This window comes from Triticum urartu, chromosome 2 (assembly GCF_003073215.2).
Source record: "Triticum urartu cultivar G1812 chromosome 2, Tu2.1, whole genome shotgun sequence".
Taxonomy (NCBI): Eukaryota; Viridiplantae; Streptophyta; class Magnoliopsida; order Poales; family Poaceae; genus Triticum; species Triticum urartu.
The window spans coordinates 394,680,987-394,753,075 of NC_053023.1; the positions used below are offsets into that span (position 1 = coordinate 394,680,987).

Genomic DNA, 72,089 nt, shown 5'->3' on the forward strand with positions numbered 1-72,089 from the left:
AAGGAGAGCTGTCGGGGCTTGAGAGCCTGCTTGTAGGTGCTGGTGAAGTTACGGATGAAGGCTTTTGTGAAGTCTAGCCAGCTGTTGACGCTGTAAGGCTTGAGGCTGTTGAGCCAGGTGCGCGCTGTGCCTTGGAGCATGAGGGGGACATACTTCACGGCAACACGCCTATTGCTGTTCGCGATGCTAACCGCAGTGGAGTAGTCGATCAACCAATCTTCCGGCTTCACGGAGCCGTTGTACTTGGGCGTGTCTCTTGGGAGCGAGAACCCTTTGGGGAAGGGCTCGTCGCGGATGCGAGGGACGACGCAAGGCGGGCCGATATCATCTTCTTCTTCCAGAGCCAGGGATCGCGTTAGGCCGTCGATCCGGTGGCGGGCGTCATTCTCGCCGACTCCTTCGTGGCGGCCCAGTCGGCCGCTGAGAGTCGGATGCGTGACAGGCGGCGGGGTAGGATATCTCTCCCCACGAGGCGGAGGAGGAGGGTCACCCCGCCACTCCACAGCTCGAGGACGGCCTTCTGCGTCACGCTCGATGGAGATTCGAGTCCGGCTGCGGCTAGCAGCCGACTCCTTTTCTTTCCTTGCGCGGGCGTTGCCCGCAGTCGGCGTTTGGGACGTCGCACCGTGCTCTCGGCATGGGGGAGGACTTTCGGCGCGGGCACCGGCTTCATGCCGCTCTGTGGCCGCGTCGATAAGATGCTGGATGCGTCTGGTCATGTAGGGGAGCTCGTCGGGCCCCAGTCCATTCAGCTCGTCTACGGCCACCTAGGCGACGCGTAGATTCTCGAGTGGCGTGGCATAGACTGGGCGGTCTGCTCCCAGCACGTCGGCGATAGCCGCACCGCGTTTCTTGATGATGCCGACGCGGCTCGGCCCGTCGGGAGGCGGCGTGCCGAAGGCGGCACAGTCGACTTCGCGCTGGTGAGCCTCGGTGAGACGTCTCATGGTAGCTAGCTTCTGGCCCTCCGCAACGAGAGCGAGGCGGCGTGCCTCCAGTGTCTCGGCATCGGCGTCGACCGGGATGGGGGTGGACAAGTTGTGCAACACCGTCTGCAGGGCGTCGTGGGCGTTTTCACCAGAGGCGGCGCCATGGCTGATGACCGGTACCTCGATGATGGCGCTGTCGCTGCTGTCGGCTCGAGGAAGTGGGTCGTTGATGATTACCACGTTGGAGGGAAGGCGTCAAGCGATGCCGTGTCAGAGTCGACAAGCATCGGGTCGGTGGAGCCAAGCGACTCCAAGTCCGTGGCAAGCTCGCCGGAGACGTGGAGTTGGTCGAGGAGGCTAACGAGGTGGCTCTCGGGGCAGCCTGTGCCCGCGTCGGATGCGGGCTCGTCGGAGATGCGAGACTCGCCAAGAAGATCGGCGAGGCAGCTCGCCGCGCAGGCGTCGGCGACGCCTTGCAGCGCGTCGGGGCAAGCGCCATCGGGCGAGCCGGGCTGGCTACGCACGCTGGGAAGGAAGAGGGTTCCCATCCAGAACAGGTCTCCGGATGACGGTGCACCTGGCCCCACGGTGGGCGCCAAATGTCGGGTGGTTGGTGCGACATATGCCAACGGGTGGCTTATCATTATGGGAGCCAATAAAACATCGCCGATGCCTGGAAACGGGATAAGGCGAAGACATGCACGCCGGTGGATCTTACCCAGCTTCAGGGCTCTCCGTGGAGATAACACCCCTACTGCTGCTCTGCGGGGTCTCCGCATGGTCACTAGATCAACAAATAGCTACAAGAGGCTCCTTGAGCTGTTCGGTGAAAGGATGAAGAAGGGCAAGGCTAGCATGCTTCTCCTCTCGATGTGGTGTCTAGAACTACTGGAAAAAGGATCCCCCTGCATGGGTGCGCTGGGGGGTTTATATAGGCCTACCCCCCAGGGGTACAATGATAATCCGGCTGGGTGTGGGCCCCAGCCGTCTGTGTCTACGCTGGCCGGCTTCTCTGCCGACCGATGGGCCCGCTGACTGGTGGACCCCGCCGGCTGCCGGCCTTCTGGTCGACAGGCCGGTCCCACTGCTCGGGGGTCTTGTCGAAGGCTGGTTATTGTTGCCTCGCCTATGGTGACGAGGGCTTTGTCGTGGTAAGCATGGCTTCAGTGCTGCCGCCGGGCGGCTTATTGTTGTAGCCTTACCTCGCCTTATCTCCTTAATGAGGCACCTCCTTCGAGGAAGTGAACTAGCCGACTACTGGGAGTCGGCCATACCCCAGGCCGACTGGGAGAGGCTTGGCCGCCTTTAGGCGTCTCCCTGACTGAGGGGGCCCGCCACCCACGGGTCGTACTGACAGCTCGCCGTGGGTGACGTCATGGTCAACATGGCAACAGTGCCGCGCCGGACGGGTGATGGCCGCTCCATACGACGCACTGTGGCCATGCGCGCTTCGGGATTCAGCGGCGGCAGGCTTCACTGTAGCCACGCCCCGTCTCATCGCCGTTATGTGGGTGCAAACTCTGAGGGCACGATTTCGCCCGCCTGCTGGGGGGCTGGCTTCTTGGAGTCGGCCTTCTCGTGGTCGGCTTCTTGGAGCCAGCCCTCTCGTGATTTTCTTCTCGAGGATTTTAGGGCTAGGCCGCCTTCGTGCAGCCGGCCTGAGAGGTAGCCAGCTAGGGGAAGGCGACCCCACGTCTTGGATGTTTGAAGGCTCGATCGGCCTATGATTTTTCTGAAGAGCCAGGGAGAGTCGGCTAGGCTACCCGTGGTCATTTACTCCGACACCAATTGCTTACGCAAGGGTGTAGGTTAAGTCCCACGACATGTGTTTTTTTCCTTCTGTACACCATTTTTTAACACAGTACAGACGCAAGCGCTCATATACACGCACACACACTCATCCATATGAACGCACACACGCACACTCTACTCTTATGAGCACCTCCGAAAGACTGAGCCGGCATATTATCTTGAAATTTACGAAGTCACCGTAGCCACCTCGTCGTCAATGGGAATGCCCCCTCCCACTGAATGCGTATCATCGGGAATTTTGAAATAAATTCAGAAATAAATGATGGGGATACCACAGTCTCTCTAACCATCCAATCATAGGTTGGTTCGTCCTTTGATACACCATTAGCTAGGTTGTGATTGGCTAATTTTCAGAAAACACTCTACACATTAATTCAAGTGTGAGCGGTCCCGTTTTGACCCTATATGATCTAATAAACTTGTTTATGGACTAAATTGACCACTTTTCAAGTTGTTGGTCTGAAGCGTGCATCTAGTTTGAGATAATGAAGTAATGGCACATTTCACTTGGCACTTTTGAAAGGAGCCCACTTAGCCCCATTCCCCCCACAGGACTCGAGAGATGATATGGTCAAAATCGAAAGACCAAAATCCAAATGAGTAGCCTCAATTGAACGTGAGGCTTCTAAAATTAGGGAGTATAGTGCTTTTAAGGATGACCCTGCAATTCTGTTCCAATGTTGGTAAAATTTGCTTCATCGTATTCTCCAGACAATCCATACTCATGCATGGGTTATTTTTGGCCAATGTATAGAATTGAAAGGAATGTTAGAGGAGCTCAGATAAACCTTCTGAACAGGAAAAAAATAAAACCTGTTCTGTACAATCTCTCAATAAATAATCGATGGTAGAACAAAAATATTGTTACATGGCAACATATAGCTACACCTGATTCCTACTAGAGAGGGAGAGAGACGAACTTTCAGCTTTATCTACAGCTAATCCTAGTTCTATGTTACACAATAAATGCCGGCAATATTTCCCCGAAAGAAAGGGGACCCATGCTCTCATGGATCTCCCCCCATTCAGGAGCATTCAGTTGTCATCATACTTTGAGTCTTGACAGCCTGACAAAAACATCTAATCTTTGCTATTATATATACAACAACCCGATAAACTGTGGGATATCATACATGCAAGTGCAACTGCTGCTCAATTACTAGAAGTTCAGACGGCGTCTGCAGAATATTGATGTTTTCCATCACATGAGTGTTGGTGCAGGAAGGCATCTGCATGGATACGGTGTTCCTTCCACTATTACCACGAGCAGCTTATCCTTATAAAGTTTCAAGCTGCGCGAGATTTCATTTCCCTCTTATATTTCCTTCCTTCTCTCAGTTCTTGATTGGTATTGTGCAAAGGAGCTGCGCACCTGAACAAGATCCCAGATATCAGTGGCATTACCCATTGCATGCAGCACCTTATATGCTTAGAAGAGAACCTCCTTTCCGTTGGGCCTTGGCAGTGGGCTAGGCTGAGGGTTCGCCATCGGAAAATGCATGGGGTTCGTTGAGATGGCAAAGGAACCAGGATTGGAGGCTAAACCAAACGGTTGAGGGGTGAAATTAGGTGCGACTTCCTGGATTGTTAGTGGCGTCAGTCGAAAGGCTGACGATTTGAATGGCCTAGAATTGTTTGGTTCACTGGCAATGAAAAGAATTAAAGTATCTTAGGATCTCTAGCAAATGAAACTGGAAACGGTTTATTAGGTACTAACAGAACAATAAATAAAAGGAAGCTACTCACCCAATAGTATTTCTTCCTTTCACATATGGTTCACTCTTGGAGGATGTTTTGTCCCTGAAACCGTATCCGTTATCCTGTCATTCAACAGTGATATCAGTTATATTTACGCCAATCTCAGGATCTTTATAGAGGGGGGATACCATGCAGGAAGAGACAGACGTACATGGACTTTAATCCCCGCAAAGGCATGTATGGAACCATGTTTACTGTAGTGACTTGAATTCCGGATAAATGGATGGTCCAACAACTCACTTGCGGTCGGCCTCTCTGCTGGATTCCTCTTGAAACAGCATTGCAGAAAATCTTTTCCCTCTAGGGATAAATTCTCAGGAATTGGTGGGTCTTTATGCAAAACCTTAAACATTGCAGCAGGCTGTAGTGCAGATAAGGTTCCTTAGAATAACGTTGATAAACTAATAACATCATTTTTGTTAACTTCTGTAACTATTTATGTGATCTGGTGCTACACCTATAAAATTAAGATTATACTACCACAGAAACACAGGCCCTCTAGCCACATTTTTTCTTGTTACAGCCCCGAAATGAGACTATGAGAAGTAAAGCTTCAAGCTTTCAAAACTCACAATTTGTGTAACATAGACCTTTTCTTTGAGAATATCATGCATTTATTTGCATGCCAATTTCGCAAATTCAGTGAGCAGTCACATGGCTGCATCTATACCACATAAACATGTAAGAAGGGTTATACACATAATGACCATGTATGTGAAACTAACGCGAAAAATCTTTACTTTCAAACCAATATTTTCGTTGGGTGAAGCTCTTCCGTTTTGATTAATTTTATCCTTGGCAAATGGAAATGATTTTATGTATACTAGGCAAAGTCATGAAATGCATGTTAGTAAGCTTACTGTAAAGCTAAACGCTCCAAGTTATTACCCCTTCAAGATCACTCCAAGGAGGTTTTCCATCAAACATCTCAATGATGGTGCAACCAAGACTCCAGATATCAACAGCAAGATCATATCCTACATCTTTAGCTAGTGTAGCCTGAACCATCTGCAGAAGAAGAAACAAACCAAAATGCAGTCAGAATCAGCTGAATTTGTGTAGCCTCAAGAATGCTAATTAACTCGAATCTGCTGAATAAAGAGTCACCAAAATACTTTATTAGTATCGTTTGTAACATGGTAATTTAATTTCCATAAGGGACCTAATGACTTGCATTGTGCACTAGAGAAATGCAGTGCTATTGAGGTTGTTTCAGCCTTTCAGGTCACATATCGGTCGTCTACTTTTGTTAGGGGAACCATCTTCCCCGTGACGAGATAGATATAACAAAAATTACTGCTAAGGTTGTTGCTTTAACTGCTTTCAGGCAAAGAAATGACAACTAATTCCATCTACTTAAGAACAGTTCACATTTCTTTTGTTACATAAACCGAGTTTGGAGCTGTAGCGGCCCATGTAAGATGTAACAGGCACATGCTTTGGATAGTGCACTTTTACTTTGCAATGTCATTACATATTGCAGGTCTGCAAGCAGGCAATCGTATGCATGCAATCCAGAAGTAACGTGAGCTTGAAGAACCACGACAGTAATATAAGGTTAAAGAAAAACATTGTGTGCAAGAACTATCTAGGCATACCTCTGGGGCCATCCAGTATGGTGTTCCCTTCAATGAAAGATTTGGGGCTGCAGTACTTAACTGGTAAAACAGAGAAGTGTCAACAGGGCATAATGAGAGGATACTTAGGATATGTTTCCAACTATTTAGCAGAGTGAGCTTTCAAAAATTTGTGGAGTGGCCCTTCTCTTAACAAAGTTATTGCGGATGATACGATAGCACAACAAAAGATGACAATATACCAAATAATTGTGCAAACAATGAACACGATTAAATAAATAGCATCTTTAGTTTTAGTTGTTCGACTCAAAATACATCTGTAATTATTGGTTCAGATGAGAAGGCAGTGCTCCTGCCAGTTTCCCAAAAATAAATCAACCAATAGGACTACGCAAAATGCTACCAAACACAATTCTATTTGTTTGTAGTGATCAATAACATGCAGCAGACGAGAGATATGCACTCAAACTACATTTAAGCACATCCAACAACTAGCCACTATCATAATGCTACACATATTTAGATTAATATTTAGATGGTTGCCTCAGTTGGTATTCAACTAATATTTTTGCCAATGCGCCTCTAAAATTTAAAATGGATAGACATAGCACAGTACCATGTGAAAAAACTGCTATGCAAGGATATACTCACATGCTTGGCCATTCCAAAATCGGCCAATTTCACTACACCATTGATATCAACTAGCAAATTTGCTCCTTTGATATCCCTGTAAGAGTAAATTCACTTACTTTTACATACATGCCACAAAGTGATATCAAACGCAGGAGTGCATATCAACAAAAAATAATCAAGAAGTTGACCATAAAGACTTGGCAGAATGAAAAAATCATCCGAGTCCCCCACCAATGTAAATTCATCTAGAGCAAGTACAAAAGTAAATGAACATTCACACAACCATTCACCTAGTAACTAAACTCAGCCAGAACACAGTAAAATAAACAGACAAGGGTAAGTCGTGGATGGTTGATGTGCGAAAATCTAAAATAGCAGAAGGATAAGGATACAGAAAATCACATGCAGTGGTGAGAGGCAAACCATGAGTTCACATAACAGCTGATCTAGCAATAAAAAATCGTATAAACAAGTATATGCATGAGCACACACCTATGCATAATCTTTTGGCCATGCAGAAAAGCTAGGCCTCTAAGAATATGTCGGGTGAAGTTACGGATAACTGATTCTGTTATTGCTCCATAATGTTGTTTGACATACTTATTAATCGAACCCGGATGTACATATTCCAGGTAAATGTAGAAACGATCTTCAATCTGCAAGGGTCTCCAAGAAATAAGATGTCGTTACGGAAGCACAAGAGATACTTAGCTCAGCATAGTGGGGAACTTACAGTGTCACTGCCATAATACTGAACTATGTTTTCATGTTTAAATTGACTTAGGAACTTTATTTCCTGAAATATATGAATATAGATCAGCAAAGGCAGCTTGTAACTTGCATATAAATCATTATCAAGGATAAAAGGCAAATACTACATTGTAATGATAAAGATCAATTCTCAGAAAGGTGCTACACTAGAGTATTCTAGATACTAAGTTCGTCTGTGTTGAAGATCACAAGTATTTCAATGAGCACATGGCATACTACTGTCATATTTAATTGTTGGAAGAAGCACAATAAACTGAAGCAGCTAAGACTTGATTATCAGAATAAGAAATTCAATAGGAAAAATAACATATGAAAGATTCCCAAAGAACCAATGGAACTGATTGAAAAGAGAGTCAAATTCCCTGTTTTTGCAACAAAATCCAGCATGCACTTTCTTCAGATAATAAGTCAAATTTGATAACCTGCTCCAGTTGATTCAACGACTCGGCAGATTTAGCATCATCAGGAATTATGTTGACCTCTTTCATTGCACAAAGAGCTCCAGTGTTCCTACAAGCAAATGTCAGTACACAAACATCCAGAAGTCAACGAAGTAATAGTCACAATGATACAGAGATTACACTTCCATACCTATTGGTAGCTTCATATACACAGCCAAATGTACCACTACCTAGAAGTTTTCCTTTTTGCCACTGACAAGACACCGAAGGCATTTCAACTTTTGGAGCAGGCTGGTTGCTGAAAGATGTTTGCATTGGGCTTATAGCACTGGGAGGAAGTGGTAATGGATGCAAACTAGCACTTCCATTGACTTCAGTACGTGAAATTTGGTTTTCTGGGAATAACTTTGGGAGTGGCGATGGAGGGGCACTGGTATTCCTTGGCATAAGAATAGGACTTCTGAATGTACTAGAGTAAGGAGATGGCTCTGAAGCCCCTGTAAGTTTTTCAGGCAAAGTCCGAGGAGATAAAGCTCCCAGAAAATCAATAGTGTGGATCGATGGAGCTGACCATGCTTGAGGAGCATGAGAAGATGCCACAGTAGACGAGACGTCAGCATTGCTCAATCTTCGAGGGCTGCCTACAGGACTGGAAAATCCACTGGTTGGAGCACTTCTAGTTGGAATGTTCAAACGGAAGTTCCCTGTTTCAGCTGAACTCTTATCCTGGAACTTGTCACGGAGTGCTTTTCGATGGTGACTAGAGGTAGGCCGCTTTGTACCATTTGGGCAGAAATCATTATGTTCAGGGAACTTCTGCACAGTCTGACCTGTCACCCTGTAACCACATGATTAGTAAGAACCCGAAAATGATGCAAGGAATAATGCAAGTTTAGATACAGATTTCTTTAAAGCTTAAATACAATATGGAGTGTACACATATATCATTAAAAGTAGAGAGGGAAAGGACCGGGTCAGCAAATGAGACTTGGTAATGCAACTAATTTGCTAGTAACAGCAGCGGATCCTACCACCAAGTCATTCTGGTTCCCCACAATTTTTGTTCTTCAGTCAGATGTCATAGTGTACAAACGGAGATAAACCATTGATAAGAACTGTAATAACACCATCTCCCAACCAGGAACATTCTAGTTCAGAGAATGTTCTGACTTCTGAACCCCTGTCCCTTCATTTCTGTAACCTACAATAAATACAGGGACAAGCAGTGGCCAAACAATCATAGCAAGCTTTCGACTATTAGCTACTTCTGCCTGTAGATGGTTGGATTGGAACCCCACCTATCTTTCACCTCAATGTAAATCCTGAAGAGATTCATCTATATTGCAATGGCTGGACGGGCGTAATGAAAAAACAGAAGGTAGTATAATTCATTGCAATCCTTGTAGCTTCCTACACATGTCAATCCCATCGACAGATCGCAAATTGTTTACGTGATAAAAGATCATAATTCTACCGTCGTTTCCTCAGCTCAGCAAGCACGTTCAATCACACGACGGCACACAATTCGGAGCAATCGACGATAGGGAAAATAAGATATCGCAAGTTGCAACGATTTTTATTTATTCATGAATCAACATTACCTCGGTATTTGCAACGACGCCGGGTCCGTCGTCTCCAGCTCTGCGGGGGGCTTCGGTGACGGTGACGGCAACGGCAGCGGGTGCAACACGGGGGACGACGCGGACCTCGGAGGCGGAGCTACCACCCCGTCCGCGGCGTTGGAGGACCTCGAGATCGGGGGACCGAGCCCGACGGCATCGGATGCGGAGGCGCGCCCCCTGGCATGCGGCGGCGAGGAGGAGGACGCGACGTCGATGCCGAGGTCGGCGAGCAGCGCGTCGATATCGTAGACGTGGCGCAGCTTCCGCTGTCGCGTGAGCTGCCGCGGCTGGCGCTGTGGCCGCGCGAGGAGGAGGTCCCCGGCGTCTTCGGACCCCGCGCGTCGCGGCTGTGAGCGCGAGGTGGACGCCCGCGCGGGGGAGGCCGGGGCGGAGGAGGCGGCGGTGGTGGCGGAGCGGTGGAAGGCGGTCTTGGAGCGCTTCCACCACGACGGCATCACGGGGGCTCGCGACGAGAGGCTGGCCGTGGGAGTGGGGTTAATGGCATCGGAGGCGGGGAGGAGGTAGACGGAGACGACGACGACGACGACCACCTCCTCCCAGAAAAAAAATCAACTTTTTTTTGGGTGGTCTGTCGTTGTGATGTGCGGCGTTTTCGGGAGGGAAAAGAATGGAACGCACGCGGCATCCAGGAAGAAGGAAGTCTTTCCAGTCAACTCGCGCCAGGGAACCCGTCCACTGCTTATTTCCATTTTTGCCACTGATGGCTCACAGAAGCTAGATATATGAAATGAAAGGAGCGTCTGCATGAGTTTGGCGTTTTGGAGCTCGGCCTTCATGGAGGCTGATTTTTTTTTATTCTTAAATACGTGTCATACCCCGATAGTGGATCTGATAGCGAGAGGAAGGGAGATCGGGGTGAGACGGGGAGAACGAGAGTAGGTGAGGGAAGCGTGAGGGGAGGAGTCGACAGCAAGGTATGATTTAATTTGTTCTCGATACCCTCATTGTCCCAACACAGGCATACAAGTAAGCAGCGCCAGCTGGCCACACACGCACGCCTACTTCTGATCCTTGGGCCCGGCTCGGTCCGCTGACCAGGTCATGTCGTTGCGGGTTCAGACTCTGAACCTACACTCTTCAGTCCGCTGCTGATCGATCAGCAGGCGTGACATTTGCCCCCGCTCGAGTAGCGGCTTCTTCTTCTTCCCACAGCTGCGCGTCGGGGTAGCATTGACGCAGGATGGCGTAGTCTTCCCAAGTTGCTGCAGAGGGCGACATGGAGCTCCATTGAACTTGCACCTGCACCACTGGAGCGTTCCCCTTCTTCATCATGCGGCGGTCCAGGATGGCCACCGGAGCACGGTAGTCGGAGGTGAGGTCTGGAACCTTGGGCAGCTCGGAGAAGACAGGGGTGTAGTCGGGGACGGACGGCTTGAGCCAGGAGACGTGGAAGACCGGATGGATGCGGCTGTACGGGGGCAATTCCAGTCGATACGCCAGGTTACCCACACGTTCCAGAATGGTGAACGGCCCGAAGAACTTGAACGCCAGTTTCTTGCATGGGCGATTGGCGATGGAGGATTGCGCGTATGGCTGTAGCTTGAGGAGAACTTGCTCGCCCACATCAAAAGCACGCTCGGCGCGATGATGATCGGCCTGCTTCTTGAAACGAGCTTGCGCACGCTCCAGCTGGGCGCGAAGCAGCTCGGTGTGGGTCGCCCAGTCGATCTCTTCGGCAGGCGCATCGGCGGGCAGGGTGAAGCTCGCCCCCGGAAGGCCTCCCAAATTTGGTTCCCACCCGTACAGAGCCTTGAAGGGGGAACCATTGAGCGAGGCGTGGTGGGAGGAATAATTGTACCATAATTCTGCCGCGGAGAGCCACCGTCGCCATTGCTTTGGCGTGTCGTGGACAACGCATCGAAGGTACATTTCGAGACACTGATTCACGCGCTCCGTCTGGCCGTCGGTCTAGGGGTGGTACGCCGTGGAGTACAGCAGCTTGGTGCACGCTACAGCGAGAATCTCGCGCCACATTGCGCTGGTGAACACCTTGTCACGGTCGGAGACGATGGTGTGCGGCACGCCATGGAGCTTGATGATATGGTCCTAGAAGGCGCGCGTGACTTGGACCGCAGTGAAGGGGTGCCGGAGAGGGACGAAGTGCGCGTACTTGGTGAGGCGATCGACGACCACCATGATCGTGTCGTAGCCGTCAGACTTGGGCAGTCCTTTGACAAAATCCATGGTGATGTCGTGCCACGGTTGTTGCGGAATTGGAAGTGGTTGCAGCTTGCCCGCTGGATGGGTTTGCTCGTGCTTGGCATGCTGGCATATGCCGCACTGTTTGACGAAGTCCTCGACCGCGCGCTTCAACCCCGTCCAACCGAAGAGCTTGCGAACGCACTGGTAAGTGGCGGTGGTGCCCGAGTGCCCTCCCACGGCACTGTGGTGGAGCGCGGCGATCAGCTTGGTTTGGAGCGCGGTGTTGGCGCCGATCCAGAGCCGGCCGCACTGGCGGATCACCCCTTGCTGCAGAGTGTGGCCTTGGTCGTCGGTGTCGCAGAGGGCCAACTTGGCGAGCAGTTCCTGGGCGTCCGCATCCGTCTCGTACGAATTGGCCACTTCCTGGAGCCACTGGGGCTGGCACACCAAGAGCGCGTCGAGGGCCAGTAAGTGCCCCACTCGAGAGAGCGCGTCGGCCGCGCCGTTGTCCGTGCCCTTCTTGTAGCGGAACGTGAACTGCAGTCCCACCATCTTGGACATCGCCTTGTGCTGCAGATCCATGACGAGCTGCTGATCGCCCAAGGAACACAAGCTCTTGTGATCGGTGACGATCTCGAATGGTGCACACTGGAGATATGGGCGCCACTTGTCGATTGCCATCATCACCGCAAGAAATTCCTTCTCGTACGTCGAGAGCTTCTGATTCTGCACGCCCAGCGCCTTGCTCAGGTACGCGACGGGGTGGCCGTCCTGCATCAGTACGGCGCCAACGCCGGTGTCGCACGCGTCGGTTTCAATGACGAACGGACGCTTGAAGTCAGGAAGCGCCAGCACGGGCGTGCTCACCATCGCCTTCTTCAGCAGCTCGAACGCGGTTTGTGCCTTGTCATCCCAGAGAAATCCTTTCTTGGTGAGGAGGCGCGTCAGAGGCTTCGCGATAATGCCATAGTGTGGCACGAACTTGCGGTAGTAGCCTGTGAGGCTGAGGAAGCCGCGGAGCTCGGTGGGCGTCGTGGGCACAGGCCACGCACTCATGGTGCTGGTCTTGCTGGCATCAGTGGCGACGCCGTTCTTGGAGATGACGTGCCCGAGGTACTCGATTTCCTGCTGCGCGAACGAACACTTGGAGGCCTTGGCGTAGAGCTGGTGCGCCCGCAGCAGGACGAGGACCGTGTGCAAATGTTCTTCGTGTTCCTGTAAATCGATACTGAAAACCAGGATGTCATCTAGGAAGATAATGATGAACTTGCGGACATGGCGACCAAAAATTGAGTTCATGAGGCACTGGAAAGTTGCCGGCGCATTGCAGAGGCCGAACGGCATCACTCTGAAGTGGTAGTGGCCGTGGTGTGTTTTGAAAGCCGTCTTTTCTTCATCCTCTTCTCGCATGCGTATCTGATGGTAGCCCGCTCGCAAGTCGATCTTGGAGAAGTAAGCTGCTCCGCCCAGTTCATCGAGCAGCTCATCCACTACTGGCAATGGGAACTTGTTCTTGGCAGTGGCTATGTTTAATCGTCTGAAATCCACGCAGAAGCGCCATGAGCCGTCCTTCTTCTTGACTAACAACACTGGTGCCGCATATGGACTCAGGCTGTGGGCAATGACACCCGATTGCAGCATCTCCTGAACCTGCTTTTCAATCTCACCTTTCTATGCTGGCGAGTAGCGGTAGGGCCTGGTGTTGATAGGTGTTGTTCCCAGCTCCATATTGATTGCGTGATCATACTGTCGTTTGGGAGGTAGCACCTTAGGTTCAGCGAACACGTCTGCATATTCAGACAGAAGTTTCTGAATTCTGGGAGGTGGAGGTACAGGTTCAGGTTTGTCAGTCCGTTCAACTGTGACCAGTGCTGCGGTCCAGATGTCGTTAGCTATCTCCATGCGATGCAATTTGTAAGCATCAAGTTCGGCGATGGGGGTAGATCTGAAGTTCTTACGCCCTGTAAGTGCACTTGTTTGCCTTCTGTTTCAAACGTGATCATTTTCTCCTGCCAGTGACAGTTCATGGGGCTGTGAGCTGCCAGCCAGTCGATTCCCAGAACTCCATCGTAGGCACTGAGTGGCAGCACACGGAGATCGGTGTGGAAGGTGTGGCCAGGCACTTGCCATTCCAAACCTCTCACCATTTGATTGCACTGCAGTCTCTGCCTGTTGGCGACGCGAACTGAGACTGGTGGTAGTTTCTCTGTCTGCACATCCAGTCGCGCGAGAAATGTTTCACTGATGAAACTGTGTGTACTTCCTGAATCCACCAACAGAAGCATGATCTGATCGCCCACCTGTGCTCGCAGGCGAATTGTGGAGGGTGTTTCCTCGCCTGACAGTGCCTGTTGCGAGAGTGAGGAGCACTCTGGCTCTTGATCTGCAGGTGCATCCAGTAATTGCAGAGCATGGACGGTGTCGTCAGACAAGATCTCTCCGAAGTTGCCAACCTCGATCATCAAAATCTGGCCTGTGCGTTTGCACTGATGCTCCCTCGAGTATTTATCCCCGCAGCGAAAACAGAGACCATTCGCTCTGCGGAACTCTCTCAGTTGTCGTTCTCGTGCATACTCATCGGCCCCTTGCAGTGGTGCGGCTGCAGCGCGAGCTGGAGTAGTAGCTGCTGGCGGAGCAAGTGGTGGTGGGCGTCCTACTGGTGTGACGCGCGGGCGCGGGGTGCATTGTTTCTCCAGTTCTTCCTCCTGAATGCGAGCGAACACCGCAGCGCGAGTGATGCTAGTTGGTGCTTGCAACCGCACTCCCAGGCGCAGCTCGTCCTTGAGACCGATCAGGAACTGAGATATGAAAATTTTGGAGCTCAGAGTTGGGTCCAGGGCCAGCAAATGGTACATCGCCGTCTCAAATTGCTGGCGATATTCCTGAACACTGCCAGTCTGACGTAACTGAACAAAGTGGTGCATCTGAACCTCGAACTCTTCTAGACCAAATTCCTCCTGCACAGCAGCTCTGAATGCTTGCCACGAGACCCCTGGGTGCATCTGTCGATAGGCCTGGAGCCACATCGCGGCCAGGCCGTCCATGTACAGCGCCGCGGTGGTGACCCAGCTGTGTTGTGGCACCCGGTACAGCTCGAAGTAGGTGGTGCAGCGATCTAGCCAGATGCATGGGGCGTCGCCGTCAAACCGCGGAAAATCATGCTTGGGCGGCTTGATGTAGTGGTTGCCGTGGCGATCTGGCTCCGAGGGCGACGGTGACCGCGCGGGTAGCAGCGATGGTCCATGGTTGACGAGGCGGGCGAACGGAAGCTAGGCCGCGCCATCCGTGTAGAGGGGCAGTGGCGGAGGACGAGTTAGTGGTGGCAGAGGTGGTGGACGGAGCTCGGAGGAGTCCCCCGTGTTCATGACGCCCGATGGAGATGCGCCTCCGGAGACGGTCGCCGCCGGGTTGATTGTGGGTGCCGCCTTGCGCGCCTCATCCACATCGGCTTGCATGAGGTCGATCTGCTTGGAGAGGTGCTTGATCTCGGGGAGACCTGGTCGTTGTAGGCGATCTGTGCTTGGTGACGCTCGTCGGCGGTCTTCTGGCTTGCGTCGAGGTGGCAGAAGACGGACTCGAGCAAGCTCTGCAACTTGTCCATGGTCTCCGACATGGCGTCGAGCACGCGACGGGTCTGGGACGAGGGCTTGGATGGTGGTGCCGTGATTTCATGCTAGATCAGATCGAACGCTGGGCAGGATTTTGTGCGAGCTCGCCGGAGCGACGCGCACCTAACCCGGTGGATGTTACCGATCGATCTCGAGCAAACGGCGGTGGGGGAGAAAAAAATTTGGGCTCTGAATACCAGATTGTCACACCCCGATAGTGGATCTGATAGCGAGAGGAAGGGAGATCGGGGTGAGAGGGGGGAGAACGAGAGTAGGTGACGGAAGCATGAGGGGAGGAGTCGACAGCAAGGAATGATTTAGTTTGTTCTCGATACCCTCATCGTCCCAACACAGGCATACAAGTAAGCAGCGCCAGCTTGCCACACACGCAAGCCTACTCCTGACCCTTGGGGCCCGGCTCGGTCCGCTGACCAGGTCATGCCGTTGTAGGTTCAGACTGAACCTGCACTCTTCAGTCCGCTGCTGATCGATCAGCAGGCGTGACAATACGCATAAGTGTGCGTATCATTTCCGCGGCTCTGGATAAGAATTCTATACTTTAACAAATTATTAGATGGATGATATTTTGAAGGAAGAAATCGGTTTTAAAGAAAAAGATCTTTACTGATACGGGGCCAACCTGGTGTAGGCTGATCTTTCACGATTGGAGTGGGCTCCCTCGAAGAACACGATGAACACGGGGAAGAATGGAGAGAAATCCAAGGGGAAACACTCAAGAACAAGTCCAATAACACATCCATTAGACAATCAAACACACAAGATCCATAAGGTACATGAACAACAAAAGGAAAGATATAAGGTAAGTTCATCTCCGAGAGAAGGTCTTGAATCCACGAGGGGATCTTTTCGTGAGGGGCCTTGAATCCAAGGTGGATCTTCTCCGTGAAGTCCGCGGTCTATTTCATGGAGTAGATCCATATGGATGAGAAAAGCTCTATCTCTAAATGAGCTATCACATTTGCTAACCCTAGAAAGGAGGTGGAGGAGGTCTATTATAGTCTAAGGGGCGAAGGGGTAAGTGAGAGTGAGAATGGGTACACGGGCCTCGGCCCAAGTCATGCGCGCAGGCAAGGCCGGATGATCTGGACGGGGTCCTGGATGATCCGAGCGTCGGGGGTCCGGGTGATCCGGACGGAGTCCCGGATGATCTGGCTTCGGTGGAAGCCTTCGGGTGTCTTCGGCGCACTTATCCGGATGATCCGCCTGAGCCCGGATGATCCGAACGGCGGTCCGGATGTCCGACCTGGCTCCAGCAGCTGGTCCATCTTCTTCTTCTCCTTTCACGCTTCCCTCGCGGACGGTGTAGTCGTTCCTTGGCGCTTGCACTCCTCCTCGACATCCGTGAAGCTCCGACAATACCTATGCATGCACACGGGAGGAGTGTCAAGTAGTATACCATCCTCGAGAGGGTCAAGTGAACACATGTAAAGGAGATGATTCATTTTTGTGTATGTGAAGTAGATGTCGCACGTGTCACTTGCCAAATGGACTCTTCACATGGTGATGTCTGTAGAATGCTCCGCATCATCCCCTCCCCCTTGGGAAAGATCCGACCTCGGATCGAAAACCAAATCACCATGGGAAAGAGATGGCGTCGCCGTGTAGGAGTGGTCGATCACCAAGGTCTCGTCATCTTGAAGCTCGAAATGGGCACTCTCCAAATGTCGCACCATTTCGTGATTCCTTCAAAAGAAGCAAGGACAACAAACACTTGGAAAAACAAATGTGGTTAGCGTTAGTGAAAAACCAAGCATTCAATCGGTGATTCACCCAACAAGTGTTTTCATCAAGCATAGCGTATGGTGTGACAAAGGATTGTGACATGGCATGTAAGTATATGAATTGAGCACAATCAAGGACATCATGGAAACAAGTGTGCAAATGGGAGGTAGAGATGCAAATATGTTTGACAATTGAACAAGCATCGACCTCAAGGTCATAGCAAGCATGCATAAAGCGCTCAAAAAATGGTCTATGGTAGGCATAGGAGGCATTCATCACACCAAACAAAATGAAGTGTCTAAACACATGAGTCAAGTGCAAGACAATCCAAGCATAACATGCATAGGGTGTAGTGAAAATAGTGTGGCACTCAACACAATAGAAAGAGCAATTGTTCAACATGTGTGAGCCAATCAAGGCAGGCATGTAGCAATCAATGGGACATGGCATATGTGAAAAATTGACATTGTTGCAACCAAACATGTGAGCGGAGCAAGTAATCAAAGAATTCGATGCAACACACAAGGTATAAAAGTCATGAGGCATGGAAATGTGAGCAACACAAGTAGTATGATCCATAATATCCATGCTCATGGTTTGGGGGTTCTCAAAAGAGAAGGATATCACCTTGAAAGCATGTCCTTGTGCTTCGTTCACAATGCTGAAGCACAAGCAAGTGCGATGTAGAAGCGTCGTGATCGAAGGTGGTTCGCTCTCAATAGCTCGAATGGTCAACTCACGTGAAGTGGAAGTCGACACAAAGTCCAAGTATCCTACACATGCACAAAAAAGCAAACAATGTATTCGCATGGTAGATAAACACATCATCCTTCATGATGGTTCTCTTCTCTTGCACATAACCATTAGAAGCACAAGTGCATGAATAATATGATGCAACAATGGAGATATTCATGGCACAAGGTATATGGTGCATAGAGGTAAGACAAGCATGCTTCACAAGGAATATGTCAAAATCTCCAATCATATGTGAGGATGCTATGGGGGCAATCTCATTAGAAAGGCGAAATGCATCGTTGCACTCAATACATGGGAAATCATCTAGCACGAGAGAGGCAACACATGGAGATATATGACAAGAAGCAATAACAATCATGTGCAAAGCATGTATATGGTTGTCATCAACCGTATGAAATGAGAAAGTATGAATCATTGGTGATGCAACATAAGCAAGTATAGTAATCAAGTTGTGCAAACTAGTGGAGCGAAGATGCAACACACTGGAGGAAATCATGGCAATCATGTCATGTGAGCAAATAATAGGCATAGACAATGCACATGACATATCGCAAGCACGAACACAAAGCAAGATCATAATATCATCATAGGAATGGGTCATAGATGGAACATGGCAATAACAAGTAATATCTCCACCAAGCTTGCAAATACACATACAAGTATGAGAATCAATCGTCATGTGTAATGCAAAGCATGGGTCACAAATGCATGGCAAAGGCATAGGAATTGGCATATCATGCAAAGTGAACATGGCAAGATGGGCATAGAATATGTATTGGCAAAAATCCATAACCATGTGAGGGACATGTAGAATAAATGCGCAAAGTCTTTGCATGAAGAGAGCAGTGGGAAAGACAATCCATGGGATCCCAAGTCATCATTGCTCTCTATAGCTCGTTTTGTCAACTCATGGGATTGTGAGGTTGACAAGTATTCGTGGGTACCTACACAAAAGAGACACAAGCCAAAGAAATTGTGTGTGTGGTAAATATACACATCATCTATCATGATGTGTATGTGCACGTGAGAGTTAGTACAAGATAAGCATCGCTCAAAGAAATTTGATGCATGGTATAAAAACATGTCATCCATCATGAAAGAATAGTTATTGTGTATGACACGATGGGGACACAAATTGAGCGTGCAAGTATGTGGCCCAACAATAGCATGGTTATTCATGGGAAACATATGGTGCACACAAGTATTGGGATCATGCAATGAATGGGTTGAATCAAAATCTCCTAAAATGTATGAGGAAACTATGGGGGTCTCCTCATGAACAATATTGGAAACATCATACACTACAAAAAAAGACACATCCGTGACATTTTGGGCCGAACGAAGATTTTTTCTGTCATACATATGACACTTCTATGACGATAATTGTGACAAAACCCGGTATCATCATAGATGTGGTGGGCTCCTACTTCTATGACAAAAAATTATGACAGAAAATGGGCTTTTCATCCTGGGTGGGTCGGAGACGCAGCTGCATGACATTCTTTGGGCCGTCCATGACGGAAAAAAACCATGGTAGAAGCGAGGGCGAGGAAAATTTCGGGGAGTTCCCGGTTACGGTGGGAGGTCGGGGGCCGAGCGATGCGCGTTTCTCTTGTACACGTACGCGCGTGTGTGCGAGGCGTTGGCTCTAACTGAACCCGAGCGAGGCGTTGGGCTCTAACTGAACCCGAGCGATTGCATTGCAGGCTACGCGTTACTGAACCCGAGCGATCGATCGATGGCTGTTAACTGAACCCGATCGAGCGATTCCTTCGCTACTTCTGCTAATTGAAGCCGATCGATGCTGCCTCTGGATGAACAGTGAGCGTTGCAGGGGGGTGGATGAACAGTTCCCGGTGGGGGTGGATGAACAGGACCACGTGGTGTTGCCTCTGGATGAACAGGACCCCGATCGATCGAGCCGGTTGGGGCTGGATGAACAGGACCCCGTGGAGGGCAGGATGAACAGTAGAAGGTGGAGGGCAGGATGAATAGTAGCCCGTGGAGGGGTGGTTGAACAGGAGCCCGTGGAGAGGGCTGGTTGAACAGTAGTCGGTGGAGTAGCGCGCGGTGGAGGCTGGATGAACAGGAGCCCGTGGATGAACAGTCGCAGGTGGAGGCTGGAGGAAGTCGATGGTGGATGAACAGTAGCTCGTGGAGGCTGGAGGGGGTCGACGATGGAGATGAACAGTATCCCATGGAGTCCCGTTTTGCGGTACGCCACACCCCTCCCGATGAACAGGACCTCCGTTTCGACCGTAGGAGTTCCGTTTCGTCCATTTTGCGGTACACCACACCCCTCCCGATGAACAGGACCCCCGTTTCGACCGTAGGAGGTCCGTTTCCTCCGTTTTGCGGTGCGCCAGACCCCTCCCGATCAACAGGATCCCATTTCGAACGTGGCCGGTCAAACACAAGGCCGTTTCCTCCGTTTTGCGGTACGCCAGGCCTCGTTTCCATCGCCTGTTCCGTCCAAGCCCTCCCGATGAACACGACGCATTCCGTTGCCTCCCCATGAACACGACGCATTCCGTTGCCTCCCCATGAACACGACACATTTCGTTGCCTCCCCATGAACATGACGACGACGCTGTTTCTCTATTCCGACCCAACCATGTACATGAGCCTTGGCCGTACGTATGCGCGGGTAGGCGTTCGAGACCCCGCCCGTATGTACACATACGTGGCCGTATTTTCTTTCTTGCACCCTGGCCGATGTATGTACGTGTACATGCTACGTGCGCGCCTCTACTACGACACGTGTGTGCCTCTACATTGACCCGTATATATGTACGTACACATTCGCGACCAGAATGACAACGCTACGTACGCTTTGACCAGGTGGGTCCCGATTGTCAGGCACTTCCTTGCGTGCGAAGATGTAGCTGGTGAGTCCCAGCAATCAGGGGCAAATGTTTTTTTCGCGAAATACGGTGGCCCGTCCGGTGGGTCCCCGCTGTCAGGTGGAGGAATAATTATTTTGCGCGTAATAAGGAGGCACTTCCTTGCTGCGGCCGTGGACCCAGCTGTCAGCGTCTCCACACACAGTACTCTTCCGATGGAAGTCGGTCGTTGACCACATTGACCACGCCGCGCCGAGAGCACCACGGTGGTGGACAACGGTGAGGCCTAGGAAGGGGATGACGCGGAGCCGGGGAAGACGCGGCAGTGGAAGCCCGCGCGGAGAGGAGTACGAGGGTTCACTGGTTTGGCTGCGGTGTGAGGCTGCCGTCGCCGCAGGGCCTGGCCAGCGGTGAGAATAGTACGGGGCGGTGAGGCCTCCGTAGCAGCACAGCTGGCCACGGGAGGCAGGAGCATGCGACACGACCGGCGCTGCTTTGGGCGGTTGGAGCAAGAAGACCAGAGGTTGAAGAAGCACTACGGCCATTGGATGGACATCGTATGGTCACTGGAGCTAGAATCGTTCATATCGACTAAGTTGACAAAGCCCTTCGTCCCCGTCAACTTAGTAGGCCCACAAGTCAGCCTCCCACCAAGGTGGGTCCCAGCTAGCCGGGGGAGTATTCATTTTTTTTGCGTAATAAGGAGGCACTTCCGGTGGGTCCGAGCTGACAGCGGGGGAACGTTTTTTTCGCTAAATACGGTGGCCCGTCCGGTGGGTCCCAGCAGTCAGGGGGAAACGATTTTTTTCGCAAAACACTGGTGGCCTGTCCGATGGGTCCCCGCTGTCAGGTGGAGGAATAATTATTTTCCGCGTAATAAGGAGGCACTTCCTTGCGGCTGCCGTGGACCCAGCTGTCAGCCTCTCCACGTACAGTACTCTTCCGATGGAAGTCGGTCGTTGACCACATTGACCACGCCGCGCCGAGAGCACCATGGCGGTGGACGACGGCGAGGCATAGGAAGGGGACGACGCGGAGCCGGGGAAGACGCGGCAGTGGATGCCCACGCGGAGAGGAGTACGAGCGTTCACCGGTTCGGCTGCGGTGTGAGGCTGCCGTCGCCGCAGAATAACAGGGGGTGTGGGTGAGTAGAGGGATGCCCTGGCCAGCGGTGGGAGTAGTAGGGGGCGCTGAGGTCTGCGCGGCAGCACAGCCGGCCACGGGAGGCGGGAGTAGGCGGTCCCGCCAGCGCTGCTTTGGCGGCTGGAGCAAGAAGATCAAAGATTGAAGAAACACGACGGCCGTTGGATTGACATCCAACGGTTACGTCTGCTAGAATCGTTTGTTGACGTATATAATAACTAAAAAAATCTTGTATACGCGTGAACTAAACAGGCCCACAAGTCAAACCACTCCCTCTTTTTTTAATAATTTATATATAGCTCATGGCAACTTCTTATGCAATTTATTGTAGTCGTTTTTTTGGTTGGCCAGGGACAATTTCGCATATTTCTGTGGGTTCCAAACTATTTTTAATACCAAAATGTCCAGCCAGATTTAAAGTACTTTGAAGATATATTTAAATTAGGTTAATGCCCAGTGAAATAGGAATCTGAAAATGTAATAAAATTCAGAAATTATAAAGTAATTGCCAATTTGTCATCTATTTTTATATTTACAACCCATTTCATATTACTTTCAAGATTTGCAGGCGTCTTGATAGAGTTGCGGCCCATTAGGGCGTAGAAAAATAAGTAGGCCTGGATTGGGTATTCTTCAAAAAAAATAAACTGGGCTCATTTCACAAAGAAAAAATAGCTGGGCTGGTCACATGGTGAACATAAAATATAAGCCTGGGCTAGATGGCCACAGCCCAGTTCAAACCCTGCTCCATCTCAACAATACCAAACAAAAAAATACTACTCGAGTAGCCACGTCCCAGGTGTCAGCCGATCTTGTGCTGTTCTCTTGTCTATTGACTATATACGCTCCCAATGTCGTGGATCCCAGATGTCAGGAAAACACTAGGAGGAAGCATTTTATTTTTCCATACGCTGACGTGGTGGGCCCCTATTGTCATCCTCTCCACGTACTTCTGCCGATTCCTGTTGTTTGTTGACCATGTTGACAACGCGAGAGGGCGGCGCCGCGGCGAGCGCACCAAAGCGCGCGGAGGACGTCGGCGTTAACGATTTAGGAGACGGTGGGCGGCGATGCGTGCACTGAGGCGTAGCCAGCCGTGGGAGGCGGAAGCAGGCGGCCCCGCTGGCGCTGGTTTGGTTTTGGCGGCTGGAGGAAGACAGGACTAAAGAAACACGACGGACTGTAAAAGCAGCAAGAGTACTTAACAACCTTAACTGAAACCAGCAGGGGCACTTAACAACCAAAGCTGAAAGCAGTATGAGTACTTATACAGGTTCAACCGTACAAAGCACACCTCGAACAGTGCTACTTTGCCTACAGTTAACCAAGGGTGAGGCTGCCAAGCCCCAGGACAAGGCCCAAACGCCACCCCGCGCATCCACAACCTTCTGAAAGTGGCTTCATCTCGCAACGTGGTCAATAAACAGGATATTCGCTTTAGAGCCATGGAAAAGCATGAACATAATCTTCTATCCTATTCTCCAAGATGGACGGGCCCTCATTATTTGAGACCACCCATGAATAAGTATCTTTTCACCTGCAAGGGGAATTGAGTAGGTCGACATAAACATCATGTTGTGACCAAGCGCAAGTCTGACCCGACCATGGTCAGGCATCTGTATAGGAACAATAGAACTTGGCGGTTCCTGTTTCAAGAAGATCACAACTGTAAAACTGTGTATAAGCAATAGTTTATGAACAACATATATAACAGAAAACAACTCGTACCATAAGTTTCTCGACATAGTTGGACCTGTTCAACGAGTGTAGCAGTGGCACACATATCCCACGTGGCCTTCCACCATTGAAACGCCCCACAAGGACCTCAAGACGATCAATAAAGTGTAGGAACTTGTGGATGTCGATCTAGTCAACTTCAGTGCCATTAGTAACAACCGAGTTATTACAGAGTAACAAATGAGCATACTGCTTAACTCTGAAAAAATCTACACATGCCACCAATTATAAGAAAATATTAGTTAGAAGTAGCATCTTTGTAAGAGATTCGTTGCTACTTCTAAAGTTAAATTGTGATTAGTTAGACAGAATAGGTGGATTAAGAAGTAATCGAGGCAACAAGCAAGAACCAGATACAAAACTAACATGGATGAACAATTGGAACGACGTCGGGGTGGAAGATCGAAGTGAAGATGAGACTAGATTCTGCTATTTCCATCAACATTCATGCGCCAACTTTCAGTCCGTAACACTTGAGAAAGTTTATCCAAGTTTGGCCATAAAAAAGCAGCGGTCTTCTTGGTTCATGAACCCAACTCGGAACTTATATCCATGGCTTGTCTTCACGGTGACCATTAAACTAGTGTATTCAGTTATGGCAAGGCCGAGCATCTTGAGTACATGTGTTCTGGCAGAGCAAATAATACACTGCAGGAAAAATAATATGAGAACACAGCATGTTCAAAAAAACCCCACCCTCCCGGATAGAAAAGAGGATTCTAGGAACATACTGTGTGCGTTTCAAAATGCTGTGTTAGGATGAGAAGGAACAAGTGTGGCATCTCGCCGAGGGCGCAGAAACATGTAGGGTACTCGCACTTTGGGAACTGCAAATGAAACGCACTAGATTCAGTAGGAAGAAAAATGCATCAACGGCGGCGGCTGCCATCCTAGGATTACCTGCGACCAAGGGACTTGGGTTTATCGGGGATGGATGAAGAATTCGTACCTGGTTCTCCATGAGAAAACCCTATGCAATCTCCGAGAGGGGGTTTTCTCTGAACAAGCAGACGAGGGAGAAGGGGATTCAAGCCCAGTGAAATATTGCCGCTTCGTCCGTCCAGCTTACTGCTAAAGCTGGAAAGGGGGGTTGTGATTTGATAGCTCATTGGGCATTACTGTGGCGCTACGACCGGGGTGTGTCTACCATGAAGTTGTGCACTCTAATTTGTGCATATGGCACGTGGACCCCGTTTCCGGTTGCCCCACATATCAGCGAAAGGAAGTAAAAAGACAGGAGTAACTAGTTACACATAAATATATTTTTTGACAGAGAGATACTCCCTCTATAAAGAAATATACAAATCTTTTATATCACAGGCTCACCTTGCCGAGAAATATACTCCCTCTGCAACGCACATGCATTATGGGGGTTAAGCTGAGAATATAATACTCAAATGTTTTTTTTGAGGGATAAAAGCTGCTTTATTGAAGATTAACAGTCATAGGTATACAAATAATTTCGGGGGTTCCTGTGAGCCAAAGATGGCATCCACAGGGCAAAGAAGTAGCAGCTTTTGCGAGCACATGCGCTTCAACATTACACTCGCGTTTTTCATGTATGATTTCCATGGTTTGGAACATATTCTTTTTCATCTTGATCTCGTCCATAATAACTTTGCTGGGCCCCAAGTATGCCTCTCCGATATGCTTGACTGTTGTTGAACAATCGGTGCTAATCTGAACTTGTTGCAGGTTTAAGTCAAGAGCCAGAGATAGCCCCTCGCAACATGCCATTGCCTCTAGGATCTCTGGATCAGTAACACTTTCGCACACCAGTGTCGATGCTCCAAGGAAGAAGCCTGTATGATCCCGGCTCACAACTGCCAGGGCTCCCCTTTCACCATTGCGAGATAACGCAGCATCAACATTCATCTTTGCCCAACCCATAGCAGGAGGAGGACGCCACTTCTGCACTGAGCTAGTGCTTCTTGAAACCAGGTTCTCGACTTTGGGCCGCAGGCCGACCCTGCATGTTTGGGGGCCCATGTGTTCTACCTTAGCGCTTTTCATATTGCAAGCGATCGATACAACGCTGGTTTTAGATGCTGTCGCAAGGCGAATACACAAAATTGAATAAAGCACGACAGCTGTTGGAATGAAATCAAACGATAGTTCCTAACCAACAATCAGAGTTGCAATTCTATCAATGATATACCATGTGATAAATAATACTATCGTACTACTTATACACACAGGACACTTGTTTCACCATGCCAGATTATTACATCAAAATCTCTCGGAGGATAGATCAGTTAGGCAGTTGCATGCTGCTACTGAAGAATTTCAAAGTTGATTTGGACCAGCTCTCCTTGCCGAGAAAGTTCAATTTTGACGTCATCCCCTACCGCAAGATATGATTTAGATTTGAACCTTGACCATCCTTTAGCATCAATCATCATGCGACCATCCTTTGTACTTACGATATATTGAGCAGGTTCATTCAGACCAAGGATGCGCATGGTAAGAGAAACTTGGCCACGGTCGCCCGGATTGTTGAACGACTCCCTCGTTGCTCTAAGAATTCTCTGTTTGCAAACAAGAAGACATACCCAAACAGTTAGATCAACACAGTGAATCATGTGAAACAACATGGAAAGAAAAAAGAACGAAGCACTTGGGCGGCCAATGCTTACCAAGAAGGTGGACATGTCGGTTTTTGTAAGGACTTTGGTATATGAAGTGCGAACCGCAGCCCAGTCTGTTGCCGGTGCAACTGCACGGGCCGGAGCAGATGCAGGTGCAAGTGTTGGTGCAGGTGCCGAAGCCGTTGCTGCTGCCGGAGATGGTGCTCCTTGTAGAGCTGGTGCCGATGTCGGAGCAGGTGCCGGTGTCGATGCCTGATCCTCCGGTAGATCAGACTGATCCGCTGACGCGGTCGGTGCCCAATCCTCAGCTGGATCAGACTGAGCTGCTGCCGCTGTCAGTGCTAGAGCAACTGTCGGTGCTCGATCTGTGCGAGACAGCGACAATCGTGTCTGGTCTGCTATGATCAGCTTTCTAACTTGACTAGGATCCGTGACCGTGATCCAGTTTTTTTCTTCATTTCTTTTAAACGCGAGAAGGACTAATTGTGGCGTTTTTGTTAAACCAAACTGCAGTTCATCATAGGGATTCAGCTTGTACTCAGACAACAGACTAATCCAATTTTTTCCAGTAGTATAAGTGATGGACAGTGCCTTCTTACTGACACGACATAAGAAGTGAAACATGCAAAAATAACCATCGTAGAGCAAACCAAACGGTTTATTGTGTGATGAATGTCACATGGTAAAACCTGCATCGTAAAATTGCAGGAAAAGAAAGAAAACATGACATTAAATCAATAAGATTTAGACAGTAAATCAATAAGATTTACTTGATGTGACACGAGTGAATCCTTACCAGGAAATCACTATGTTGAAGTACTAAATAGAAGATTGGTCGTTCAACTACGGGTGGCATGCAGGGGCCCCGCCTACTCCCACAAGCAGGACAATCCAAAGGTCGTGACAAATCGTATGGACCGAACATCCATGGGGCTGTAAATCCTGGTGGGTGCGATAAACCCTGCAATGCATACAGATATTGGAGTGTAACCATAATTGATAGACCGTCCTCACAAAAAATATGATATGGATACTTCAAAATATACAAACCAAATTGAGTGGACAGACATTAACGTAGACCGTTCTCAGGACTGACCACACACCAAAAGCGGTAGTACTAATAAACAATACAGGGTTCACAAACACAAATCAAGTACTGAACAATAGTACTTACTACAGACAAGCAAAGTTGCACTAACTGAACTCTGCAGACTATTTTTTGCCACCGACCTACGGGATGAACCCCGCATAACTGACTAGGCCATGGACTTCGTGTGAGATGTCTACATGCACCATCACCATCTTTTCAACCTTGGAGAACCTAACAGAGTGGTCTTTCCACTCATAAACATGATGATGAAGACAAGCCGCATCAGATTTGTTGGGAAGCTTTACAAGAACCACACCCTTCGTAATCGAAGGCACGGCCAGGAAATTGTCGTGGTCAAGTACAGCCTCGAGAACACGCCTGACAACAATGCTACAGGAAAACACTAGTTCAAGACACGTGGCGACAAGGACACAACAGCTGGATAGTTCAGCAGTAGAACTCATCATCAGGTCTTCCAGTTCACACGACATGACTTTGAGAACTTCATCTCCACCGCGGACCTGGTTCTAATTCAAATAGAAACCATATTTTACTACTACCTCCGTTCAGAAATATAAGATGATTTTCGATATTATACTCCATATATGACTACATATACGCAGAGAAATGAGCGAACAAAGACACTACAACATGTCTTCAAAGGCATGAGAGTAGAGGGATTACATGCAATATCCATAACACAAGTTACTGAGGCAAATATACCCTCTTAAAAGGTAGCATTGATGTTCATAAAGTACTCCCTTCGTCCCAAAATTCTTGTCTTAGATTTGTCTAGATACAGATGTATCAAGTCACATTTTAGTATTAGAGACATCCGTATCTAGACAAATCTAAGACAAGAAATTTGGGACAGAGGGAGTAGTTGAAAGTAATCTATAAGAAATCAGTGTCAACCTCTCGCATGTTTTGGTCAAAAGAGGAATTTAGAACCGTCATTTGGCACACAAAAATCACATGCAAGATCACCCAGAAAGTTGTACTACTAGTACTAGTACTGCGTGTTAGATGAAAAAACACGATCAAGATCGAGAAAAAGATCGTCAAGAAGAGATATTACCTGGACTTGCTTAATGAGGGATCCCGGAGAGGGGGGCTTGGACAGGGCGATGGCTTTGAGCTTGTCTGCGGTAGTCTCGGCGGGGTGCTTGCACTTCTTTGTACCATGAGCCTCGACAGTTTTGGCCGGAGCCATAGACATCACTTCGGCCGGTGCTCCAGCGTCCATCAAGAAACTATCAAATAGAAATAAAAGAAAAGAAACCATAATCACAAACCCAAAAGAAGAAAAGAGAGGGAGTTATAGGATCAGTCTCGGGGTTGCAAGACCGGGCCTTGGCCAGAATCAACACCATTGATGCGCTCACCTTTCCTTCTTTGGGAGAGAAGAACAATGGCAGAAGCAGGTCGGGGTTTTCTTGAAGAAATGAGGAAAAATATGAGGCAGAAGCGAGGGTTGGGTAGAGAGGAAGCTGAGAGAGAAGAGTGAAATGATGGTTGCTTCGTCCGTCCAACTTACTACTGAAAAGGAGGGGGTTTTGTGATTTGACGGCTCATTGGGCTTTACTGCAGTGCTTCGATCGGGGTAGTCTACCGTCACTCTACTACGGAGTAATTTAGTGCATGGCTGGTGGACCCCGATGCTGGCTGTCCCACACGTTGGCGAAAGTGAGTAATTTAGTGCATGGCTGGAGAAGGATCCGCATGGTAGAGCGTGTCCACTGTTTTTCAGAAGAAAAAAAATGATTACAGCAAGCGTTTCCACTCTTACGATGGAGGAGTGCGAAACACGGCAACCACTTGAACATAGACAATGCTCCTACTACTAGGCATGTGCAGTGGTTCATATGTTAGTACTACACAATCTTGTTGCTAGTGTAGTAAGATACGACGATAACAAATGATGTTGTGCCCATGTCAACTACTCCTATATGTAACATAGTACCGCTTTTTCGAGTGTCCGGTCGAGAATGGACGGTGAGATCAATGTTAACAGAACTAGGTCCACAGCGCACGGAGAGTACGGTGCTACAATACTCCACGAAAAATGAACCATATGAAGCACGAATAGTGTTAGGCAGGGTGTATGAAGGGTGCACGGGATGGGAGCAAAAGTTCCCTTCTCGACCCACTTTTGGGTGTTTGGCAGAGTGCATGAAGGGTGCATGAGTCCACACTAGTAGGTTGACAAAAATACACGAAGAGTAAACAACTATATTAAGATGAGAATGCAACCAAACACACCCACACGTTTTGTGCTACAGTGACTGATCTGCATCGTCTGAGTTTGATCCAACAATCATGTTGCGCCGAGACATGGACATGCTCATGCAGAGGGCGCCTAAACACCACCGAAGTCCCTCTGCTTCTCGAGGCACACGACGTTGGTGATGCAGGGTGCAACCGCCCACAGAGCCCACTCCCGGTCGACGAGAGCCAGCTTGTCAAAGACGGCGTCCAATGGCACGAATGGATTTCGGTGACGGAGCCCTGAAAGGATTCGCCCGGCAACGGCGACGGCAGCCCGCAACCCCTCCTTGTCTAGCTCAGCCCCCACCATCGCGCGGAGACGGCTCAGCTCCTCGCAGATATAGGTGAAGAAGGAGACCAGGTCAGGAAGCCGCAGCTCGTTGAAGTCGACTGGGTAGTCGAACGGGTTTAGCCCGACGGCTGGCATCGTCGCGCTGGCACGACGGTAGGCATCGCGCAGCCGCAACACGTGCGTGGCAACTTGGTTCACCAAGTGGTTGAGGCGATCCTGGACCTCGTCACGATTGGCCCGCTCGCGCTCCAGCCGGCTCCCCTGACGGCCTATCGTATCTCCCGCTTTCTGCAGCAACGCCGCCGACGCCTCGAGCATCTTTGTGGTGGACGCCTGCCGCTTTTGAAACTCCATGAACTCCCGCACATAACGGAGGAGCATGGCACTCCTCTCCTCCTTGAGCTCACGGAGCTCCACGTCCTCGGACCTGAGGTCCGCATCCTTGGCATGGAGCTCCTGTGTCAGGAGCCTCACCTCGGACTCCGTGATCTGCTGCGCTGCCATGGCACCAGGTAGAAGCAATGGGGAGAGGAAGCAAAGGGGGCGAAACGGCTGAAAGGCAATGCAATCTACGGGAAGGCGGAGGGAGCGGGGAATCTTTTGTTTTTCACCACGGTAAAACATCAGTCGACGACTTCTCACATCAGGGAGCAGTGGGTACAGGCGGAGTCATCGTGACTAATTGCTGCCGCGCCTGCTCCCGTCAATCAAAAAATTAAAAATCCTGTCGTGCCTGCTCCCGTCAATCAAAAAATTAAAAATCTTGCCACACCCAAACACCAGAGCGACGCCGCGGTGGATATTTAAATTTACCTGCCGGCAAGTAGATAAAAAAAGGGGTGAAAAAACAAATGTGGCGGCAGCCTAACTAATCGGTCAAACTAGCCCAACTAGCTAGCCACTGTGCTTCACTGATGTGCTCGGAGGGAAAGGTGGTCTTTCGTGATTTGATGACTCATTTACTTGCTTCGGTGCTACGACCGAGGAGGACCCAGAAAACGCGCGGTAGGGCGTCCCACGTCAGGAAGAATATATGCGTGCACCACCCGGGAGGACCCCGAAACTGCGTGGTAGGGTGTGCCACGTCTCGGCACGGAGGAAAAATGTGCGTGTAAAAATATACTGTATCAGACGTAGTAGAGTACCTATGGTTCGACCTCGGGACCCAGCCAGTCGGTTGAAAACACCCCACTAGCCACACAGCTTCATCATGCAAACGTGGCACGGAGGATAGATGTGGTTAGCTCCGTCTCGACCAGCCACAACGTCTCTTGTTCTAGGCGATTCTTCTATTTTCCAATTTTTTAGTTGTAATAACACCACGGCAAGCTAGCGCCGCTCTTCGTGTGTGCCCGTGCAAAGGTTAGACGATGGAGAGAATAGAGATTGAGATCGCAGACCTGGGACCCACCAGTAAGTGAGATAACGGTCATGCACGTGTTGACGAGGCACTCTACTCTACTCAACGCAAGTACTGTATAAAATCAAGTTATGGGACAAAGCTAACAACCGTTCATTTTTTCAGGCTATCGACTTACGCTTTGTAGTCCAGGTTGCCAGTTCAAATCTCATCTTTCAGATTTGTTAGTTTTAGGTCCAAATTTGATTAATGACAAGTGGGACCCCCATGTGTTGTTCCGATATTTCAGTGTAGGATGTTTTTTTTGAACAAACACTTTGCGCGGTTAGACAAGTAACGGCACGAGTTACACGTTTTTTGCAAGTTTACGAACAAAAATGACAGCGGCATAGAATATCACATCCACCCCGCAGCTTAGATACTATGGTGATACGAGTTTTTACACCGTTGGAAGTGAGATCCAATGGCTTGGGAGTAGTCTTTGTAATTATGCGCAATTTCCAAACTCTCCAAAGGTTTTTTTGCAAATAAAACATTCAGGCCTCGTGTGTGTCGCTGCATCTTCGATCCAACGGCTCCCCGGTGCTCATATTAGGTGCTCCCCGTAGCTTAATTACCCGCTATGGTGATTGGAGTAGTTGTGGGCCGAATGCTACGAAAATATAATCTAAACCAACCGGAATAAATGCCTACACAAATTAATCCAAGGTTGGAGTGCCCCTCACAATGTAAATAGCTCCGGCTTTGCGAGGGATGGAGAGGTAGTCGCTTCAACGCATGGAAGATACGGTGTGAGAAAGCGAGGTCAATCGAGAGACATATAGATAGAGAGAAAAAGTGAGTGTGGTCCGACATTCATTGAACAAATATATATGCTCTGGAGAGATATTGTCTGATTGAGCTTTTTGGCAATGGTGAGGGCTGTAAGATAGAGCTTGAGAGATGATCCATTCACAAACGTGTAGATATATTTTGTGCGTGGGAGGAAGCAAGGTCAACCGATCACATAGGGTCGTCGTGCGATCGAAAGAGTGAGACGGGTTGGAGAGAGTGACGTAGATAGACGATGTGCCTGAGAGAGTATACAATGTGAATAGGTGGAATTGGGCTCAACATGGTGATATATCGTTTTTGTCCGAGAAAGAGCGAGGTCAATCGAGACATACGGAGAGAGAGAGAGATTGAGTGAGTGTGGCCCACCATGAGGCCGAAAGAGTGGTGGCGGCTTGGATGGACTGACCTAGATAGACAATCTGCGTGAGAGAGTATAGAGTGTGTCGATTGAGGCCCGAACAGGGAGATATATCATTTGTGTGTGAAAGAAAACGAGGTTAAACGAGACTCAGATAAAGAGAGCGAGATTGAGCGAGTGTGGCCCGCCGTGTGGAAGAAAGAGTGAGACAGTCTCGAGGGAGTGACCTAGATATACAACGTGCGTGTGCGCGCATGCACGAGAGGTTGGGGGGCTAGATAGGCAATGCATGTATTTAGCGCGAGAGGGTGAGAGGGAGAGGGGGGGAGAGAGAGAGCTCGGCATGGGGTGCAATGGCGGGTGTGTGAGGTAAATACATTTGGTAACAGAGTGGAAAAGGGGGTTGTGTAGTTGAGAGACTTAGAGATCGAAACATGGAGAGAAAGAATGAACGTGTGTTGGAAACCGATAGCTTCCTAAGGTGATTAGGAGAGGAAGATTGACCGATACAGGAAGTATGTAGCGTTTGTGTGTGTGTGGGGGGGGGGGCTAAAACAACATTTGAATGTACATAGTACGAGACTTAATATCGATGTTTCAATTCGGTGTACATTGTAAGATTTGAACCGAGGACCAGGCATACGGGTAATTATTTCGAATTCGTGCCATACTAAGTTTCGAAAAGTTGACATTGACTCAGTTTGTTGTGCTATTTTGTAGGTCATATGTTTGAATCCATCCAAAAGTTTTCTCACTACCATGGTTTTCATCATATACATATGAATTTGTATTAAAAAAGTAGCATGGATACAGTGAAATGCGAAATCCACGTTAGAATTGGAGATCGCTACGTGACACACACTCTAATTCAAATAACTAACTACGTGACACACACTCTAATTCAAATAACTAATTATGTGACACACACTCTAATCCACGTTAGCCTGGGTACCGTTTTGATTTTTTTTCAAATAACTCCTCATTAATTAATTTATAGTACTCCCTCTGTTCACTTTTATAAGACCTTGAAGACATTTCAGACAATGTGCAAAACAATTCATTTTAAGTTGTCTGAAACGACTTACAAAAGTGAACGGATGGAGTATCTCGTTTCGAATGACTAATTATTGCAAGGAAAACATGGGCATGGTAATACATACAGATTCATTTGCAAATGAAAGAAGATTCATTTGCATTCTCAAATGTAGGCGCACCAGGCAAACCAGGGTCGTGTCAGGGTGGACGCTGCTTCGGTGCCTTAAAGGCAACTGCCTTTGGGTCACTGACATGTGGGCCAGCCACCTGTTGGGCCCATATGTCATGGACACAAAGGCAGGTGCCTTAAGGCACCAAAGCATAGTCCTGTCGGGGTGGTCGCGTGTGTCGGACGGACGTGTAGCACCCAGCCACCCCCCCCAAAAAGGACGACGACGATATAAGTTCGCGCTTCCATGTTTCGGATTGAAATATCTGGCGGCCCCAATTCCAGCCCTGCAAAATCTCTCTTCTCCACCGTCCCCTTCCGCGCCCAGATTGCTCAAATCACTAATTCGCCGCCAACCCTCGAATCTCCCCTCGTCTCGTCTCTTTCCCCACTGTTCCCCACCTCTGTGCCGGACGACGACGATGAAGATGACGGTCGCGCTTCACCACCGCACCGGAGCTACCTCATCTACGCCCTCGTCCACCGCACCGGGTGGTCCACCGACAACGTCGGCCGCCACAACCGACGTCCCTCACAGACACCGAGTTCCACCGCATCAGGTGCGCTTCACCGACGCCATCTCCCAGCTCACCGGGGCTACTTCACCGAGCACATCATCGCACCTCCGCCCCCCCGAGGCAGCTGGGGCTTCACCAACGGTCTCGTCCACCGCATCATAGCGCTCCGCTGCCACTCAAGTTCTGCATCCGTGCGCGGCCAACCAACGCCAACGCATCACCTTCAACAGCTCTGAAGTGACCCGCACTCTAGCTAGGCGAGCATGCCCAAACGCCGGCCCGAACTAGGTATCCACACATCACTCCCTTGTGCACTGTTCCGACGATGTTTGGATATCCTTTCACTGCTCTCTTAGCTTACACGCCTATGCAACTCTGACCTTAACTCTTATTTCTTCTGGAGATATCATCTAAAACAAGAAAATCCATATTTTAGCGAAGCATGACGGCGCTACGGGATCTGGTACACATTCTGCACACTCGTATAACCTTGTAAGTATCTGTCCTCCGGTACAACATCAAGGTTGATTCCTCTTATTTGATCAACCATTCGTCGTGTCAAAAATGTAGAGGGGGATGCAAGGAGCACAAGGCCTGCACATCCAAGCAAGTGGTAACATGGACTTGTACATGGAACATCCCAAGCGCAAGCAGAGCTGCAGTGAGCCTGTACAACGAGCTAGCGTAAGTCCCTGCATTTCATTTAATTCGTACTGGCATTCGTGTATGATTTGTGTGCAGTGGCTGATCCACGAATTCAAGTTACGAGGGGCGAACATTTAACTTTAAAAATACGAAGGCACTTGCACTCCAGAAATCAACATAACTTGAGAAATGTGAAGCTACATGCACTTTGAAAACCAGCTAATGATCCAAAGTAGTTTAGATTATAAACACTAAATGATGCAAGCACCAAAAAGCACAAAATGCAACATGGTGTACAAGGACTACAAACATGGTCTGTACTGCTTGAATTATTCATTCTCTGGCTGAAAATATCGAAGTGTAATTGCACGTATAACCAGTGCGCAAACTGAATATCAATATATCTATCCTGCACAAGTATGCCAATAGTTTCAAACAACAAATTAGAAAAGTATTTATGCTATGTTGTCATGATACGGGGACTTTCTGGTAGATGGCCTCGACGTTTCCTCAAGCTATGAAAATGCACTATAATTTGCTTGTCATCAATGCCTGCAAATCTCTGTCTCTCTCAACATAGTAGATCATCATTAGAAACTAAATCCTTCAATGAGCTTGCAAAATGCTTGCATTAGATCCCTTATTAGACACTATATGTTCATCACTAGGAGCATTAAAATGTTTGCATCAAATCCTTCATTAGCAGTCTGTTCATTAGACACTTCAGGCTCAAGAAGAACATGAGCTTGTATGTTTGCACCGGAAACTTTATTAGATACATCAGATTCAGTCAGTTCAGTATTGATTGGGGGAGTTATAAAATAAGTAGAAATTGGTTTCATTTTCTCATAGATTCCCTACATACAAGCAGTTTTACAACACCGTCAGGTTTAACTATTGGCCAGAAATTGAAGAGTTGAATTAGATATAACCAGGGATGTGATGTACCTGCTCGTTGCGCATGCTACTCTTGCAAGCTGCGACTGTCCGTTTGCGCAAGCTCGATGCCATGCCCGTGTTGCCGCCACTGCCTCCCACGCAGGCTACACCCAGGGTTGGATCTTCATCTTCTTGTCCTTCCGTTCACTTGAAGCCCGGCGACCACCCTCCAACGAGGGCGCGAGGAAGTGCTGTGTCGGTCTGTCCAGCGGCGGCTAGGTTAGGAGCGAACCAGACCGGAGGCTGGAGCGAATGAATTGGGATTTTTCCTGCTGTCGATCAATATGGGAGGCGCTCGTTTGGGCCGCGAGCCTGCTATAGGGCCTGCCTTGCACTTATGTTATTGGCCCATCCAAATTGAAACATTTTTCTTCATTTTTTACATTGCCTGCTCGTGCGTTGGGACGAACAAAACTAGCGTGGGCCAACCTGGACGACTCAAACTAGGTGCACACTTTCCAGCCACCTGAGGCGGCCGCCCATACCAGCCCCTATGGTGGCGTCGCCCCTTTTTGCGTGTATGATTGGATAGTGAAAAATATTCCAGTGGCGCTTTTGATTTGCCCACAGAATGGTTGAATTGCTTGTTTCTATGAACTGAGTTCGCCAATAATGTGAAGGATGCCAGTCTTTTCATCCTATTGTAGATTGCTTAGATCTCGATATGCCAAAAGTAATCGCATGAAATATACAGTAAAAGCCAGTGTGATGTGTTTGGCTACAACTAGTCTGACTACACGTCCTCATATAACATATCAAGGACGCACCATCTTACCAGATTAACCATTCAACTTACCCATGCAGTGTGGGAAGAAAGAAGTATTGGGATTGCGTATCCAAGCAATTGATGCCATGGACTTCTTCGTACAACCTTGTAAGCGAAAAAGAAGTTGAGTGTGCCTGTACGAAGAACTAGCATAAGTTCAGTTACCCGCTTCTCGGAATTTTAGTTAGCCACTTATTGCAAAATTGTTCAATTACGTTGCTTGTCTTAATTTAGTTTGCTACTGATTACATAATGGCACAGCCTGTTAATCATATTGTAGACTGCGCCTATCTATGTGTTTGATACTTGCTGTTAAGAATTACCTGTTTGCCTTAACTTAAATATCTACTTGTTTGTTTAACTGCTTTGCTGCTGCAACAACGGGTTACAATGATGTTAATAACTACTTTTCAGCATTGTAGCGACCCGACCTCAAACGGTCAAGCCTCTGTGTATTCGTGCCATCCCTGGATCGGTATGCTGGCACACACAGTACATCAATGTATATATCAAAGCGCAATCACATGTATAAATAACATAAAACTGATATATACCTCATAAGTCTCAGCGAAAACAAACATAAGGGTGTGGAGTCCATCAACGCCAGCGGCAAGTTGAGTGTAGACCGTAACCCTACAATGTAACTCTTACTCGTCGTAGAAAATTCCTGCAACATAAGACGTTGCAGCCCTGTAGGTCAGTACATTGAATGTACTGGCAAGTCACATCATAAGAATAATGAACCTATTTGTACATGCTATTTGGCTGGTGGAAAGCTCTAAGTTTAGTTTTTGCATAAAGCTAGTTTTCCCTAGAATAAAAGATATTATTCTGCCACTACTTTACAGCATAGGATGAGTTGGTAAACCCAACTTAATCCATTCCCAAGGTTTCATTTAAAACCCAATTGATTAATTAAGAGTGATGAGATCTCCCAGCATTTCCACTACTAGATGCTCAAGTTGTCCGTAACCGAGGACACAGCTAATCGATTAGGTTTTAACACTCTGCAGAGGTTTGCGCACTTTTCCCCACAAGACTCGATCGCCTTCCTTGAAGTTCTCGCACTGCCTGGCGTTTGAGAACAGGATGACCGAGACATAGTCTTTCAAAAATGTTCCCCCTTAACCCACGGATAGGCCGGTACACCTACATCATTCTACATCTACTAGCCCATCCCGGAAGGGGTCACACTAACTACTCCACTAAGCCAGAGCCCATATTGACTTGTGGCTGCACACGTAAGCTTCTAGACATGAGAATACGATTGATCACTTTGAGCCTGGGCGGCCGACCACTAGTGGTGCACCACCATGGATTAACCATGCATGCTCCCACTGTACTTTGCCACCATTCAAACCAAAATACCGCCCAGGTAGTTCATTTACAAGTCTTGGTCCTGATTACTACTTTGTCACTCATGTCTCACCATGTTCGCTTCCCAAACCACGTCTGTATTTAGCAAGGCAAAAATAAACTTACACGGTGGTGACAAGGATGTATAGATCAGACCTACCTCAAATGAACTACTAGGTAACGGCATAGCCATCTAGCAACAATAATCCTACCATGAAATCCTACCTCAAAGGACTAAGTGCATAATAAAAACATAGGTAATTGAAGGAATGGTAAAATGTGAACTTGCCTGGTAATAGTTGATGAAGATTATATCGTTCTCAGAAATTTACTTAATAGAACTATTCGTCACTCTCCGATGAAAATCTATAAAGTCAAACATTGCATTCACATAAGCAATCATTTCAGAGAACCAAATAACATGCAACATGAAAAGACTCGGAAAATCCAAATGAACACACAACACACTTAACTATCAAAAGTAAATACTAAGTGCAAAACAACATAGGGCATGGGTGCCAAAAATTGTGATGTGGACAACATTGCATACTAGGCATACGAGTAAAACTACTATGGACATATCCTAATGTGTGAAAAACATCGTGAGATTGGTCCAAGTGATAGGGTTTGGCAACGGTGACACGGTGCAAAAAGAATCACATCAATCGGAGCTACGGTTTAGGAGATATGGCCAGTTGAAGTTTGAATTCAAATCTGAATAAATTCAAATTTGAAATTGGCCAAAAATTTTCAAAGTTGATTCTCCGGATAAATCTATTCAAGACGAACATTTTGCCGCTGGTTTCGTCGAATTTGGAGTTACGGTTAAAAAGATACAACCATTCGAAGTTCAGGGACTAATCTGAAAACTCAGGGACTAACCAAAAAAGAAATAACTGCAAATAGGCCCTTGGCCACGTGTCGGCTCGTGACTGGCTGAGCAGCGTTCGCTGTAGAAGCTATACGGCGAACGACCGACATTTAATAAAAACGCTAACGCGCGGCTAATTAACAAAAACCGACCGGTGGTTTTTAAAATAAAAACCAGGGTTAACCGTGGCTAAACTAATTAAGTGAACCGACCGGTTTAAAAATAAAACCAGCGGTTTTGTTTTTCGTGTAACGGTTCAAAAAATAAGAAACCTAGACTTAGAAAAGAACGAGGAGGCGGGGCGGCTCACAGAGGGCAACTGCGGCGGCGCCGGCGTTGGCCAGCACCTTGGCGTCCATGGGGCGGCGGTTCCGGCGGGCTTTGACGGCGGCGAAGTGGACGGAGGGGTGCGGCGTGGCGCGGGCGTCACGGTGGTGGTGGCGAGGATACTCAGGGCGTCCGGATGGGCGGTGCGAGGACGACGGAGCTCCGTGCTCTGGTGGGGCTCTCCGTCGGCGGGGCGGCAGCTGCGGCAGTCCTCGGCGGCAGGGAAGGAGGCGGCGGGGACCGGCGTGTCAAGGGCGTCCACGGAGTGGTGGTGCAGGGCGTCGGCAGCGTCCAAGCGGGCGAAGGAAAGGCGGCGGCTCCGGTGCTCCGGCGAGGGCACGCGTCGTCGGGGCGGCTTCTCCGGGCGACCTAGGCGACAAGAAAAACGTCACAAAGACGCGGAGGAGCACGGGGGTCCGGGAGCACAGAGATAGGGATCGAAAGGGTTCACCGGCGACGAATTCGTCCGGTGAGGAGCTCGGCTCCGGCGAGATGCACTCGATGATGGCGACAGATAGGAGCGGCGAGAGGACGAGCAAGTGGGCAGGATGGAGAGAGGGGGCTCCGAGGCTTTTATAGGCGCGGAGAGGGGTGCTCAGGGTGGCGGGATAAGCCTCATCCGCGGGGCTTCGCCGGCGGTTGCGGGCGGGCGCGCTCGCGGCTTGTCCCGTGCGGCACGGCGGGAGGTTGGGGACGAGCTGGGAGGCGGGGCCCACCAGTCAGCGGGTGTGGGCGGGGCAACCGAGCGAAGAGGAGCACAGGCGAGCGAGGTGTAAGGCCTCGGGCGGCCTCGGGCGCTGCTGGGCCAGCTCGGTGCGCTGGCTGGCTCTTGGGCCGAAGACCATGGGCCGGCTGGCGGGCGCGTGTGTGTGTTTTTTGTTTTTTTTTCAGAAAGGAGACTCCAACAGAAGTAAATTAAATTAAAAAAATATATACATAGGCATATCATATACCAAAATGTTCAGAAAAATACCCCGAATAATATGAACTGTTTTTCAAATTCAACTAAATTCCAAAAAAATCATAAAAGTCAAACAGTGCTACTGTTGCATTTAAAATCAATAAAAATCATTTTTTTAAATAGCAAAATGATTTCAAATTTATTTTCTCCTAATTTTCCATTGAAAGGAATCATTTTACCCTTATTTCCATTTATTTATTTTTAGGAGAAAATATTTTGAAAAGAAACTCAAATAACTCCCAGTTGGATTTAAATTTGGAATTTCAAACAACTTCGAATGGAAAATGGGTTTCAAATAACTTCAAAGTGACTTGCATTTTATTTCTTTGAAACTTCCAACTCTCTTTCTTCAAATATGAAGAAGTCATTTTATCTTCCCTCATGAACTCATTGAGCTGCTTAAAGTTTCTAAATTTAAAATATTACAAAATGGAATTCAAATCATTTTCAAACCCCTTTTCATTTCTTTAAATGGAAGAAGTCATATCATCTTCACTCTAGGGTTTTGTGATGAAATTAATTTGAATTCAGGAAGATCAAAATGCAAGATGCAAAGTTTTAGGAAAGTCCTTTTATTCCCTCTCATTCAACTTTCAAAAAGTTTTCAGTTTCCAATCATTTTCACACAATCAATCAAACAAACAATCATAAAAATTTATTTAATATAACATTCCAAAATTTAGAATTTTGGGATGTTACAAACTACCACCCTTAAAATGAATCTCGTCCTCGAGATTCGGAGAGGCTAGAAAGAAGGTTAGGTTTGGGGGGTCTTCTTGAAAATCCATTGATCATCACAAGGCCTGGGGTTCTACCACCCTTAGAATCATGGTTACGGTTCCAACAAAACTCATGTACTCCATCCTTGGTGTTAACGGTGTCGGTCTTCTCATATTCTCCGAGACAACTCCTTCACTTGTGTTCTCCTGGTAAGGGCATGGCCTTTTCCTCAAAATCTGGAGTCCTTGCATCAAATAAGATCCTTCCGAGTCTGGGTCTTCTTTGCTGTCAGGCCATCGCCAATGCTAAACAACTATCAAAAATCTCATGGTGGTCAACAATTATTGGTTCCTCCTGCAGGAAATGGGTCTGGGCTGAACCTCACCGCATAACCTATGATTGGCAACGATTGCTTGTAAAGGGTTCCATCGTCCTACCATTCTATGGTTGTATGGCTTATCGCATCAACACTCTTCAAAGGATTTCAGGTCTCTCTGATTTTCCATCAACATATGATAGTTCATGATAGAAGTCTCTGGTATGGGGGCCAATCCATCCTGTACTTGAATCATTACTACATATGCAGATAGTGAATCACGTATTCTAACACTTGGGCATCCTCACAAGCATTGCAGAACTTATCTTCTCCACGGACTGGGTCTGATAAATCCATTGGTCCTGCAAGCCAAAAAAACCCTCTATCGTTTCTTCACAACTCTCGGGTTTACGTAACCTCCTATGGAACGTCTGCTGATGAACTCATAGCTTCTTTCAGAATTATTTTCTTTAACAAGATTGTGCTTGTTTCCTTATCAAATCCCAGGTCCTGTGGGTTATGGCCCACTTCAACACTTGTATATCTTTAACTCATCCTTGGAGTTACTTTTGTTCCATTACATCTCCTTATAATCCAATAGTACTTCATTCCTGCCTACTCTTGGGGTAACCTTCATAACTAAAACAAAACTCCAACTCATTTGTCCAAACTCCACTCTATGGAATACATTTTCTTTTCCATTGGTCAAGTGTTCACACAAACAAGTATCGCCCAAAAAATGCACTGGTTCATCCATAATCCATATTCTCTTCATATCAAATCCTTTATTACATCCTTAACCACTACTCAAAACTCAAAGTTCAAAAGTACTCTATTACAAAAGCTACCATCCACATAGTTTGGTATGGTCAAGCATTACTTCCATCTTTATTCATTCGTCCTTCTTGAAGATGCTTCAGTCCCACTAGAATTGTGCTATGTGATCCTTCAAATCATCGATGTTTTGCTTCATCGTGGTGGCCATGAGCTTCATCTCCATCATCTCTGCATGGACCTGTCTCAGGTATTCCTGAGTGTGACGAAGTCTTGCTTCAAGTATTTCGCCAATCGGACGTATGGCTTCCATAGAAGCTTCACGAACAGAGTCGAAGAATGTTGCTCGTGGTACTCGAGAAATGAAAAAGTATTGTCCCATAGTCTTTGAGCAAACTCCCTTCACGCAGTGGAGGTGTACCTCCACATACCAAAGTTCAACTCCCTTATCCATGAAAGGATAACCCTTGTAAACTGCATCTCCTTCAAGATGAATATGCTTCATCATGTCCTTCAGGATTTTTGGGTAATCCTGATCACTGGTCAGGGTCATGATCGTTTCTGGGCCCCTTCAGAAAAGACTCATAAAGGGTTGTCATTTGCAGGTATAATATAGAAGGGGTACTCAGTATGATGTATGCATTTCCTTGGGTGAAATGTGGTTATTTTTCGAGGGAAAGGTTTGGGGTCAGCTTGTCCATGGGTTCAAGGTTTAGTCTGGGTGACATAGTGAGAGAGGCACCCACAATCAACAAGCAACTCATAACATTTCATATGAGATTCCAAACACCTCAACTTTTATTGCTTTACGCACTATTACAATTCCCATTTCATAACTCAACTCAACATCCCCAAAAATAAAAGTGTATTCCACATTTAGTACATGCTTTATTCCAATAATAAGATCTCAACTACTCTGCTCAAGCTTTCCTCGGATCTGAACATTCTCTGATAAAATGTCCTACTCCTTTGCAGCGTAAACAAATGGCGTCAAACAAATCTAGGGGCTTCCTGGTGGTTATCTTGGCTCCTTGGGTTCTTGGCTTCCTTGCTGGGCATTTGCTAGCGTAATGACCTAAATCCTTGCACCTGTATCAAGTGATTTGACTTAGGTCCTTTTCTGCAGAAATTGGGTTGTTCTGTGGACACATGATCTTTCTCTTCCTCGACTTCTTCATTCCGATCAATTCCTCTATCTCTTGTCGATCAAACTCCACTTCTTCCATCGGAAAGTTTCCCAGATACTCTTGGCTTTCCTTCGTGCAATACTGTGAAAAATGTCCTTCTTCTCCACATGAATAGCAAGCATTGGAGTAAAATCTGTTTAGGCTTTCTCCATCAGGGTCGTTAACATCTTCCTTCATCATAGGTTCTTTTAAACTTTCCTTGAGGGCTTCTTTCAGTGCCTCCTTATGTTGCTTGGAAATTTCTTGTACCTTGGGGTAAATATGACACTGGGCAGGGTAGTGCGTAGTTCCTTCACACAAGAAACAAGTAACCTGCCTAGTTGGGCATTCTTCAACTCGGTGATTTGCTTCACAATGAGGGCATCCATCCTTGTGTTCCTCATGGGTATGTCTTATCTCACCGCAAATCTTGCATGCACAAGGTTTCCTCATTTTATTGCCATAGGGCTTCTGAATAAGACGGGATCTCAGTAGAGTCATCTTGAATTCCTCCCAAGTTTTTGCTCCATTACATCCTTGTATGGCCTGATGCATTTTCCACCAGGTTGCGGCACTTTTTGTAAAGTACTGAAGAGCGTACTAAACCTCATACTTCCTTGCAACCAAATTGCTCCCGAAGTGATTCTCCATGTTTTGAATCCATATAGCTCTGCCTCTAACTGAGTGATCGGTCCAGAGAATACAAGTCCATCTTCATTCATCATCTATTGGGTCCAAGGGTTTTGGGATGAGATAAGAGTGATAGAGGGAGATACACACAATACACACAATATAGTTTTGAAAATAAGTTTTATTTGTGGCTGTCAGGAAAAACATCAAACAATGACAGCTCACAAACATCGCATCTAACGTGAGTATACAACAGGGGTTTGGTCTTCTAAAGGTCATATAAATCTTGGAATTTGTCGGTGTCTTCAAATTCTTCAATTCTTTAGAGGCTTTGACTATTGTAGCTTCAACTCTTCTAGTGTATGGTGAAGTCTGATATCTTGTCGTTCTCGGAGTGATCTCATCAGTTGATCCTCCGTGTGGTCAAAGGGAAAAGGGGTATTGTCTAACTATTTGGGGTAAAAGGAAAGATTTGATAAAGCTCGGAAAAGAAGAGAGGTAAAGGATCTTTTTGAAAATTAAGTTTTAGAGAAATCCTTTCCTATGGGCTTTCCAGTTTCAAGGGTCACGTCCTACAGTCAACATGTGCTCTGATACCATCTCTGTAGCGACCTGACCTTAAACGGTCAAGCCTCTGTGTATCCGTGCCATCCCTGGATCGGTATGCTGGCACACACAGTACATCAATGTATATATCAAAGCGCAATCACATGAATAAATAACGTAAAACTGATATATACCTCATAAGTCTTAGCGAAAACAAACATAAGGGTGTGGAGTCCATCAACGCCAATGGCAAGTTGAGTGTAGACCGTAACCCTACAACGTAACTCCTACTCGTCGTAGAAAATTCCTGCAACATAAGACATTGCAGCCCTGTAGGTCAGTACATTGAATGTACTGGCAAGTCACATCATAAGAATAATGAACCTATTTGTACATGCTATTTGGCTGGTGGAAAGCTCTAAGTTTAGTTTTTGCATAAAGCTAGTTTTTCCCTAGAATAAAAGATATTATTCTGCCACTACTTTACAGCATAGGATGAGTTGGTAAACCCAACTTAATCCATTCCCAAGGTTTCATTTAAAACCCAATTGTTTAATTAAGAGTGATGAGATCTCCCAGCATTTCCACTACTAGATGCTCAAGTTGTCCGTAACCGGGGACACGACTAATCGATTAGGTTTTAACACTCTGCACAGGTTTGCGCACTTTTCCCCACAAGACTCGATCGCCTCCCTTGAAGTTCTCGCACTGCCTGGCGTTTGAGAACAGGATGACCGAGACATAGTCTTTCAAAAATGTTCCCCCTTAACCTACGGATAGGCCGGTACACCTACATCATTCTACATCTGCTAGCCCATCCCAGAAGGGGTCACACTAACTACTCAACTAAGCCAGAGCCCATATTGACTTGTGGCTGCACACGTAAGCTTCTAGACATGAGAATACGATTGATCTCTTTGAGCCTGAGCGGCCGACCACTAGTGGTGCACCACCATGGATTAACCATGCATGCTCCCACTGTACTTCGCCACCATTCAAACCAAAATACCGCCCATGTAGTTCATTTACAAGTCTTGGTCCTGATTACTACTTTGTCACTCATGTCTCACCATGTTCGCTTCCCAAACCACGTCTATATTTAGCAAGGCAAAAATAAACTTACACGGTGGTGACAAGGATGTATAGATCAGACCTACCTCAAATGAACTACTAGGTAACGACATAGCCATCTGGCAACAATAAATCTTACCATGCAATCCTACCTCAAAGGACTAAGTGCATAATAAAAAACATAGGTAATTGAAGGAATGGTCAAATGTGAACTTGCCTGGTAATAGTTGATGAAGATTATATCATTCTCAGAAATTTACTTAATAGAACTATTCGTCACTCTCCGATGAAAATCTATAAAGTCAAACATTGCATTCACATAAGCAAATCATTTCAGAGAACCAAATAACATGCAACATGAAAAGACTCGGAAAATCCAAATGAACACACAACACACTTAACTATCAAAAGTAAATACTAAGTGCAAAACAACATAGGACATGGGTGCCAAAAATTGTGACGTGGACCACAGTGCATACTAGGCATACGAGTAAAACTACTATGGACAGATCCTAATGTGTGAAAAACATCATGAGATAGGTCCAAGTGATAGGGTTTGGCAACGGTGACACGGTGCAAAAAGAATCACATCAATCGGAGCTACGGTTTAGGAGATATGGCCAGTTGAAGTTTGAATTCAAATCTGAATAATTTCAAATTTGAAATTGGCCAAAAGTTTTCAAAGCTGGTTCTCCGGATAAATCTATTCGAGACGAACATTTTGCCGCTGGTTTCATCGAATTTGGAGTTATGGTTAAAAAGATACAACCATTCGAAGTTCAGGGACTAATCTGAAAACTCAGGGACTAAATAGAAAAGAAATAACTGCAAATAGGCCCTTGGCCACGTGTCAGCTCGTGACTGGCTGAGCAGCGTTCGCTGTAGAAGCTATACGGCGAACAACCGACATTTAATAAAAACGCTAACGCGCGGCTAACTAACAAAAACCGACCGGTGGTTTTTAAAATAAAAACCAGGGTTAACCGCGGCTAAACTAATTAAGTGAACCGACTGGTTTAAAAATAAAACCGGCGGTTTTGTTTTTCGTGTAACGGTTCAATAAAAAAGAAGACCTAGACTTAGAAAAGAACGAGGAGGCGGGGCGGCTCACAGAGGGCAACTGCGGTGGCGCCGGCGTTGGCCAGCACCTCGGCGTCGACGGGGCGGCGGTTCCGGCGGGCTTCGACGGCGGCGAAGTGGACGGAGGGGTGCGTCGTGGCGCGGGCGTCGCGGTGGTGGTGGCGAGGATCCTCGGGGCGTCCGGATGGGCGGTGCGAGGATGATGGAGCTCCGTGCTCCGGCGGGGCTCTCTGTCGGCGGGGCGGCGGCTGCGGCGGTCCTCGGCGGCAGGGAAGGAGGCGGCGGGGACCGGCGTGTCGTGGGCGTCCATGGAGTGGTGGTGCAGGGCGTCGGCAGCGTCCAGGCGGGCGGAGGAAAGGCGGCGGCTCCGGTGCTCCGGCGAGGGCTCGCGTCGTCGGGGCGGCTTCTCCGGGCGACCTAGGCGACAAGAAAAACGTCACAAAGACGTGGAGGAGCACGGGGGTACAGATGAGCACAGAGATAGGGATCGAAAGGGTTCACCGGTGATGAATTCGTCCGATGAGGAGCTCGGCTCCGGCGAGATGCACTCGATGATGGCGACAGATAGGAGCGGCGAGAGGACGAGCAAGTGGGCAGGATTGAGAGAGGGGGCTCCGAGGCTTTTATAGGCGCGGAGAGGGGTGCTCAGGGTGGCGGGATAAGCCTCATTCATGGGGCTTCGCCGGCGGTTGCGGGCGGGCGCGCTCGCGGCTTGTCTCGTGCGGCACGGCGGGAGGTTGGGGACGAGCTGGGAGGCGGGGCCCACCAGTCAGCGGGTGTGGGCGGGGCAACCGAGCAAAGAGGAGCGCGGGCGAGCGAGCCGTAAGGCCTCGGGCGGCCTCGGGCGCTGTTGGGCCAGCTCGGTGCGTTGGCTGGCTCTTGGGCCGAAAACCATGGGCCGGCTGGCGGGCGTGTGTGTGTGTGTTTTTTTTGTTTTTTTTCTGAAAGGAGACTCCAACAGAAGTAAATTAAATTTAAAAAAATACATAGGCATATCATATACCAAAATGTTCAGAAAAATACCCCGAATAAGATGAACTGTTTTTCAAATTCAACTAAATTCCAAAAAAAATCATAAAAGTCAAACAGTGCTACTGTTGCATTTAATATCAATAAAAATCATTTTAAAATAGCAAAATGATTTCAAATTTATTTTCTCCTAATTTTCCATTGAAAGGAATCATTTTACCCTTTTTCCATTTATTTATTTTGAGGAGAAAATATTTTGAAAAGAAACTCAAATAACTCCCAGTTGGATTTAAATTTGGAATTTCAAACAACTTCGAATGGAAAATGGGTTTCAAATAACTTCAAAGTGACTTCCATTTTATTTCTTTGAAACTTCCAACTCTCTTTCTTCAAATATGAAGAAGTCATTTTATCTTCCCTCATGAACTCATTGAGCTGCTTAAAGTTTCTAAATTTAAAATATTACAAAATGGAATTCAAATCATTTTCAAACCCCTTTTCATTTCTTTAAATGTAAGAAGTCATATCATCTTCACTCTAGGGTTTTGTGATGAAATTAATTTGAATTCAGGAAGATCAAAATGCAAGATGCAAAGTTTTGGGGAAGTCCTTTTATTCCCTCTCATTCAACTTTCAAAAAGTTTTCAGTTTCCAATCATTTTCACACAATCAATCACACAACAATCAAACAAACAATCATAATAATCTATTTAATATAATATTCCAAAATTTAGAATTTTGGGATGTTACAAGCATCCAATTGAAACTCTTTAATTCCTTGTTTGTTTAACTGGTTTGCTATTATAACTCCCAGTTGAGGTGTTTTGTTAACTTCAACTTTTCTGAATCCAATCGGAACTTTAATGGCAAAACAGGTTAGCCCAAGATCAAAGAGCGAGGTCCCCATGGACGTTGCATCATCCCACAACTATGGCACCGGCCTAATCGTGCATTATGAATTGCCAACTGCTGATGCTCTAGAGGCTAAACTAGTGGTAGAAAGAGATTCTGCTTCTGCACTTAGAGATGAAGTTGACATGTTGAGGAAGCAAACAACACAATCACAAGTAGTACTCAAGACAACCATTAAATATTTGGTGGATTTCAAAATGAAGCAAGCTGAGACTGACCAGATTGTTAAGGTCCTGAAGGAAAAAAGGAAATTAAATTCCTACTTGGTAAATCATAGGTGAAATGTTCTTTCCATAGTTGAATAACCTTTGTGTTGTCTGTTCATGTAATCAATCAAACCATTTGTTTTAGAGATCATGTAATAATTGTTTTTTTGTTTGTAATTTTATTTGAGCACAAGTCTGTATTAATTGATAAGACTCGGAGACATTTCATTTGGATTGTTGTGCCAGACATACAAATATGCCAATCGGGCTGAATGTGCATTCAGCAATAGTAGTATAGATGGACCATAAGTGGCACGCATCAGAAAGGGCCAAGATGCTGGCTAAAAAAAGGATGCTGTTGTAGCCAAAAAAAAGTACAGCGGCCTGGCTTATGTATGTTAGTTGATATTATTGATCCATATACTCTATAAGTGTTTATATGTCTGTTAGTTCCGTACATTCTTGGTTGATTGACTCGGTATTTGAATCTTGATACATCGCTTGTGTACATATCTAAATGGGAGTACACATTATGCTGCGTGTGACATTTGAGTTGGACATGAAGTGTTCCAAATATTTGAATTCACCTTAAACTGGATTCTAGTTTCTGAATTTGAGTATCGGCATTTGTAAACCATATTCATATATGACACTGGAATACATCTTTGTCATCCTTTTGAATATATATAAAAACACATAGAATTATTTATAAAGATTCATATAGGAATACAAAATGGATTCGAATTTAGTTGCCAGGGTAAACGTGGATGCTTATTGTCCCAAAATTTGAAAGAAACAACAAAATGTCCACTCCCACATCGGCTGCCCGAAGCCAAGTGTTTGGGAGATGGAAATTACTGTCTACCCATTACACGGACAATCCATCGGCCCAATTTCCACTGCTCTAAATAGGGGTAGGTTAGTAACTTCAATTAGACGTGACACGACCGCCTCTGAGCCCATTCCGACACGGTGTGCATCAAACATGGGCGGCAAAACTCATTTGATTCAAGCTCGTCCGAAAGACCTCTGTTTCTCCCTCCATTCCCCATTCATACACGGTGGGCGGCAAAACACCCTCTCCTCGTCCGAAATAGATGTAGCCTAATATTTTAAATAGGGGTAGATGTGTAACTTCCATCAGACGTGACACAACCGCCCTACCTGTCAGCCCCGTTCATACACCATGGGCGCCAACCGTGGGCGGCAAATCACTCTCTCCTCGCCCGAAATAGTTACCGGCAAATATTTGGGAGATGCGAGATTACCATCCTATCCCCAACCGACGAGATTTCCAAATTTGAAACGGGGGATAAGTTTGTAACTTTCCCATATTTCAGACAGGCGCGTCCCAAAAACATGGTTCCCCGTACCTCTCCCTCCATTTTCCCATTCATACACCGTCCGCGCTAGAACACCCCATTCCCACACCAGCCTCCGTCCGCCACCCCATCCATCGCCGCCGTCCTCCACCACATCCATCGCCACCGTCCTCCACCATGCCGGAGCGCCTACCAAGACCGCGTCGTCCACTGCTAGAGATGGACATTTCTCATCCACGGCGACAGACCAATAGCCTTGCATCGCGTCCTCTCGCTTCATCGGCCCCGTCGTCCTCTTTGCTGGGGCCGCTCACACGACCTTCTCTTCCATCGCAACGGGACTTATCCCCCGATGCACCCGTCTACCATCACAGATTTGCTTCAACGCCACTGACAGCCATCGCACCCCCGATGCCTACACGGCGCCGCAAGAGAGGTGGTACTTCATATCTCCTCAACTTTTTGATCTCAACCAGAAAATAGATCTTAACTTGGTTACTCTACTTTCTTTTCAGCTCTTAGAATTTAGTTCTTAGTTTGAAGCAAACAATGGATGCTAAATATCATTTCTCCGGTTTGCAGCTTCAAATCTGCCATGGCACAGCCATAATACGGTTTAATTGATCATGCTTAGGGTTTAATTGATCATGTTGGTTCCGTGGTGGTTTCTTTAATAGAAATCAGAGGGGAAACCCTCTTTTGCTAAAAATATATGCTTAGAGTTTCCCCCTTTTATGATCACTATACGATCAGAATACATGCTTCGTGTCATAATAACACTGCTCCACCCATCAAGCTAAACAAGCTTAGTTGTTCAAATACGAATCTGATATTATTAAAATAGAGTTGTTTAATTGGTCAGCTAAATGTTCCTAAATTAGTTTCGAAAATGCATGTTCGCCACTCGGGTGTGTATCTCTGTGTGTGGTCTGGACAGCACGGTTGGGGAGGTGAACTTTGCATATGCAGGGGTTTATAGGGAGACACTCTCCGAGTTGAAACCGCAATGCATTCCATAGATAATCTGACTACTTTTTATGTTTTCATGAATCTCAGATTTTGAACAACATCATAATGATTATGAGCTTGCGCGCATGAAAAGAATAAAGCAGAATAATGACATGGCTATCAAACTTGGCATTAAGGGACTGAAATCAAGTCTGGATGCAATGCAATGCAAACACTCTCCACCTACAGATTCATGATCAGAATATGATCCAAAAGTGATTCTGAGCTAGAGGGAGACCTAAGTCAATGTAGCTCCCTAGTGGAGGAGTCAGAGGAAGATGCCCTATCTTATTCACCCATCAAGGTACTTGCTCTAACTTTCCAAGGTTACATTGCTCGCACATATCTTGCAACTGATGCTTTGCATTGCTTCTACTTTGTTGAACTGCCATTAGCTTAGTTTACACATCGTGTATGTGAATACACGCTGCCTATCCATTTTCAGTACATATTCCATCTGTCATCATACCATATTTATCCATTCAAATGATGTTCTTGTGTATCAGACGTTCAAAAGGAAGAGGGCGATTGCTGATCGTGGAGGAGCACAAGCAAAGTATTTGGAAAAGGTAGTGGCACCTGATAAATCAAATAGCACATTAGGTGTAGTTGCAATATCACCTGATCCACAAAATACCCCAATTCTAGCAGACTCTAGCCCTACTACACTGGTCATTTCTGATGCCCCAACTCAGCAGACCCCAACTGCAGCAAACAGTATGATTATGCCAGTTGACATGGCACCAGCTATACGACGCAAAACCCCCATTCTAGCAAAGAGTACACCAAATCCAGTTGCCAAATCCCTTTTCGAACCAGAGAGAGCCCCAATTGCAGCAAATAGGACCCCTGTTCCATTTCTTCCCAGTTTAGAATACGAAGCTTATGTTGTTGTCAGGAACTTTGTGCGCATCTTTCCTTCATGGAAAGATTATACCGCAGACATAGAACAATTTCCAGTCTTCCTCCGCAACTTACGCGTAAGTAATGTACTAATGTTATTCATGGTCATTACTGCATATGTTTCTGCTGACAGAAGACACAAGATTTCATTCTTTTAAATAGGCGAGGCGCAAACTGGATTGTGATGACGAGCAAGGGTTAGTTGCGCTTTTCAAGCACTCGTTGATGAAGTATCGTTCCTACCTGATGCAAGCGCACTTCGATGGCAAGCCTCTGAACGAAATTTCTATAAAGTCTCCGGTGCTACATTTATCCGACGGTGACTGGAATAATCTTGTTACACATTGGTCTCGGCTGCAGCGTAAGGTACTGTCTATGATATCACATCACAATTTGAATTACATTTCTGCATTTGCCTTAATGTCTCACTTGTACGAAAACTGTTAGCAGAAGAACATTCGTTCTCAAGGGACCACATAATCTCGCAACTATACTGCACACTGCATTGCTCTTGTGAGTACCTCTTGCCCTGTATGACCATACTTACTTTCATAGCTGTTTGATTATGTAGCATCACTGCACATGTTAGCCTCGTAATCGTCCATTTGGTGGACATTATAAGATCCGTATGGACTCTTACATAAATTTAGAATCAACCCAATGCTTTTGAAGAGGTTTAGCTCTGCAGTCCTCTTGTAAGGACTGAATGTGGTCTATCACTGTACTTACATTAATAGCTACTCCCTCCGTCCCATAATACAAGAATGTTTTGTACAGTACACCAGTGTTCAAAACACTCTTGTATTATGGGAAGAGGGATTGGTTCATTTTGTAGCATTCTGCATCTTATCTCCCTCGCCCACCATTTACTAAAAAAGATCAGATCTATATTTAATCTTACCAACAAGTATGCAGAAGTGTAGCCCATTGCTCTTGTTAGTACATTTTGTCCTGTAACGCTTGTACTTCCAGGGATTGGTAGTTGATTATGTAGCATCAATCTGCATCTTATCTTCATTATCCTCTATCCCTTCCAGTATTATCATATCTATAATTACTCTCTACAAAATGTAGAGTACAGGCAATGCTTATGAAGAAGATTCTGTGCTGAAATTCTTGAGTTATCCTTCCCTTGCCATGGAGAAGGACATTATAAAGCCGGTGTTAACTGTTAATGTAAGTCAGTCCTTCTAAAGCCTTTATCCTCAACTGCTGTTTAATTTGCTCATACTCCCTATCGTTTACTGCTGTTTAGTTTGCTGTTTCTACCAAAATGCATGTTCGTAAGAACCGTAAGTTCTAAGTTTTACTTGTAAAACCAAATTCCTTATTCATACCATGCACATTACTTAATACTCCCTATATGTATGCTTGTTTTTGTGGATCTATAATCCAGTGTGTGGTGAAGCATCCCACGTTTGCACCTTGTCATCTCCTGTTTTATCTTACTGATGTGGCTGATGATATGAACAACATGCCATGCGCATTATCCAAAATAGATACAATGATTTTCTTTGCCCTTCATCTATGCTTGTTAGGTTGACATGGTAATCCAGTAGTGTGGTGAAGCTCCCCGCATTATGAACAATGCCAAATTATGCTATTGATATTTTGAACATACTCTTTATTTTCTAATTTGAAATTGGATAGAATTGATAGAATAGTTATCATCTTTGTTTATACACGTGAAAAACATGTCATCTCTCTGCTTTGTTTCAGGGTGATATGCCTGATGGCATGCACAAGTCTGCTGAAGGATCTGAGACAAACCCAACATATATTGCAGCAAAGAAGGCAAAACATCTTGAAGATAGCGAGACAACCCCAAAGTCTTGTCTCGATGCAGTGTTCAAGTTACTTGATACTAACAGTCAGACAAGCTCACAGAATTCATTGTCTGAATTAGTTCGACTTCTTCAGTCCCAAGTTCTAGCAGAAAGGCATTCCGCAACTCAACTTCGACTTGAACTCCTATGTCTAAGAAAGATTGCGGAGAACACCAATGAGAACCTCATCGCTAAACAGCTACACCTGGAAGCTATGACTGACATGCTAGGCCGGTCTCATAGCCTTGCTCGGCAGCTTGCGCAGCAGTTCCCCCGCAAGGCTAACCTTTCTTGAACTGTCTTGGAAGTGGTCTCGGTTCAGTATTATTTTTTTACGCTGCAATGGTGCCCAGTTTTTGTAATCTGCTTCTTCGTTGCGCTTTATGATCACTGGTCACGAACTTTGATGCCCAGTGGATGTAGTATACCTTAAATCCTTTATTGTGTAGTGTAGGTTTATTCTTAGTTACTATGCCGTAATTTCTTTATTGTATAAAGTAGGTTTGTTCTTAATTCCTACTAGTTAGGCAGCAGCCTGAAATGAACCCCGGCCCATGATTGTGTGAATCAACTCACATGCTTTTAACAGGCCAAAATTGTCTGGGTCCTTGTTTGGCCCAATCAGATATCGGCTGCGAGCAGGTCGGATGCAAACCGGGCCGTAGTTAGGCCCAACTATATGACGGGCTTTTAACAGGCCGAAATTAATATAGGGCCGAAATGTTAAACGGGCCCTTAACAGGCCAAAACTAATATCAGGCCGAATTACTAAGTGGGCCTTTAGCAAGTGGGCCCAAAAGCATAGTGTCCAGTTGACGGGCAGAATCTGATATGGGCCATAATTGAGCCCAAAGCCTCTTAAAGGGCCAGACCTGATCTGGGCTGTAATTTGGCCCAGAACGTGGTAGGCTTTTAACGTGCCGGATCTCATATGGGCCACTATTAGGCCCGGAGCATGGCAGGCCATTAATGGATCGGATCAAATATGGGCCGACATTTGGCCCAAAACATGGCAGCCAGTTAATGGGCCGGCCTACTAGGGTCCTCAAAATCTTGTGGGCCTACATCTGGGCCGGCCCATTAATGTCGGCGAAATCTCGTGGGCCTTTAGCTGGGCCGGCCCATTATGACCCGCAAGAATCTTGTGGGCCTTTACCTGGACCGGCCCATTATGGCATAAAAAATCTTGTGGGCCTTTACCTGGGCCGGCCCATTATGGCCCGCAAAATCTTGTGGGCCTTTAGCTGGGCCAGCCCATTATGGTCCGCAAAATCTCGTGGGCCTTTAGCTGGGCCGGCCCATTATGGTCCGCAAAATCTTGTGGGCCTCTAGTTGGGCCGGCCCATTTAAACTTGTCGGGTCGTGCCACGTGTCAACGTATCATAGGCGCCTTCTGTCCAGTGAGTGGATGACATCTGTCCCGACGATGAGCCGACACGTGTTTCCTCTAGCCAATGATGATTTTACACGTGGAAAATCCCCATTGGCCGGGGCTGTTAACGGGTTATCGAATCCAAAACCCGACCCGATAGCTTAACGGCGTTCCGTTACGGTGGATGCCACGTGTTGGTCACCCTTGACGAAAGCACTTCTGTGATGCACGATTTATCGTCATGGAAGTGGACACTTCCATGATGATAATTTTGGTAATATCATGGAACACTTCTACGACAGCACAGGTATGACTATCTTGATTCTATCATAAATTTGTCATGGATGTACATGCATGAAAAAAAAAGCGACCTACTGTGACAAACACGTATCATAACGGAAGTGTATTTTTTGTAGTGATACGGAGAAAATGGACAACATCCAAAACAATGCATATCCGAAGTTAGGTGGTCATGGCATGGCATATGAGATAAAGGATGCAAAGGGAGCATATCAATATCATCACAAGAAAAACAAATGCCAATAACCATGGGCTTGTCATCTATGCCATATGTGCAAATTGGGTTCATTTTAATGGCATATGCATAGTCACTACGATGAGATTGCAAATATGACATATGATGGATCTCATGCATAGCATATGAAAAGTCAAGCGGATTGTCAAACATGATGTGACCTAAAGAATGATCACAAGAAATCCCATGTAACATGGAATTGATACGTCTCCGTCGTATCTATAATTTTTGATTGTTCCATGCCAATATTCTACAACTTTCATATACTTTTGGCAACTTTTTATACTATTTTTGAGACTAACATATTGATCCAGTGCCCAGAGCCAGTTCCTGTTTGTTGCATGTTTTTTGTTTCGCAGAAAATCCATATCAAACAGAGTCCAAACGGGATAAAAAAGGACAGATATTTTTTTGGAATATATGTGATTTTTGGGAAGTGAAATCAACGCGAGACGATGCTCGAGGGGCCCATGAGGCAGGGGGCGCGCCCAGGGGGCAGGCGCACCCCTGACCCTCGTGGCCACCCCGTAAGGAGGTTGGTGCCCTTCTTTCGCCGCAAGAAAGCTAATATCCAGATAGAGATCGTGTTAAAATTTCAGCCCAATCGGAGTTACAGATCTCCGGGAATATAAGAAACGGTGAAAGGGTAGAATCTGGGAATGCAGAAACAGAGAGAGATAGAGAGACAGATCCAATCTCGAGGGGCTCTCGCCCCTCCCATGCCATGGAGGCCAAGGACCAAAGGGGAAACCCTTCTCCCATCTAGGGAGGAGGTCAAGGAAGAAGAAGACGAAGGCCCCCCCTTCTCTTCCGGTGGCGCCGGAACGCTACCGTGGCCATCATCATCACCACAATCTTCACCAACAACTTCACCGCCATCATCACCAACTCTCCCCCCCTCAATGCAGCGGTGTAATCTCTCTCTTACCCGCTGTAATCTCTACTTAAACATGGTGCTCAACACTATATATTATTTCCCATTGATGTATGGCTATCCTATGATGTTTGAGTAGATCCGTTTTGTCCTATGGGCTATTTGATGATCGTGATTGGTTTGAGTTGCATGTTTTATTATTGATGCTGTCCTATGGTGCTCTCCGTGTCACGCAAGCGTGAGGGATCCCCGCTGTAGGGTGTTGCAATACGTTCATGATTTGCTTATATAGTGGGTTGCGTGAGTGACTGAAACACAAACCCGAGTAAGGGGGTTGTTGCGTATGGGATAAAGAGGACTTGATGCTTTAATGCTATGGTTGGGTTTTACCTTAATGATCTTTAGTAGTTGCGGATGCTTGCTAGAGTTCCAATCATAAGTGCATATGATCCAAGTAGAGAAAGTATGTTAGCTTATGCCTCTCCCTCAAATAAAATTGCAATAATGATTACCGGTCTAGTTAGCGATTGCCTAGGGACAAATAACTTTCTCGTAGCAAAAATTTCTTTACTAAAACTAACTTAGTTGTGTCTTTATCTAAGCAGCCTCTACTTTTTTATTTACTTGCTCTTTATTATCTTGCAAACTTATCCAACAACACGTACAAAGTACTTCTAGTTTCATACTTGTTCTAGGTAAAGCGAACGTCAAGCATGCGTAGAGTTGTATCGGTGGTCGATAGAACTTGAGAGAATATTTGTTCTACCTTTAGCTCCTCGTTGGGTTCGACACTCTTAGTTATCGAAAATTGTTGCGAGTCCCTATACTTGTGGGTTATCAAGACCTTTTTCTGGCGCCGTTGCCGGGGAGCAATAGCGTGGGGTGAATATTCTCATGTGTGCTTGTTTGCTTTATCACTAAGTAATTTTTATTTGCTGTTCTTAGTTGTTCTCTATCTTTAGTTATGGGTAGGAAATGCAAAATACCAAAAAAAAATTAGTTGTACCTACTGAACCAATGGTTGAAGAACCACTCAAAATCTATCACACTCCCGAAGCTTTTTTACTTGGATCATCTTCGATCCCTTTGTGCTTGTGCTGAAACCCCAACTAGCTTAGTTGAGGGAAAATCTTTAGATGAGCATGCTTGTTATGTGCGTCACCGTATATCTGAAAAAGGGAAACTTTTACTGGGTCAAATTCATCGTTTGCAATGCTATGCTTGGAATTTATGTGAAATATATGATGTTACTTTTTGTTCTGGAAACCCTAAGAAACACCTTCCCTACCAATGTGAGTTTAATGATAATGAAATCGTATCTTCGTATGTTAAGGGTGTTCACAATTACTATGATGTTCAACAAATTGAAGAATTTGTTGCTCTTAAGGGTGCTTATGAAATTGCTTCTTTGATTGAAAAGTATGATGCTACTCTTTACAAATCTGAAAATTTTGCCATACTTAAATATTGCTATGATAATTATGCTTCTAATGCCTATGTTAAACCATATATTGAGGACTCCTCCTCTGTCCAAGAAGAGACTAATATTTTGCAGGAGTCTATGGAAGAAGAAATTGATGAAACTGTGAGCTCATTGAATGAAAAAGATGAGGAGGAGAGCGAAGAACAAAAGGAGGAAGAGCGGATTGATCACCCGTGCCCACCTTCTAATGAGAGTAACTCTTCAACTCATACATTGTTTAATTCCCCTTCATGCTTACCGAAGGATGAATGCTATGATAATTGCTATGATCCCGTTGATTCTTTTGAAATATCCCTTTTTGATGATGCTTGCTATGCTTGTGACCAAGATGCCAATATGAATTATGCTTATGGAGATGAACTTGCTATAGTTCCTTATGTTAAACATGAAGTTGTTGCTATTGCACCCACGCATGATAGTCCTATTATCTTTTTGAATTCTCCCAACTACACTATATCAGAGAAGTTTACCCTTATAAAGGATTATATTGATGGGTTGCCTTATACCGTTGCACACGATGATTTTGATGAATATAATATGCTTGTGCTTGCTTCTCCTACTTGCAATTATTATGAGAGAGGAACTATATCTCCACCTCTCTATGTTTCCAATACGATAAAATTGCAAGAAAGTATTTATACTATGCATTGGCCTTTACTATGTGTGCATGAATTGTTCTTTTATGACATGCCGATGCATAGGAAGAGAGTTAGACTTCGTCATTACATGATATATGTTACTTTGTGCTCACTACTAAATTACAAATCATTGTTAATTAAAATTGGCTTTGATATACCTTGGGATCCAGGTGGATTCACTACTTGAGCACTATAGGCGTAGCTTAATGGCTTTAAAGAAAGCGCTGCCAAGGAGAGAACCCCGAAGTTTTAGAGAGTCATTTATTTCTGTTGAGTGATTTTATATAGTTTAAAAACAAAATAAAATAAAGAGGGGAACCCAAAACTTTTTCAAAAAGGAAAGTGAAAGTGAGAAAGACAAGCATTGTTGAAGTGGGAGCTAGCCTTGAACTTTGTTCATGCTCACGGAAACTTTGTGAATCTTGATTATAGAAAATTTTCAACAAAAATAATTATCCCCTTGTACAATTCCATTGTATTATAAAAATGATGTGCCATGGTTTGCCTTTAGGATGTTTACATTTGCTTGATGGTCTGTACGGTGCAAGACAGAAACTTTGGCTGTAGTGCGCGATTTTACATTTTTAGCTGGAATATCAAATGGTTCTGATTCTTTTTGCACTGTCTTTCTATACAATTTTTTTATTTTCTTAATTTTGGCAGAATTTTTCAAGTATCAGAAGTATGGTGAATGTTCAGATTGTTACAGACTGTTCTGTTTTAGACAGATTCTGTTTTTGATGCATAGTTTGCTTGTTTTGATGAAACTAACGATTTATATCAGTGGATTAAGCCATGGAAAAGTTATATTACAGTAGACACAATGCAAAAACAAAATATGAATTGGTTTGCAACAGTACTTAGAGTAGTGATTTGCTTTATTATACTAACGGATCTTACCGAGTTTTCTGTTGAAGTTTTGTGTGGATGAAGTGTTCGATGATCGAGAAGGTCTCGATGTGAGAAGAAGGAAGAGAGGCAAGAGCTCAAGCTTGGGTATGCCTGAGGCACCCCAAGTAAATATTCAAGGATACTCAAGCGTCTAAGCTTGTGGTTGCCCCGGAAGGCGTCCCCTCTTTCTTCAACAAGTATCGGTATGTTTTCGGATTCATTTCGTTCATGCGATATGTGCAATCTTGGAGCGTCTTTTGCATTTAGTTTTCATTTTTATTTTATGCACCATGCTGGTATGAGGCAGTCCTTGGTTTATTTATAGAATGCTCTTTTCACTTCACTTCTTCACTTTTATCTTTTTAGTATGGCTTTATAGAATGCTTTATGTGCTTCACTTATATCATTTGAAGTTTGGATTGCCTGTTTCTCTTTACATAGGAAACCACCATTTGTAGAATGCTCTTTTGCTTCACTTATATTTTTTAGAGCACGGGCATATCTTTTGTAGAAAGAATTAAACTCTCTTGCTTCACTTATATCTATTTAGAGAGATGACAGGAACTGGTCATTCACATGGTTAGTCATAAAATCCTACATAAAACTTGTAGATCACTGAATATGATATGTTTGATTCCTTGCAATAGTTTTGCAATATAAAGATGGTGATATTAGAGTCATGATAGTGGGTAGTTGTGGATTAGTAGAAATACTTGTGTTGAGGTTTGTGATTCCCGTAGCATGCACGTATGGTGAACCGTTATGTGATGAAGTCGGAGCATGATTTATTTATTGATTGTCTTCCTTATGAGTGGCGGTCGGGGACGAGCGATGGTCTTTTCCTACCAATCTATCCCCCTAGGAGCATGTGCATAGTACTTTGTTTCGATGACTAAGACTTTTGCAATAAGTATGTGAGTTCTTTATGACTAATGTTGAGTCCATGGATTATACGCACTCTCACCCTTCCATCATTGCTAGCCTCTTAGGTACCGTGCATTGCCCTTTCTCACCTCGAGAGTTGGTGCAAACTTCGCCGGTGCATCCAAACCCTGTGATATGATACGCTCTATCACACATAAGCCTCCTTATATCTTCCTCAAAACAGCCACCATACCTACCCATCATGGCATTTCCATAGCCATTCCGAGATATATTGCCATGCAACTTCCATCATCATCATATACATGACTTGAGCATTCATTGTCATATTGCTTTGCATGATCGTAAAATAGCTGGCATGATGTTTTCATGGCTTGTCCGTTTTTTGATGTCATTGCTACGCTAGATCATTGCACATCCCGGTACACTGCCGGAGGCATTCATATAGAGTCATATCTTTGTTCTAGTATCGAGTTGTAAGTAAATAAAAGTGTGATGATCACCATTATTAGAGCATTGCCCCAGTGAGGAAAGGATGATGGAGACTATGATTCCCCCACAAGTCGGGATGAGACTCTGGACTTTAAAAATAAATAAAAGAGGCCAAAGAAGCCCAAATAAAAAAAGAGGCCAAAGAAGCCCACAAAAAAACAAAAACAAAAAAATGAGAGAAAAAGAGAGAAGGGGAAATGTTACTATCCTTTTACCACACTTGTGCTTCAAAGTAGCACCATGTTATTCATATAGAGAGTCTCTTGAGTTATCACTTTCATATATTAGTGGGAATTTTCATTATAGAACTTGACTTGTATATTCCGATGATGGGCTTCCTCAAACGCCCGAGGTCTTCATGAGCAAGCAAGTTGGATGCACACCCACTTAGTTTCAGTTTGAGCTTTCATACACTTATAGCTCTAGTGCATCCGTTGCATGGCAATCCCTACTCACTCACATTGATATCTATTGATGGGCATCTCCATAGCCTGTTGATACGCCTAGTTGATGTGAGACTATCTTCTCCTTTTGTCTCCTCCACAACCACCATTCTATTCCACCTATAGTGCTATGTCCATGGCTCACGCTCATGTATTGCGTGAAAGTTGAAAAGGTTTGAGAACGTCAAAAGTATGAAACAATTGCTTGGCTTGTCATCAGGGTTGTGCATGATGTGAATATTTTGTGTGGTGAAGATGGAGCATAGCTAGACTATATGATTTTGTAGGGATGGCTTTCTTTGGCCATGTTATTTTGAAAAGACATGATTGATTTATTAGTAGGCTTGAAATATTATTGTTTTTATGTCAAATGATAGACTATTGCTTTGAATAACTCGTATCTTAATATTCATGCCATGATTAGATATGTGATCAAGATTATGCTAGGTAGCATTCCACATCAAAAATTATCTTTTTTATCATTTACCTACTCGAGGACGAGCAGGAATTAACCTTAGGGATGCTGATACGTCTCCGTCGTATCTATAATTTTTGATTGTTTCATGCCAATATTCGACAACTTTCATATACTTCTGGCAACTTTTATATTCTTTTTGGGACTAACATATTGATCCAGTGCCCAGTGCCAGTTCCTGTTTGTTGCATGTTTTTTGTTTCGCAGAAAATCCATATCAAACGGAGTCCAAACGGGATAAAAACGGACGGATATTTTTTTTTGGAATATATGTGTTTTTTGGGAAGTGAAATCAACGCGAGATGATGCTCGAGGGGCCCACGAGGCAGGGGGCGCGCCCCTGACCCTCGTGGCCACCCCGTAAGGCGGTTGGTGCCCTTCTTTCGCTGCAAGAAAGCTAATATCTGGATAGAGATCGTGTTAAAATTTCAGCCCAATCGGAGTTACGGATCTCTGGGAATATAAGAAACGGTGAAAGGGTAGAATCTGGGAACACAGAAACAGAGAGAGACAGAGAGACAGATCCAATCTCGGAGGGGCTCTCGCCCCTCCCACGCCATGGAGGCCAAGGACAAGATGGGAAACTCTTCTCCCATCAAGGGGGGAGGTCAAGGAAGAAGAAGACGAAGGGGTCCCCTCCCCCCTTCTCTTCCAGTGGCGCCGGAACGCTACCGTGGCCATCATCATCACCATAATCTTCACCAACAACTTCACCGCCATCATCACCAACTCTTCGCCCCTCTATGCAGCGGTGTAATCTCTCTCTTACCCGCTGTAATATCTACTTAAACATGGTGCTCAACGCTATATATTATTTCCCACTGATGTATGGCTATCCTATGATGTTTGAGTAGATCTGTTTTGTCCTATGGGCTATTTGATGATCGTGATTGGTTTGAGTTGCATGTTTTATTATTGATGCTGTCCTATGGTGCTCTTCGTGTCGCACAAGCATGAGGGATCCCTGCTGTAGGGTGTTGCAATACGTTCATGATTCGCTTATAGTGGGTTGCGTGAGTGACTGAAACACAAACCCGAGTAAGGGGGTTGTTGCGTATGGGATAAAGAGGACTTGATGCTTTAATGCTATGGTTGGGTTTTACCTTAATGATCTTTAGTAGTTGCGGATGCTTGCTAGAGTTCCAATCATAAGTGCATATGATCCAAGTAGAGAAAGTATGTTAGCTTATGCCTCTCCCTCAAATAAAATTGCAATAATGATTACCGGTCTAGTTAGCGATTGCCTAGGGACAAATAACTTTCTCGTAGCAAAAATTTCTTTACTAAAACTAACTTAGTTGTGTCTTTATCTAAGCAGCCTCTACTTTTTTATTTACTTGCTCTTTATTATCTTGCAAACTTATCCAACAACACGTACAAAGTACTTCTAGTTTCATACTTGTTCTAGGTAAAGCAAACGTCAAGCATGCGTAGAGTTGTATCGGTGGTCGATAGAACTTGAGAGAATATTTGTTCTACCTTTAGCTCCTCGTTGGGTTCGACACTCTTATTATCTAAAATTTTTGCGATCCCCTATACTTGTGGGTTATCAAGAGGCATCACAACTAATAGACTCCACATGGCAATCATCATACTCATCATAAATGGGTAAATCATCGCATGAGGAAGTCGGACTAGCATGAAGCATGGTAATAGGTTGATCAACATCATGCAAGCAATCAATGTCAAGAATGTCCACTAGTGGGACTAGAGCATCACCGTCACCTATGTTACTGTTTTCATTCCACTCAAGTGGTGTAGGTGAGGTGGGAAAGACCAAATGGTGGTCATCATCATCAACTTGATGGAACCATGTGGGGGGTGCATCATATTCCACCATGGCCATCGTCTTGTCCAAAGGAAGGACGAAGTCATCATGTATCGGCGCATCATCATATATGGGACCTAGCACCAAATGAGAAGACACAATAGAGGTAGAGGTCAAGTTGTTAGAAATGCAAATGGACTCATGAGACCTATCGACTATCTCACTCTCTATATGTGGTGGTTCGCTCACTCCCTCAAGGTAGGTGCACTCAAAGTCACATATGGTGGAGTCACTCATCTCACTCAAGTTGTGGGGGTTGTGGCTCTCCTCACATGGGAATTTGGGTACCACATCATATATGGGGCTAGTGGTGAAGTCACTCTCACTCTCAATATGGTGGCTAAAGTCACTAAAGTCATCATATGTCGCCGTGGTCAAAGGGAAAATCCCATGCTCAACCATCTCATCGTTGTCGCCGTGGATGAAGGCCGAAGATGGCACATCATCACTCTCACCTCCTAACATGGAAGCATCATCCTTGCTTGTCACCATGTCGCTCGCCTCCAAAGCATGTTCCTTGATTGGCTCCGTAGTCGTAGTCGTCGCCACACCCTCTTGAAAAAGAGTCGAAGTAGACTCGGCACCATCAATGCCACAAAGAGGGATGGCAGTGAAGTCGAACTTGGGAGCATCGTCTTGGAGCTCGTCGGGCATGGACATCATGGTGTTACTAGCCTCATGCTCGTTCTCATGGAGCTTGGTCATCGCGAAGTGAGCTTGGGGTGGAGAAGCTTTGGCCTTCATGAGTTCTTGTTCCGCCTTGAGAGCACCAATGTAGTTGTCATCGAGGGACTTGTAGTTCTCGAGGAAGTTCGTCATGGAGATGTCGTTGTGCAATCCCATCATGAAGTGGAACTTCATCGAAATGGGGTCGTCCACGCCGGCTCGTCTCAAGGCTTTCTTCATCTCCTTGAAGTACTCATCGATGGACTTGGATCCTTGGATGGTGTTCTCCAATTGGCGTTGAAGTTGTTCCGTGTAGGTTGGAAGCACGAACTCTCGCCGCAAAGCTCTCTTCGTCTTGGGCCAACTCATGTTGTAGGTCTCCGAAGGTATGTAAAGCAACCATGTGGACGCGTAGTCGTGGAAGTTCCTTGTGGCGCACTTCACTTGATCTTCAGGAGGAACTTGATGTAGCTTGAGGTAGTCGTCCATCAAAAGCTCCCACTCGAGATACTCCTCGGGTTCTAGAGTCCCATAGAAAGGAATCTCATGGTCGGTGTCGAGGCCGTAGTAGCTCGTGGAAGTCGCGGACTTGAGCTTGGGGAGCTTCTCTTGAGCGTAGTCTTGAGGTGCTTGTTGGCAAAGATGTCGTATATCCGAAGGCGAAGATGCCAAGGGAGATGGTGAAGTAGTTGAGCGGTTGTTGGTATTGAGCTCTTGACCTTCACGTTCGTGGTGGTGATGGTGTCGATGCCGATGTGACCTTGCCAGAGATGGTAGCTTGGAAGCATGTGTACTTGAGCGTCTCCGCGAAGATGAGGAAGATCGCTTGTAGGACTTGATGATGGCCTTGATCTCTTCCATTTGAGCGTGCATCTTGGCGTCGGTGTAGTTTTTCTTGGCATCGAACTCGTCATTGCTGTTCTAGACCGAATGAGATAAACAATACCAAGTTACCTTTTCCCAAAGTTGAGGATGTATCCCGTTTCACTCAATGTGAAATGAAAGAATAGTGGAATTGGTACCGGACTTGTTCACTCACACCTATCAACTAAAGCTTATGGTGTAGTTTGGTTAGGATAGTGGCACAAAAATTTGATGCAAAATATTAGCAAGAGTCAATAATGTTGAAAGAGACTCACAAATTCACAAGTGAAACAAGTAGACCAATAGCAAAGAATGGCACACGGAAACACACACACAGATAGATAAATGGGGTCGTGCAACCAAGGAATGAGCACAAAATATGGAATCCACGGAAAACGCTCGTGTTGCACAACTCAAGAGAGACGCTAGCACGATTGCTCAATAGGCGGATATGACACTTGTACACAACCTATAAGATGCAAAGATAGATATCAACTTTCTATCCCAAGTATGCTATGTATGTATGGTTCCCGGTGTTTCTCAAGATGATCCAAGATGATCGGATATGACAATCTTATGCAATGTGGTATGATTCTATGGCTCTTGCTTACAAGCTTCTTTGCTCTTTCTCTTTTGCTTAAAAGCTTATTCTTTTTTTTGTATGGCCACAATGCGAAATGCACAACCAAGATAGAAATTGGGTATATACGGGAACAAACTTTATTGCACAAAAGATGATATGATGATACCAATAAGATATGGTATGTATGCAATGGATGGTGTAGACCACTAATGTGCATAAGTAACGTTGCCGGCAATACTCAAATGGCTAGTCTCGATAGGCAAGTGACGCAAAATGGGCTAGGGGTTATCAATGCAATTGCAAGGGGAATATAAAATGGTGTCGTCGAGGTTACCGTACTTGGCGATGATGAGTGCGGTGTTCTTGATGTAGAACCGTCGCTAATTAGCCGAAACACCTTAGGAAACGGAAAAACCGTGAACTCAAAATCTTCAAAGGCAAATGTCAAATGGTGGTAGCGGAATGCGGTGGTGGTTGCAGAAGTATTGGTGGGAACCCAGTCAAAATGGGTTATGGTGGCGGAAGGGTATGATGGGCTATACGCGGTGTCGGTGTCGGAGTCGGAAGAACGGTCCCTAAGTAGTCGAAACACCTTAGGAGACACAACTCACAACACAAACAAAATTGGGTTAAGTTGGGGTGGCGGAAGTGTATGGTGGGCAAGGTTATGTGGAAGTGGTGGTGGTGGTTGGTGAAGAAGCAACTGTCCCTAAGTAGCTGAAACACCTTAGGAGACTCAAGTCACAACTCAAACAACCACATATGCAATGGGGATCAAAATGGGTTAGGTTGCGGAAGTCGGTGGTGGTAATGCGGATGATATGGTGGAAGCCCTAGGCAAAGATACCAAAGTTCCAAAATTTTGATGGAGTCAAATGATGTTGGAGGTATTTTTGTGGGAAGGGGGATGTCAATAGCTTCAAAACGAGCTAAAGAACGTCAAAAACGGACTCCGAATGAATTAGTTATGGCCGAAACAAAATTTCAGCGCAGTCAGTTTCAGGGTTACCCGGACATCCGGGAGGAGGTCCGGATGATCCGGGAGTACTTCTGGATGATCCAGGTTCGTCAGCTCCGGTTCTGTTGTTCGGGTGAGTGGGTTATCCGAACGTCCGGGAGAGGGTCTAGCTGATCCGGGAGGTGTCCGGATGATCCGGGAGAAGTTTCGGATGATCCAGGCAGGTCAAATTGCTCGGGATTTCCTCTCGGGGACGAATTTTTGGGCGGAAATTGGATGATTTTAGTGTCAAAATTGATGAGATTTCGTGGATGGAAGGTGGGGAAACTTGGGGAGATGCTAGATCCACTTGAAACCAAGCAAATTCATGGATCAAAATCAACAAAACTTCATCAAAACCAACAAATCACAAAAAATTGGGGCTATTTTCGGTGGGGATTTTTGAAATTTAGGACGAAATCAAGCAAAAGAAGACTAGAAAACGGTGGCGGGGACTCCAAATTCGCGATAAATGTGGCTCATGATACCATATGATACGGGGCTAACCCGGTGTAGGCCGGTCTTTCACGATTGGAGTGGGCTCCCTCGAAGAACACGATGAACACGGGGAAGAACGGAGAGAAATCACAAGGGGAAACACTCAAGAACAAGTCCAATCACACATCCACTAGACAATCAAACACACAAGATCCAGAAGGTACATGAACAACAAAAGGAAAGATACAAGGTAAAGTTCATCTCCGTGAGGAGGTCTTGAATCCACAAGGGGATCTTCCGGTGAGGAGCCTTGAATCCAAGGTGGATCTTCTCCGTGGAGGTCGCGGTCTCTCTCGTGGAGTAGATCCATATGGATGAGCAAAGCTCTATCTCTAAATGAGCTATCACATTTGCTGACCCTAGAAAGGAGGTGGAGGAGGTCTATTTATAGTCCAAGGGGCAAAGGGGTAAGTGAGGGGGCGAATGGGTACATGGGCCTCGGCCCAAGTCATGCGCGCAGGCAAGGTCGGATGATCCGGACGGGGTCCCGGATGATCCGGGCATCGGGGGTCTGGATGATCCGGACGGAGTCCCGGATGATCCAGCTTCGGTGGACGCCTTCGGGTGTCTTCGGCGCACTTATCCGGACGATCCGGGGGAAGGTTCGGATGATCGGGCTGAGCCTGGATGATCCGGATGGCGGTCCGGATGTCCGGCCTGGCTCCAGCAGCTGCTCTGTCTTCTTCTTCTCCTTTCATGCTTCCCTCGCGGACGGTGTAGTCGTTCCTTGGTGCTTGAACTCCTCCTCGACATCCGTGAAGCTCCGACAATACCTATGCATGCACGTGGGAGGAGTGTCAAGTAGTATACCATCCTCGAGAGGGTCAAGTGAACACGTGTAAAGGAGATGATTCACCTTTGTGTATGTGAAGTAGATGTCGCACGTGTCACTTGCCAAATGGACTCTTGACATGGTGATGTCCGTAGGATGCTCCGCATCATTTACTTTACACAATCTCAATTTGAATTATCATTTGGTGAACCGGACATCTCGAAAAAGACAATAATAAGAAGAGATGTATAGAAGAGGGGAAAGACTTTCCATGCACAGCTTTACAACGACGGTTGCACGTCTATCGCCGACAATATCCGTCTATATATGAAGCAACTACTCTCTCAATCCCCACCTCGTTAGACCTGCAAACAGTCGTCTAGGTCCCCTTTCAAGAGCCCTGCTTGCCTAAGTCCTCCCTTCGCTTTCAATCCGTCTAAGAACCTGGGAAGCGGAGGGAATCGCGCCATAAAAGACGATATCATTCATGTGCTTCTAGAGCACCCAGATGCTAAGCAAGCACAATGCTCGCATTGTTCACCGGTGATCTCGTCGTTGCTCTTGCCTCATGCACCATGAGCCCAAAGTGTCGTCAGTACCGGGCTCCAACTTCGGCCGACCAGTCGCCACACTAATCCAGTGCCACACCTCCTTAGAAAAGGCGCAACTCACCATGAGATGATTCATTGTCTCATCTTGTTGATCGCAGAAAGGACATGTGTCCTGGTGAGGTAGCACACGCCTAGCAAGTCTGTCGGATATCCATCAATGATTCTTGAGGGCTAACCATGCAAAGAAGCGACACTGTAATGGCACTCTCGATTTCCATGTGAATGAGGCCATCGACGTGACCTCAAGCCCAGCAAACCTTGCCACGTAAGCCGAGCATGCCGAGAACATACCATCTTTTCCCACGCCCAGATGACCGAGTTTGGCGCATCAGTATCCAGTTGTACAGTCTCCAGTCTTGACCAGAGGATCTGGAACTGCTACAACGCGGCCTCACTTATGTTTGGTCCAATGTCTCCTGCCCAAGTTACGCCCTCCAAAGCTACTGAGACTGTTCTCGCCAATCTTATTCTCTTGGGAACCCAGTCATAAATCAACAATGCAAGCTCACAGATGTTGAAGCCCTATAACCATCGGTCCTCCAGAACAACATTCCATTCCCGTTGCCCACAACGGCCCTAGTCGCCTCATGGAACAAGGCCATCGAGTCCTTTGGCACTTTGATAGGTAGGCCTGACCATGGCCTCAACTTGTCCATCCTCTAGAGCCAGGTGAGGGTGTCCTGGACTAAGGGGTCCTCGGGTTGCCGGCCTATTTATCGTAGGCCAGACTAATGAGCCGCTTGTTGTTCATCAGGGCAAGACCGGACTTCGGACGACCCCCTGCTCCAGAAGGAAGCCTTCGAAGACTTGACGTATCCTCCAAGTCTTGTTTGACGTGACTTACTTGCTTATCCTTTGTTGGTAACCGACATGTGTAACCATTGGTACCCCTAGTGTCTATATAAACTAGAGGGTTTAGTCCATAGAGGTTACAACCATCATCCTACTCATCTAGGGTTTGATTCATCCAATCTCGTGGTAGCTCAACTCTGTAACTGTCATACAAACACATCAATGCAATCAAGAATGACGTAGACTTTTACCTCTTTGAGAGGGCCCGAACCTGGGTAAATACTATCTCTGTGTTCCTTGTTCGCCATCGATCCAAGATCTACAGCTCGGGACCCCCTACTCGAGATCCATCAGTTTTGACACCGACATTGGTGTTTTCATTGAGGGTTCCGTTGTAGGATCGTCGAAAGATCGATGGCTCGCTTAGTCATCAGCCATAGCAGCCGCGATGGGGACGTCTTCATTCCCAGACAGCTTTTTGTGTTCGGCAGCATCGTACCGCACATTTGCCCGACCGCCCGCCTTGGCTAAGTCGGCAGTCTCATCCCCGACTAGGAGATCAGGTTTGGAAGGTTAGAATTCGTTGCCGACTCTCGGGGAGATCCTATTCTGACAAGGTTCTTAGCCTCGGTTGAAGAGCCTGTAATCCTGAGGCCTTAACTATGGGTGCGTGTACCCCGTCACGGAGGTGGCCGCCACCTCGGATCTGGCCCTAAGCACAGATCCAGTCTCCACCCTTGATGGCCTGGAGCCAGCCTTGGCCGGACACTGCCCCGATGCGATCTCAAATGCCCGCAAAGCGGCAATACTACGAATCAACCTCAAGTACTCCCGGAACATGGACCCAACAGATCTCTCGCTATGAAACGAGTTACTAGACCGGATCCAGGCCATGGGGATTACCGTTGGCCTGTCCTCGGTTTATGATCAGATCAGGTTTAAACCGAATGACAAGCAAATCTATGTCCCACCCATCACCCACTTGGTCGCCACCATCGAAGACCTGGCCAAAAACTCACCCCTGCGATCTCCGAAGCTAGGAACGGATTGTGTGCAAGTCTCCGATCGCCAGGTTCGGTCGTCTAGTTTGGAATCCAACCTCTGTTCCGGAATGTGACACCCCCGATTTGACCATACACTAATCATACACACAAACGTGTACGATCAACATCAGGGACTCACGGGAAGATATCACAACACAACTCTACAAATAAAATAAGTCATACAAGCATCATATTACAAGCCAGAGGGCTCGAATACAAGAGATCGATCATAGATGAGTCAGCGGAAGCAAAAATATCTGAGTACAAACCTAAGTTAAACAAGTTTGCCTTAAGAAGGCTAGCACAAACTGGGATACATATCGAAAGAGGCGCATGCCTCCTGCCTGGGATCCTCCTAAACTACTCCTAGTCGTCGTCAGCGGCCTGCACGTAGTAGTAGGTACTTCCAGTGTAGTAGGAGTCGTCGTCGACGGTGGCGTCTGGCTCCTGGACTCCAACGTCTGGTCGCAACAACCGGGTATAGAAAGGGGAAAAAGGGGGAGCAAAGAAACCGTGAGTACTCATCCAAAGTACTCGCAAGAAAGGAACTACACTACATATGCATTGGTATCAATGAAAGGGGTAGTATATGTGGACTGAACTACAGAATGCCGGAATAAGAGGGGGATAGCTAGTCCTATCGAAGACTACGCTTATGGCCGCCTCCATCTTGCAGCATGTAGAAGAGAGTAGATGGTAAGTTCACCAAGTATCATCGCATAGCATAATCCTACCCGGCGATCCTCCCCTCATCGCCCTATGAGAGAGCGATCACCGGGTTGTATCTGCACTTGGAAGGGTGTATTTTATTAAGTATCCGGTTCTAGTTGTCATAAGGTCAAGGTACAACTCTGGGTCATCCTTTTACCAAGGGACATGGCTATTCGAATAGATAAACTTCCCTGCAGGGGTGCACCACATTTCCCAACATGCTCGATCCCCTTTGGTCGGACACACTTTCCTGGGTCTTGCCCGGCTTCGGAAGATCAACACGTCGCAGCCCTACCTAGGCACAACAGAGAGGTCAGCACGCCAGTCTAAATCCTATGGCGCAGGGGTCTGGGCCCATCGCCCATTGCACACCTGCACATTGCGAGGGTGGCCGGAAATAGACCTAGCCTCCCTAATACAAGAGCAGGCGTTCCAGTCCAATCCAACGCGCGCCGCTCAGTCGCTGACGTCACGAAGGCTTCAGATGATACCATGACGTCGAGTGCCCATAACTGTCCCCGCGTAGTTGGTTAGTGCATATAGGCCAGTGGCCAGACTCAGATCAAATACCAAGATCTCGTTAAGCGTGTTAATTGAGTTAACCACGGACGCGGACCAGGGCCAGGCCCATTGAGGGAGTCCTGGACTAAGGGGTCCTCGGGCGTTCGACCTGTTATCTATGGGCCGGACTGATGGGCTGTGAAGATATGAAGACCGAAGATTGTACCTGTGTCCGGATAAGACTCTCCTTGGCATGGAAGGCAAGCTTGGCAAACAACTATGAAGATTCCGTCTTATGTAACCGACTCTATGTAACCCTAGATCCCCCCCATGTCAATACCGTAGTCATACAGGCTAGACTTATAGGGTTTAGCCATTACGATCTCGTGGTAGATCAACTCTTGTAATACTCATACTCATCAAGATCAATCAAGCAGGAAGTAGGGTATTACCTCCATGGAGAGGGCCCGAACCTGGGTAAACATCGTGTCGCCTGTCGCCTGTTACCATCAACCTTAGACGCACAGTTCGGGACCCCCTACCCGAGATCCCTTGGTTTTGACACCGACATTGGTGCTTTCATTGAGAGTTCCACTGTGCCGTTGTCGCAAATGTTGATGGCTCGACTTATTGTTAAGGAAAATATCACCTCTGGAGGAGCTCTGGCCTCGGGACAAACCCTCCGGCTGGGCGGTTTTACCATGATCGCCTGCTCGGCCTCTGAGCCGACGAGGATGACCTCCCGAGTCATTGAAAAACGTATCTGCGTTGATTCTGAATACGCCAAACGGATGGATCCGATGGAGTTATCTTCTT

At 46.6% G+C, this 72,089-nt stretch overlaps 1 protein-coding gene and 1 pseudogene across 2 annotated transcripts; both read right to left on the reverse strand.

Annotated features, from left to right (window-relative positions):
* Nucleotides 1-3,539: 3,539 nt before the first annotated feature.
* Nucleotides 3,540-10,155, reverse strand: LOC125537488 (mitogen-activated protein kinase kinase kinase 5-like). Of its 2 annotated transcripts, none has more exons than XM_048700804.1 (11): nt 9,483-10,155; nt 8,072-8,719; nt 7,903-7,990; nt 7,443-7,505; nt 7,202-7,365; nt 6,728-6,803; nt 6,098-6,157; nt 5,388-5,507; nt 4,651-4,860; nt 4,488-4,561; nt 3,540-4,113 (listed from the first exon to the last, which is right to left on the reverse strand). In XM_048700804.1, exons 1-11 carry the CDS (start codon nt 9,956-9,958, stop codon nt 4,029-4,031), a joined length of 2,064 nt encoding a protein of 687 aa, XP_048556761.1. In that variant the 5' UTR covers nt 9,959-10,155; the 3' UTR covers nt 3,540-4,028. The 2 variants fall into 2 exon arrangements, with proteins under 2 accessions (XP_048556761.1, XP_048556760.1); XM_048700803.1 differs by having other exon boundaries at nt 3,540-4,384; nt 9,483-10,152.
* Nucleotides 10,156-11,570: 1,415 nt separating this feature from the next.
* Nucleotides 11,571-38,944, reverse strand: LOC125536892 (annotated as a pseudogene).
* Between the last annotated feature and the right edge of the window lie 33,145 nt (nt 38,945-72,089).

Coding starts and splice junctions, on each gene's coding strand:
- LOC125537488 (XM_048700803.1), bottom strand. CDS start 9,958: ATGCCGTCGTGGTGGAAGCGCTCCAAGACCGCCTTCCACCGCTCCGCC. Junction 7,366..7,442: donor AGTATTATGGCAGTGACACT/GTAAGTTCCCCA, acceptor AGACCCTTGCAG/ATTGAAGATCGTTTCTACAT. Junction 6,158..6,727: donor ATTTTGGAATGGCCAAGCAT/GTGAGTATATCC, acceptor CTGTTTTACCAG/TTAAGTACTGCAGCCCCAAA.